The sequence below is a fragment of the Magnolia sinica genome, chromosome 12 (genome assembly GCF_029962835.1).
Source record: "Magnolia sinica isolate HGM2019 chromosome 12, MsV1, whole genome shotgun sequence".
NCBI classification, from domain to species: domain Eukaryota; kingdom Viridiplantae; phylum Streptophyta; class Magnoliopsida; order Magnoliales; family Magnoliaceae; genus Magnolia; species Magnolia sinica.
In genome coordinates this window covers 7309222-7381310 of record NC_080584.1, presented here as the reverse complement: position 1 = coordinate 7381310, position 72089 = coordinate 7309222, and the positions used below count along the sequence as shown (strand labels likewise).

General features: G+C 40.8%; 1 protein-coding gene across 1 annotated transcript; it reads right to left on the bottom strand.

Moving 5' to 3' along the window:
- Nucleotides 1-42357: 42357 nt before the first annotated feature.
- Nucleotides 42358-65992, bottom strand: LOC131220859 (alpha N-terminal protein methyltransferase 1). Its single transcript, XM_058215710.1, has 8 exons — nucleotides 65788-65992; nucleotides 65562-65700; nucleotides 58671-58729; nucleotides 49779-49898; nucleotides 49166-49267; nucleotides 46973-47027; nucleotides 44040-44137; nucleotides 42358-42758 (listed from the first exon to the last, which is right to left on the bottom strand). Exons 1-8 carry the CDS (start codon nucleotides 65920-65922, stop codon nucleotides 42630-42632), a joined length of 837 nt encoding a protein of 278 aa, XP_058071693.1. The 5' UTR covers nucleotides 65923-65992; the 3' UTR covers nucleotides 42358-42629.
- Between the last annotated feature and the right edge of the window lie 6097 nt (nucleotides 65993-72089).

Genomic DNA, 72089 nt, shown 5'->3' with positions numbered 1-72089 from the left:
ATTAGAGACCACGGCTAAAAGACGATGATGAACTATTACGGTAGACGGGAGCAGATTAGGTGAGACACCAGCTCACCTCAGACAGTGCGGCATTTACTGTGGGGGCCACCTTGATGTATCTATTCTGTATCCACGCCGTCCATCCTTTTTTCCAGATCATTTTCTGGAATAATTCCAGAAATGAAGCAGATCCAATTATCAGGTGGACCACGGTGTAGAAAACAGTGATGATTGACCATTAATGGGCCACAAAAGTTTTGGATCAAGCTGATATTTGGTTTTTTTATCTCCATCCAAGCTTATGTGACCTTATCAACGTATTGGATGGAAAATATACGCAGCAGAATCATTAAGGTAGGCCCTAAGAAGTTTTTAATGGTAGGGTGTTTAATCACCACTGTTTCCTATAGTATGGTCCACCTGAGTTTTCTATTTTCTTCGTTTTTGGGACAATGCCCTAAAATGATCTAGAAAAACGGATGGACGGTGTGGATACAGAATAGATACATCAAGGTGGGCCCCGCTGTAAGGGCCACACCGTCTTAGGGACATGTGGTCTTGGCCACTATTTCATTCAAGTGGGGCCTACAATTTGAACATCCCGACTGTTTATCTAATGGCACTCTCCTCTATAATGGACAATGTCCCAGAAAGACCTCGGATTGGAAGTTTCGATCAATCGAACCATTGGCCTTTCTTCGATTCAAATTCAATGTATGCTCTTAATTTCTAAATCATCCAGATGTTGTGCAACGGTTGAAGGGTTTCGATGCTCCCACGCATGTTATTTTTTGTCCCTGAGTCATTCAGGGCCCTTTACATCATCAATGGTCTGGGTTACAAAACCAATGAACCTAAGTTTAAAACCAAGGCGAGATTATTTGGACCGAAGATTAGTAAAAAGTAGTTATTTGGTACTCTGGCAGTGTACAATACCTAATATGTATTAAGAAATTGTACATGTGGCATGCATTAATTCATGAACACTTGGGTAGGTGGCCGGTGTGAGCTAGTAATATAAGGACATTTTTCCACTAGGCTCGAGTAGGGTATCTGTGTTAGAATAGGCACACTTGGGTAGGTGGCCGGTGTGAGATGAGCCCCACTTGTGTGAGACGGGTGGTCCATGTGAGGTGGAACCCATTTTATGTGGGGCTCCCAAGGAGAATTCATTTAAGACCCTAACTCATAGGATGTGGAGCCTGGGCTACGAGATAAAATGATTGATTCGTCATGCTTCATAGTTCGAGCTTTTAAAACAACTGGTTAATTGCTCTGCATTAAATTAATATAGAGCAGGAAGTTATATATAAAAGTGTAAACGAGTCGAATCGAGTTAAGCTGGGCACAGTTCGACTCAACTTGGTCATTGAGCCTAATTGGCTAGCTCGACTCGATCCGGTCAGTAACTCAGGATAATTCGAGCTGAGTTCGCCTATGCGGCACTTTTACAAACACATGAACTGCACCTTCAAAATTCCATTGTATGTAAAACAACGGCAGTGGTTTTATATGTATTTCAAAACACCTTCTAAGCAACATAAAAATTACGGAAAAAAAAAAAAAGAATATATTTTCACACCGAGCTCGAGTTGAGTGATCCATGTGAGAATGGACACACTTGGGTAAGCAGCCCATGTGAGGCGAGCCCCACCTATGTGAGACGGGTGGCTCATGTGAGGCGGAACCCATATGTTGTGGGGCCCACAAGAAGAGTTCGGCCAAAGTCCTAACCCATAAAATGTGGGACCTGGGCTACGAGATAAAGGAATTGATTCGCCAACCTTTATCAAATCGAGCTTTTAAAGCAAGTAATTAATTATACTGCAATAAATTGATATCAGAGCACGAGGTAATACATCATGTTATGGGCCAGGTAAGCCAAAGCTTCAAGTAGAGCCCAAATCCATAGCAGTCATTGACCAGCTTACTATAAAAGCCGGTTGTTTGGGGTGAGACCAGGGGTAACAACATGACAACGTGGTGGGCTGGTGCTGGTGTGGGGTCCAGCTAAAGCAGTGGAACTGGTACCGGGGCATGGCTGCTGCCCTTTTTGTTTTTGTCTTGCCTAATTATTGTATGGTTTTTTCTAATGATTTTGCACCTGAGCTCCACCCCATGGGAATAGAATTTCAATCTTTTTTTAAAAAACAAAAAACAAATTACTTGTATGCCAGATGAGTAATTTCTGGAAAAGTTCTAACTTCTAAGTGGGTGTGTATCATTGATCACACTCTACCGAGTGTCTAGGTTCTTTTCTTAGGAGCTGTTCGTATACAACATGAATTGTATGGTTTAAAAAATACAGGAACTAAAATAATAGTTGAATTTTATCACTGAGTAATTTTTTTACATACGGTGATATGAAATAACTAGTACCTTTATTTTAAAAATAATATGTTATTCTGAGATTGATATTAAATATACAAAATACCATCCATCAAGCAATCCACTAATCTAACAATTAAATATACTTGTATCATTATATGTTGGTTTAAAGAGAGTAATCAATAGAATTTATGTACAATACGTACGCATGCATCCCTCACGTGACTACTTTTACCCACCTGCCATTGTCTATATGACTCGGCTGTGAAATCAAAGCAGATCATGGGGACCATCTGTATCTGTCAATATGGGAAATCTAGGCCTGTCCAATTAGAGCTCTACACGGGATGAGCCGAGTTAAGCTTGGCCCAGCTCGGCTTGACTTGACCAACAGGCTACAACTTGGCTCGGCTCGGGCTTCTAGCTAGACTAGCCAACTCGGCTTGCTCTTCGAGCTAGACTGGCTAGCTCGGGCCAGCTTGAGTCGTATTCAAGCTGAGTTCGAACTCGATCTTTCAAGCTGAATTCGAGTTTGAGCCAGTGAGCTGAGTTTGAGTTTAGGTTTTAGAATTTTTAATATATATAATATATAATATATAATTGATTTAAATATATAAATATTTATAAAATATTTATATTAAGTGAAACTGATCCGAGTCGAATTGATTCGAACCGAGTCAAGTTCGAGTCAAGTTCCCAACCGAGTCGAGACGAGCTTGGTCTAACTCGGACTCGGCTTAGATTTTTTTCGAGCTAAAAAATCAGCTCAATTCGAGCCGAGTCAAATCAAGCTTTTTCAAGTCAAGTGGAGCTAGTTATCCAAGCTAACTCGGTTCGGGTACAGCCAGTTATCAGGTTGGTCGCAGGGAGTGGACCATCCTGACTTCCTGGCCACACACTAAACTGGTGGGGGCCACCTAGCTAACTGAAAATGACTCCTTTTTTTTTGGTTTTTTCTTTTTAGCTTGACCTTAAGACATTCCATATTTTTTTTATAATAAAGCAACCTTGTGGGAGTGGTTGGATTCCATACACACCATGGCGGGTCCCACACAAAACTAGTTGACAAGATTCTCATCTCCAACAGTCTCAAGCCACCTCTACACGTTTTCATTTATGTGAATGGGCCCATTGTACAGTGATCTAGACCATTCATCTCTGCTTAGTCAAAAATCCCAACTTATCTCGTATTTGTTGCATAAAAATAAACGGTTAAGAAAAGACCCACACTATGATGTGTTGATACCATCCACTCCTACCATCATGCATGCCCTCCCATGTTCGGCCATGGCTCCACAAACTCTTTCAACACCCTTTGCCCCTTTTAAACCATGCTGACCACTCCACTATGGCCATAGATCAAGTAAATGAATTTCACTTTGGTAGGCACCCTACCTTGTGTAATAAATCCTGGCCATTTATTCTAAATATCCTCAGTGGAAAGTCTTGTATGTTTCCTGTAGTGTGGTTCGCCGCCTCATTTTTGGGATCATGCTCAATGAGTTGAAAGAAAACAAATAAAAAAATGGATGGACTGTGTAGATAAAACACATACATCATGGTAAGGCCCACATATCACCATCAAGTATGCAATCCATGGAAGGGGTCTACCGCGCTGTTTAAACCGAGTGGGTAACCTCCCACACAAAGGGAGGAGGAATCTATGTGGGGCCACCATGATTTTCCGTTTTGCTAGCTCTAGCCCAAAAATGCGACTAATCAAAAACTCAAGTGGGCACACGACAAGAAACAGTGGAAAGGAAATGCCTGATTTGGAAAGCTATGTACAGCCTCACGTGATGTTTATATGCTAACCAACTCATAAGATCATTTCCACTAAGATGAACTGAAAACCTAAAAATATTATTTTAATCCAAAACTTCCATGGCCTCGAAATTGTTTAAATGGTGGGCTTTCAATCCCCACTATTTTTATCAGGTGATCTACTCGAGTTTTAGATTTACTTCATTTTTGGGTTCATGTCCTTAATATAAGTTGGCAAAACCGATTTACTGAATGAATTTCTCACAAAAATCTAGTCATTATAAACTGCTCATGTGGCCCAAATGATGAATGAAAATTAAATAAGGACCACCTTCCTAGAAGGAAGCCCAACACATGACCCAAATAACCCGTGTGAAAACCAAGGAGAAAAGGAGATCACATGGAAGAGAGATCATGAAAACACAAGCCAAAAGTAGATTTCCCAGCCTTTATTTCTACAATTTTCCCTTTAAGCGATCTCATTAATATAAGTAGTTATCATCAGAAGAAGGAAGGTGGTCAGAAGATCATGTGGGCCCCACAAACCTCAACTTGACTAAGGGAGCTAAACTTAGTTTTCATCCAAACCTTTCTAGAGTACCCAAGCAATGGGCCCAAAGAAGACTGAAAGTTGTGGGATTATTTCAATCTTTATAAAGGTCCAACTCCAATCATTTCACACCATGGGTGAAAACTAATGGTTTTTACCCTTCCCTTTACTCTGTACAATGTGGCCCACTAGAACAATGACGTAGAACATGTAACGGATACATTCTTAGCATGGTTGGGCCGGCCAAAAGAATGTGGACCGTAAATTGACCGTAACTTTTGATCCGGGTATTGTTACAGGCCGCACAACATATCAATATTTATTGAAATAGGCCATCCGCGGTGAACCAACCCACAAAATGGATTGCATCTGTTGATTTTGTCAGAAAACGCGCGGTTTCAACTCGAAAACGAATTTGAAGAAGGTAAAAAAAAATACCATCTTTAATAATTCCGAAATTTTTAATATTTTCTTATTTTTAGAATTTTAAATCTTCTTTTTAAAAAATAACCTATAGTTGTGTTAGGAATCTTCTAGTAAAAGTTTATTTGAAATTTTTATTTTTAGAAATTAAGCTTTAGAATAGTTTTATTAAAATTAGAATTTTTTTTAAAGCTAGAATTTTACTATTTTTGGTAATTATGAATTTTAGTTTTTTTCCTATATTAATAGTGCAATAAACACAGATTAGACATTTATCAATAAATTTATTTTGAATTTTTAGAATTAGTTTTATTTTCTTTTCCTTATAGATTTGAGATTTCTTTGTGAGGCATCCAGAGTAGTTCCATGGATTTAGAACAGTCATCCCTTTGAGGAAGAAGGTGCTCGACTTCAACACATCCTCTCCAAACAACGAGGCTTTCTTATTCTCCAACGTGTCATTTGTTGGACAACCACAAGGTGGTGAACCCCATAATAAGATCTAAGTGTTAGATAATCGTTTTTGTCAATGTAAAGCTGTTCGATTGCTTGGATTTGGATGTTTAGCTCCACGGAAATGCAGGTCATTGGGTCTGAGTCAGCGTGATTTATACGGTTGGGTTGGTTTTTCTCTATTTCTTTTGTACTTTTCTCTTGCGTGTTGTAATTGCTAGGTTTAAATGATTTGTGTGGCCGACATTGGCTAGACAAGCTTTTGGTGGTTACCTGACATCATGCATTTGCACTTTACACATGATTAAAAAAAATTCGGGCGACTACGTTTGTCAACACATGAATTTGAAAGTCTCGGACTGAATGTCAATGAATATCTTATCTGCTGAATTCATGATCATAAAAGATTGCACCATAAGTTTTGTTTCTATGTGCATTGGTTTTTTTTATTTAATAATTATAATTACTATTATTAAATAAATGCATTTTGGCAGCTTGTCTGCATGGAAATATATTAAAATTTGAAAATCTTAGCCTTGATACTATGTTAAACAATTACAACTTGCCATAAAAGCTCAAGCTGTTGAAGGATATAAAGTTTAACAAACAATGGTTTAAAGCCGATGAGATGAGTGCCTGCAACTCACCAAACATCCTAGGCCATCCATCTGTTTTGCTAGCTCAAATGAAGCAGATTCAAATTTCACGTGAACCATGCCACAGGAAAATGTGGTGATTGACCATTATATTGGTGGGCCCATAGTATATATTACATGATTTTAGGTGGACTTTGAAATCCACTATATTGTGGGCCCCACATTGATTCCGTCCATGTGCACCCTTTATACTTAATACTCGAGTTGTATATTTGTGTAGGTAGCTGACATTAGTTATGAATTTGGCCGGTTGATTACAATTCTATGATCCACTTAATGCAAATGAAGAATTTAATCCCAAACCTGATGTTGGACAGTCCAAATACAATAGTATTTCCGGACATGTAATCAATTGGAATGAAGATGTTAATTCCACCTAATGCAATTCTATAATATTTAACCCCACAAACCAAAGAGGCCCAAGTGAATTTGGATATATGCACCTTCCACCCTGGGCCATTTGATTTAATGGGGTGGGATTTGACCATGGGTGTAAGTTGGGAAGTGGATTGTGTGGTGTGCCACTGGAAGTGGATTGCGTAGTAACTCACTACCATTACCGTAATGAGTAAAGTCTGTGAGGTCCAGCATGAATTATGTATTTTATATGCTCGGTCCATTCATTTTATGAGATAATTTTAGCACCTGAGTCTAAAAAATGAAACATATCCAATGGTCAAATGGACCACATCACAGGAAACAGTTGAATTGAGTATCTACTGTTGAAAAGTTCTTGGGAGCCACGCAAGTTTTGTATTAAGCTTATATATATATATATATATATCCCCTTTATCCATGTCTACATGATCTTATGAAGAGGTTGGATGATAAATAAACATCACTGTGGGGACTAGAAAGGTTTCAACGGTGGAAATCATTATCCCACTGATTTCAGTGGTATGGTCCACTTTATCTTTGGATATGCTTTAATTTTGAGCCCTTAAATTAGATGGAAAAACGGATGGAGGGCGTGGATAAACCACATACATTCAAGTTGGGCCCAACTGAGTTTGCTCAGTAAGAAAAGATACCCAATCCGATTTCGTTTGCCACCTACCTGGTCAAGTTTTCTGCTCCACGAACAGTGATGGAAGAGTCAAGTATTCCAGATAAGTAGACGTGATTGTGTAGTAAATCTCGGTGGTCTTGTGGCCCTGATTTCATTCACGCGTTTGTAATTTGAGATAAGGAAGTATATTAAAATAATCTGTGAAAGTATATGGACGATGTGGTGACGTCGTGTGGATCGTGAACAACAAAAGTGATCAGGACCGTCAAAACTTAAAACGGACGTATCTCGCAAATTAGAAGGAGCTATCGAATGTACCATATATGATTTTAGGGTAGGACAAGCTACTTTAACCACCTAACCTTGCTATGCCGGGTTACCCACCTTGAATTTTTAAAATACCATCGGATCGATGGTTGAAATCATGTTTTAATTTCGTTTCTACTGTTCCTAGTAAGTTTTAGTTGGTTATAACTCTTCATCCGTTGGCTTTAGGAGTTGCGTCAACATGACAAGTGCTTAGAATAATTAAGTGCATAGCATGGTTAAGCCAAACAGGACAACTACCATTTTTGGCCGGAAAGCATGATACCTAGTGTAATCACGATTGTATATAAATAAGTAAGTTTACCATATTTATAATAACTCACTATTTCTAAGAGTTTTAGTTGTAGTTCATCATCAATAAAATTATTTCAAATATTTTAGATTAATTTATATCTTTTTTCCTCATGAATTTAAGAGGTTGCTCGGTAAGTAGCGGGTAAAATTAGCTCCGTGTATACGGAACCGTTACCCCTGAGGAAGACGGTGCTCAACCTCACGTCGATGAACCCATTAAGGTGGGTCTTACCGTCAAGGTCTTACCTACATCACTGGTTGGTTGCAGGGTCGCAGCCAAGTGGCTCACGATAAATCGACTGGCGCAAAAATCAGGGTGGCCCACTCATCGGACAGCCTGTCATGCCTGATCTCACCTGCCCATCGTTTTTCACACAGGCCAGTCTACCTGATATGTGCAATGACCTGACTTTTGTGTTGGGTTATCATTATGGTGGGGCCCACCTTTTGGAGAGCTTGAATATCTATTAAGAAATAACATGATTTATGATTTATAGAAATTTGATTTTTCCGAATAATATACGACACGTGGGTTCTCTACGGCCGTGAATCCAAACGCAAACGGAAAAGCGACGGACATTGGCTAGACGTATTATTCCATGTCATCGGACGGTTCGTGGGAGCGGATTAGGTGAGAGACCTCGGACTCACACGAGAAGGTGCGGCCCTTACCGTGGGGCCCACTTTGATGTATGTATTATGTATCCACCTCGTCCATCCGGTTTTTAAGATCATTTTACAGCATTAGCCCAATAATGAAGAAGATCCGAATAAAAACTCATTCAGATGCGCCATAAGAAGTTTTTAATGGTAGAGAGTTCAATCCCCACTGTTTCCTATGGTATAGTCCACTTGAAACTTAGATCTACTTCATGTTTTGCATAATTCCGTAAAATGATCTGGAGAAACAGATGGACGGTGTGGATATAGAATACATACATCAAGGTGGGCCCCACGGTAAGGGCCGCACCGTCTTTGGTGAGCCCGGGTTCTCACCTAATCCGCTCATACGGTTCGTTTGGTCACCTACGGCGGCTGCACCAAGTATAACGACGACAGCCTTTCAGAAGAGTTCACTTTGCCCATACGGCAACTTCGGATCCACCATATGTCGCCAACCATGGTCCCCTACATGCTGAGATGGGCCCATGATTTGAACGGTCTATATTCTCCTCACTGCCGTAAATAAGCTATGATCACGTGATGAAGTTTCAGGCGTGATCCTTCCTAACCTGTGATTTTTAGATTTGAAAGCAAGCCATTGAAAATATTTTTCCTTGATTTAAATTCATCTACCAATAATGATTGTTAGAATCATCCATTAAGCATGATTTTCTTAGAGTGGGCCATATAGCATAGATTCCGCAAATTGGATGGTTCCGATCGTCAGACCACAAGTCATGTGGGCCCCAGTGATTGACGACACATGATAGAATCTGAGTCGCAACAGAAGTAAAACGAACTCCTTCCTTTATAAGGAAGCGGATTGGCTACTCCCCCTGCCACCAGCCTGGTGGCTGATGGTCGGTGCTCTGTGGGCCCCGTCATGATGTATGTGTTTCATCCATTCCGTTCATTCATTTTTAAGGATCATTTTAGCTCTTGGTAGCAAAAATTAAAGTGATATAAATCTCAGGTGGACCACACCACAGGAAAACAATAGTGATTGGATATCCACCATTAAAATCATCCTAAGGCCCACTGTACTGTTTATTTGACATCCAATATGTTGATTAGGTCAAAAACAAAGATCATCTTGATCCAAAACTTTTATGGCCCCAAAAAGATTTTAATGGTCGACGTTCATTCAACATTGTTTCCTGCAACGTGGTCCACTTGAGATTGTTATATATCTAATTTTTGGTATCATATCATAAAATTATCTATAAAAGTATATGGATGGCATGGATAAAACACATACATCATGTTGGGGCTCACAGAGCACCTACCACTAGCCATTTGCTAGTGGAAGAACGGATCGGCACCATTAAAAATCTTCCTAAGGTTGAATGTAATGTTTATTTGCCATCCAACTTGTTTATAAGGTTACACGGACTTGATGATGATAAAACGCAAATATTAGTTTGACTCAAAAAATTTGCAGCTGAAGAGAAGTTAATAGCGATCAGCATTTACTCACCACCATTTCTTATGGTCTGGTCCACCTGATATTTAGATATTCTTCATTTTTGTGCCATATTCCAAAATGGTAAAGATTACAATCGGCATGAATATGCACCACTTAGATAAACGTGAGTCCTGTTCCACAGAATTTGGTATTACCCAGAAAGGGATTAGATGGTGAACCATACACCACCGACCTCTATGGTGTGTTGACGTCACCAAGTTTTGTAGGCCGCGCCATGAGATACGTTTTATATCCGAACTATTTGTCTATTTTGGAAGATCGTTGTAAAGCTTGAGCCTAAAAATAAGACAGATCCAAAGATCAATTGGACCACACTGCAGAAAGCAGTAGAAGATTAAACATCTACCATTGAAAGACGTCCTCCCTTGCGTCAAACAATGAGGCTTTCTTATTCTCCAACGTGTCATTTGTTGGACAACCAAAAGGTGGAGGACCCCATAATAAGATCTAAGTGTTAGATAATTGTTTTTGTCAATCTAAGGCTGGTTCGATTGCTTGGATTTAGTTGGTTTAGCTCCACGGAATGCGGGTCATTGGGTCGGAGTCAGCATGATTTACATGGTTTTTCTCTTTTTCTTTTTGACATTTCTTATGCGTGTTGTAATTGCTTGGTCTAGATGGTTGGTGTGGCCGACATTGGCTAGACCTGACCTAAGCTTTTGGTGGTTACCTGACATCATGCATTTGCACTATACAGATGCTGAAAAAAAATTCAGGCGACTCCATTTGAAAGTCTGACTGAATGTCAAGAAATATCCCATCTGCTGAATTCATGATCATAAAAGATTCGTTCCATACGTTTTGTTTCAGGTGCATTGGTTTTTTTTTTTCTTCTTTTTCTTTTTTAAAATTATTATTATTATTATTATTGTTATATTATTATTATTATTACATGAAAGCATTTTGGCAGCTACCCTGCATGGAAACATATTAAATTTTGAGAATACTAGCTTTGATACTATATATGTTAAACAATTACTTGCTTTAAAAGCCCGTGCTATTGGAGGATGTAAAGCTTAACAAACAATGGTTTAAAGCCGATGAGATGAGTGCCTGCGCCTCACCCAACATCGTTCGCCCCTGATATACATAGGCCATCCATCTATTTTGCTAGCTCAAATGAAGCAAGATTCCAATTTCAGGTGAACGATGGCACAGGAAAATGTGGTGATTGACCATTATATTGGTGGGCCCCATAGTATATATTACATGATTTTAGGTGGACTTTGAAATCCACTATATTTGTGGGCCCCACATTGATGCATGTGTTTTATCCACTCCATCCATCCATATGCACCTTGTATACTTGATATTCAAGTTGTATATGTGTAGGTAGCCAACATTAGTTGTGAATTGGGCCTGTTGATTACAATTCTATGGTTCACTAAATACAAACAAAGAATTTAATTCCAAACCTAATATTGGACAGTCCAAATACAATGGTATTTCCAGACATGTAATCAATTGGAATAAAGTTATTAATTCAACCTAATGCGATTCTATACTAATTAATCCCACAAACCAAACAGGCGCAAGTGAATTTGGATACATGCACCTTCAACCCTGAGCCATTTGATGTAATGTGGTGGGATTTAGTCATGGGTGTAAGTTGGGAAGCGAATTGTGTGGTGTGCCGCCTACCTGATCAGGTTTTCTGCTTTATGGACAGTGATGGAAGAGTCAAGGATTCGAGACAAGGAAGTAGACCTGATGGTGTAGTAACTCCCCTTTGTCTTCTGTCCCTGATTTCATTAAGTGTTTGAAATTCGAGATAAGAAAGTATACTAAAATAAGCTGTGAAAGTAGATGGACGGCATGGTGATGTAGAGCCGGTCATGGACCACTTCATGGTCAAGATGGATCAGAAAAGGCCCGATCAATGACAGAAGTGATCCGGAGCATCAGAACTTAAAACGGACGTATCTCGCAAACCAAAATAAGCTAATCAAACGTATCATATATGATTTTGGGGTAGGACAAGCTACTTTAGCCACCCAACCCTGCTATGTCGGGCTGCCTTGCTACTAGCGTTTCTACTAGTTATAGTAAGTTTTAGTTTGGTTATAACTCTTCATCTGTTGGCTCTAGGAGTTGCGTCCAATATGAAAAGTGCTTAGAATAATTAGGAGTGTAGATGAAACACATACATCATGGTGGGGCCCACAAAGCACCAACCACTAGCCACCGGGCTGGTGGCAGGGGGAGTAGCCAATCCGTTCCGGTTCGGTCAGACCGAAACCATAGTATCCACATTGATGTATATGTTTTATTTATATCCACACTGGTCATCTGTTTTTCCAGCTGATTTCACGGTGTGAACTAAAAAGTGAAGCTGATGGAATGACACCACTAAAAATCTTCCTAAGGTTGATTGTAATGTTTATTTGCCATCCAACCTGTTTATAAGGTCACACAGACTTGATGATGATAAAACACAAATATTAGTTTGACTCAAAAATTTTGTGGCGGAAGAGAAGTTTACAACGATTGGCATTTACTCACCAGGTCTGGTCCACATGATATTTCGAAATACTTCATTTTTGTGCCATATTCCAAAATGGCAAAGATGACAATCGGCATGAATATCCACCACTTAGATAAAGGTGGGTCCTGTTCCACAGAATTTGGTATTACCCAGAAAGGGATTAGCTAGTGGACCACGCACCACTGACCTCTGGTGTGTTGACGTCACCAAGTTTTGTAGGCCTCACCGTGAGGTACATTTTATAGCCAAACTATTTGTCTATTTTGGGAGATCGTGGTAAAGCTTGAGCCCAAAAATAAGACAGATCCAAAGATCAATTGGACCACACGGCAAAAAGCAGTAGGAGATTAAACATCTACCATTGAAATCTTCTTAGGGTGATGGAAGTTTTAAATTGATATGATGTTTGTTTTTATTTTCATGCAGGTTTGTGTGACCTTATTAACAGATTGGATGGAAGATAAACATTAGGGCAGGTCCTACAAATGTTTTAATGGTGGAAATTATTATCCCATTGTTATTTATGGTGTGGTCTAATTGAGCTTTGGATATGACTCAATTTTGGTCTCATGCACTAAAATTACCTCACCAAATGGATGGCCGGTATGGATATAATGCATACATTAATATAACTTTGATCTCATTTCAACCATTAGTACATTTTGGAGCTTGAGGATCTGATGGGCTCGTCTTCTCACTCCACGTACACACACCACTGAGGTCAATGGTATGTGGTACACCATCCAATCTACTACTGTATGCATCCTACCCACCGTGATGTATCTATTTATCAGTGCTGTTCATCCCTTTTCTCAAATCATTTTAAAATGTGAGGCTCAAAAATGAGGTAAATCCAAAGTTCTCCATCCATTTTTTCAAATGATTTTGAAGTATGAACTCTAAAATGAGACAGATCCAAAGCTCAAGTGAATCTACCTATTTTTAAAAATGATTTGAGAAAAGGGATAGACGGCATGCATGTATAGACAGATATGACCGTTCGTGGCTACCTACATGGTGTTGGGTTTTTTATTTGTACAAGAGCACGACACAGTTCATGATCAAACTCAGTGGAAATACATTCATCAATTGAGCTAGTAAATGAATTTCATTTTGGTAGGCACCCCACCTTGTGTAAGAAATCCTGGCCATTTATTCCAAATATCCCCAGTGGAAGGACTTGTGCATGGCCTTTGAATTTTGCACTAATCATATACTAGTAGCCTAGCATCCGTGACCTAAAGCTAGTTAATTTTCACCCAAACCTAAGAAATATCGGCCCAAAGAAGACGGGAAGTTGTGGGACCATTTCAATCTTTAGGTCTAAAACTCGGGTCATTTCACGCCATGGGTGAAAAGTAATGGTTTTTGGCCATTTGTTTACTTTGTAAAACGTGGCCCACTAAAACAGTGAGGGCTAATTCTCCAACATGTCATTTGTTGGGCAACTGAGATGTGCACAAAAGGTAGTGGACCCAAAATAAGATGTTAGTGTTGGAAAATCGTTTTTGTCAGCTGAGGGTTGGCTCTATGGCTTGGAGTTGGTTGTTTAGCTCTACTGACCTTGGAATCAGTGATATGGGTGGGACCCTAACTGTAGGGTCCAACTGGATGTATGCATTATATATTCACATTGTCTGTCTGCTTTGCCAATTTATTTTAGGGCATCCTAAAAAAATGAAGTAACACAAATTTCAGGTGGACTACCCCATAGGAAATAGTGGTTATTGTTATATCTTACTTCTAGTTATTTTGAAAGCCAATACGAGGGTAACATATGACATCGCATGAGGATTAGGAAGTGGATAAAAATATCAGCAGGATTTGGAGCAATTTTTGCAGAATTACAACTAGCGTAAATCTAATTCTACATGTCAATAGATGGTCAACGGAATGTTGTGATCAATCTATAAGAAACGCGATCGAGCCATTTAAGATATAAAAGGCGACCAAGGGTAACAAAGCCTTGACCAACAAAAGTGAAACTGTTATTATGAAAAATATACTGAAAGAAGGATCTAGAAAAGAGAATAATCTGGGTTGGGCTAAGGATTCGAATGGCATGTTTATAGGTTACAACACACATATATAAAGACTCTGGGTTGGGCTAGGTTGAGCCGGGTCGGATCAGATCAGGCATGTTAGACTTGGCACTGAGTTGGATTGAGTTTGAGTCAAGTTTACTTCAAAACCAGTTGAGATAGGGCCAGCCATAACTTGGTTGGACTCAACTCGATGCCCAGCTCAAGTCTCAATCAAGATTTGTTCCTTGAAAAACTCACTGAGTAAGTGGGACTCAAACAAAACTCAATGTTCAATGGATGACTCTGTCTTTTTTGTTTTTTTCCTTTTCCTTTTTCCCTAAAACCTGAGAGAAACACTGCCAGCTACTTGATAAGCGGATCACATCGGCCACCTATTGAAAGGCCAGGATGTTTCCATGTAAGAGATTTTGTTTTATTGGCCTCCATGATGGGAAACGGATTGGCTACTCCCCCGGACACCAGCTCCGCGGCTGGTGGTCGGTGCTCTGTGGGCCCCACCATGATGTAAGTATTTCATCCATTCCGTTCATCCATTTTTACAGATCATTTTATTGCTTGATCCCAAAAATGAGAGGGATATAGTCTCATGTGGATCACACTACATGAAAACAATAGTGATTGGATATCAACCATTAAAATCCTGCTAAGGCCCGCTATACTGTTTATTTGACATCCAATCTGTTGATTAGGTCATACAGGCCCAGATGAAGAGAAAAAACAAATATCAGCTTGATCCAAAACTTTTATGGCCTCCAAAATGTTTTTAATGGTCGACCCTCGTTCAACTGCTGTTTCCTGTAATGTGGTCCACTTGAGATTTGGATATATCTCATTTTTGGATTCATTCTGTAAAATGATCTGTAAAAACAGATGGATGGCATGGATGAAACACATACATCATGGTGGGGCCCACATAGTGCTGCCCACCGGCCATTGGCTGGTGTCAGGGGGAGTAGCCAATCCGTTCCCTCCATGATGGTAGCAATGTGCCGCGTCAGGCAACGCGTAGAGGCCCAACCAGACGCTTAAGACCCGAGACCCGCGCCTGGTTGGAACCTGTCATGGGTCTAGTATATCAGACCCAAGCCCGTTGAAAAATTATAGTTGGGCTGACTTGAAAATTGATAAAATCCTTATTTCCCCTTGAATTTTCCAAATCTATCCGTTTATCAAGTGGCCCATGCATGCACAAAAAAATTATATATTTTAGATGAATGAATCATTGGTCTACAATCAAGATAGACGATTGCCTAACTTATGATTAGAATGGCATGTTTGTAGGATATAACACACGTGTAAAGGGTCGAGGTTTGGTCAGGTGATCAGGCTAAAATGGCTTGAGCCCAAGGTTAACCTGAAAATTGATTGGGCCATTCATGAGAGGCCCAAACCTAACCCATGTCAAAGCGTGGCCAGAGCCAGGTTAGGCTCGTTGGGTCGGGCAGGCTACATGGTCCGTTGCCAAACTTAGCCATCTACACTGGGCCCCATTATATCAATGGTTTGGATCACGTGTCTGTTCATTAGAGACCACGGCTCATCCAAGACGGTGCGGCCTTTGCTATGGGGCCCACCTTGAGGTATCTATTCTGTATCCATGCCGTCCATCTGTTTTTCCATATCATTTTAGGCATGATCCCAAAAATGAAGAAAATCCAAAACTCAAGTGGGCCATACTATAAGAAACAGTGGTGATTAAACGGCCTGTCATTCAAAGCTTCTTAGGGCGGACCTTAATGTTTCTGCAGTGTTTATTTTCCACCCAATCTGTTGATAAGGTCACATAAGCTTGGATGAAGCGAACAAAATAAATATCAATTTGATCTAAAACTTTTGTGGCCCCTAAAATGTTTTCAACAGTGATTGTTCAATACCTACTGTTTACTATGTTGTGGTCCACCTAAGATTGAGAACTGCCTCGTGCCTCGGAATTGTTTAAATGGTGGGCTTTAAATTCTCATTGTTTTTTATCACATGGTCCACTCAAGTATTAGATTTGCCTTGTTTATGGATTCATGTCCTAACATAAGTTGGCAAAACATATGTGTTATAGCAAAATTACAAAATTTACAATTTCTACGTAAATAATTAAATTGAAAAATAAGGACAAGCTGTAGCATGTGTGTGATCACCCTATCCTTAAAGCATTATCCGCCCCTTTTCAAAAAAATTGAGAATGCTGATAGATTTCAGGTATACAGCTTTTAGGATACGACGAGCTTGGGTGTGGATCTGTGTTCAGCAAATACGAAGAACCACAAATAGAACTCTGTATACAATTTTTCTGGCAGATAAATAAAAGAAAATTCTTAAATTCAGAAAGAGAATTAGAAAATTCTAGACCACGGGAATAGTCTGTTTCTTGAGGTTTTCTAGCTAAGGTTCGTATGAACTTTGCTAATTGATCAGAGTACACTATTGCTTCTTTGCTTTGGTTCATAAGTATAATTCAAGTATTGGTGATGGTCTGTTGAATCATATAGGCACTGTTTATATAGGCTAGGGTGGCTGACCGTTTTGGTTCAGGGCCATAAACCAATGTGACCATTTTCTAGCTGTTGGTGAGAAACTAGCCATTATTGACAGTTTCTGACCGTTGTGCATGCAGGATAATTGTTGCTGCATACTATCCATTTAGACTCACTGGCTAGTTGTTTTATAGCGAAGGAGTGACTCATTTGTAATACGATGTGTGAAGTGCAAAGTACACCACTAGCGTTTCTACAACCACATTGCCTCACATGCTCACACCCTCGCACTGAGACTCAGACCGTGCCCATGCCCAAGCACGTGCACTCAAGTACCGATTCTCCACGGATCAACCAAAGAAATATAAAGCTACTCCACACCTCCTGTATAAACTCTATTTTTTCTTATCTCATTTCTAATACGGGACTACTCTCAAAAACACTTAAACACAATTTGTTTAAAAAAAACACTTAAGCATATTTATATTTTATTTTTTTAAAATATTTTTCACAACAGGATGTATTGAATAGATTTCTCACAAACATCTAGTCATTATGAACTGCTCACGTGACCCAAATGACACATGAAAATAAAGGGCCACCTTCTTAGAAGGGAATCGTTCACTTGACCGAAATGACCAGTGTTAAAACAAAGGAACTTGACCGAAATGACCAGTGTTAAAACAAAGGAGAAAGGGGGATCACTTGGAAGAGAGATCATGAAAACACAAGCCAAAAGTAGATTTCCCAGCCTTTATTTCTAGAATTTTACCTTTAAGATATCTCATTAATATAACTAGTTATCGTAAGAAGAAGGAAAGATCATGTGGGCCCCACAAATCTCGACTTCACTAATCATGTCCTAGTAGTGTAGTATCCGTGACCTAAATCTAATTTTCATCCAAACCTTTCTACAGTACCCAAGCAATGGACCCAAAGAAGATCGAAAGTTGTGGGACTATTTCAATCTTCATATAGGTCTAAAACTTCAGTCATTTGGCACCATGGGTGAAAAGTACTAATGGTTTTTGGCCGTCTGTTTACTTTGTACAATGTGGCCAACTAGAACAGTAAGGCTGCCTTATTATCCAACGTGTCATTTATTGGACAACCAAAAGATGGTGGCCTCCATGGTAAGATCTAAGTGTTAGATAATCGTTTTTGTCAATAGAAGGCTGGTTAGATTGCTCGGAATTGGTTGTTTAGATCCACTGGAATTCAGGTCATTGAGTCTGAGTCAGCGTGATTTATGTGATTGGGTTGGTTTTTCTCTTCTTCCTTCTACTTTTCTTTTGCTTGTTGTAATTGCTTTATTGACTAGACCTGACCTACGGTTTTGGTGGTTACCTATGTTATACATCTGCGCTTTACGAATGCTGAAAATAAATAAATAAATAAATAAAAATAGGCCACTCCAATTTTCAAAACACGAATTTGAAAGTCTTTGAGCGAATGTCAAGAAACATCTCATCTGATGAATTTAATATCAGAAAAGAGTCATTTCATACTTTTGGCTTCCACTTTAGATAATCAGGATTTGAAGATTGACGGTGCTTAGGAATGTGTTTTTTTTTTTTTACACGTGTTCTTTTTGACATGAAAAGCATATGAGTTTTGATAACTCTAACTTTGATACCATGTCGATCAATCACGTCATTGGATGTAAAAGTGTAATAGATTCGTGCGCATGAGGTGAATTCCTAACCTCGCCCAACACCATACGCCCATGAACATGGACCCGGCTTGGACTATATGTCCACGCTGTCCATTTGTTTTGTCAACTCAAATGGAGTAGATCCAAATCTTAGGGCCATGCCATATAAAAAAGGTGGTGATTTGACCATTATTAATTTCTCATAGGCAACAAAGGTTTTGAATCCAGTTGATATTAGTTTTGTTTTTGTCAAATAAACATTATGGTGGTGCGCCTAGACCATTTTTAATGGTGGACGTTCAATCACCACTATTTCCTATGATCTGGTTCACTTGAGAATTAGACATGCTTCATTTTTTGGGATCTTTTCCTAAAATGAGCTAGAAAAACGGGTGGACAATGGATATACAATATATATATATATATATGTGAAGGTGGGCGCCATGATCAGGGTCTCACCTTGTTGGGTGAGGCCGAGGCAGGCCGCACCTAATCCGCTCCATTTCTCATTGCCAATATGTCGCTTGTTGGACATCCAAGCCGTGCAGGAAACGTAGGTGGACCCCATAATAAGATCACCCGGTGTAAAAACCAGGGCGGCCCACTCATCGGGAAGGCTACAAGTGTAGATTAAACCACCCGTTCTTCCTTACAATGGTCAGCCCACTTGATGAGTGCAGGCAAGCTGAACTTGATGGTGGGGCCCATCTTATGAATCAGACAGCCTGTCGTGTCTGTGATTTCAACTGCTTGTTTTTTCCACACGTGTCGGCCACCTGATGAGCCCCACGATCACAATCGATCTGCTTTTTGGGCCGCATCAGTTTATGGCGGTGCAACTTCTTCGCAGTTTAACTAATTAACAAGTGGACTCTCACTTTAAATTACGTGGAATCCAAATCATATGCTTGCGAAATTCTGCCTTTCCAGGAAATTCCTGTGCTGTAATGCTAAGTGAGTCCCACTATGATGTTTGTGATAAAACCACATCGTGTATTTGTTTTGGGAACTCATTTTAAGACACGCGGCTAAAAATTAAGTATATCCAAAACTCAAGTGGGCGTTACGAGAGGAAACAGTGTAGTTTCTTGGACTACGGTTTGAAACATTCATATGGCCATAAAGTTTCATATCAAGCAAAGTTTTTCGTGTTTTCACTTCATCCGAGTGAGAATGACCTTATAAACGGTTTGGATGGCATATAAATACCAAAGTAGATCCCAGGAAGTTTTCAACAGTAGAAAACTCTTTACCCAATTTTCCCTCTTGTCCGGTCCATTGGAGTCTTGGATCCACCTCACCTTTTTTTTTTTTTTGTAGGATTTCCTGCTCCCAGTGAATGGACGGTGTGGATTTTTCAAAAACATTACTGTAACCCACTTAGCATCCCAGCGCGCAAGAACTTCCTGCTTTCCTTGGAAATCGAATTCAGCATCCGTGGTGAGAACATGTACCAACTACCAATCAATGCATAAAACAGGATTAGCATGCTCGGAGCGAGTACAAGAACCCGAATCCTCTGCTTGCCACAAGCGTCAAAGTCCTGGATTCTGGATCACGGAAAAGTGACCGAGGTTGGCTAGACCTATGATTATGGGTCCCAAGAGTTCATCTTGGCCCTGCCGCAACTCAGGATTCACCGTATGTCGCACCTTACGGTGGCCCACATGGTGAGATGGTCCCATGATTTAAACTGTCCATATTCTCATTACTACTATAAAAAGTTATTATCCCATAATCAAGTTTCAGGAATGATCCTAACCTTTGATTTTTGGAGTTGAATGCAAGCCATTGAAAATGTTCTTTTCCTTGTTCGATCTAAGTCATCTCTAGATTCATCCATTCATCATGATTTTCTTATAGTGGCCCACAAAGTATAGATTTCACAACTTGGATGGTGCCGATCATCGGACCACTCGGAATGTGGGCCCTAGTGCGTCGCAACAGAAGCTAAATGAACTTCAATTTGTGGCCAGCAGAAAGACAGCCAAGAAAAGAATCACAGCAATATACGTATGCATGACGTTATCACAAGAAATTCCGGGTCATGCAAAAGCAAAGGCAGGAGATCGCTGTCCACCGACTGAAAACAAACGGACAGTAATTGAAGAGTCAAGGATTCGAGATAAGGAAGTAGGCCTGATTGTGTAGTAAGTCTCCGTGGTCTTCTAGCCCTGATTTCAATCAAGCGTTTGCAATTAGAGAAGTGAAAAATGATGGACGGCGTGGATATACGATTAACACACTGAGGTGGGCCCTACGGAAATCCAATTGCCTACTGAGTAACTCAGCTCTTATCGTACTAGGATCCTGGCTCTTGCTCGGGTGGTAGACTCTCGGGAGTATCCACACCCGGTTAAGGGTTCGAGTATCCATTGGTGGTGAAAGCCAACTACGGCGTGAGTGTTGGGGTATGGGTGCGCGTTTTTTTTTTTTTTGTTTTTTAAAAAGCACTTATGGTACTAACTAAACTTTGTTGGGCTCATCGTGAATGCATGTGGTTTATCCACACCGTACTAGGATCCTGGCTCTTGCTCGGGTGGTAGACTCTCGGGAGTATCCACACCCGGTTAAGGGTTCAAGTATCCATTGGTGGTGAAAGCCAACTTCGGCGTGAGTGCGGAGGCATGTGTGCACGTTTTTTTTTTTTTTTTTTTTGTTTTTTAAAAAGCACTTATGGTACTAACTAAACTTTGTTGGGCTCATCGTGAATGCATGTGGTTTATCCACACCGTCCATCCTTTTTTAAAGATCATTTTAGGTGTTGAGCCCAAAATTGATTTATATCCACAGCTCAAGTGGACCATACCATGTGCAACAGAGGAAGCATTAATTTCCACCGTTGAAACCTTTCAAAGGCCTACAGTGATGTTTATTTATCATCCAACCTGTTTATAAGATCAAACAGACATGGATGAAGGGAAAACACAAATATCAGCTTAATCTAAAACTTCTATGACTCCCAAGAATTTTTCAACGGTAGATTTGAATTCGAACTATTTCCGTTGGTGTGGTCTACTTGAGATTTGGATAGGCTTCATCTTTAGATTAAAGATATAAAATTATTTGGTAAAATGGATGGACGGAGTGGATAAAATGCATGAATGACGGTGGGCCTCACAGAGTTTACACAGTACGCTCAGGGTACTGAGTTACTCAGTACGCAGTCGGCTTCCTACGGTCAAGGTCTTACCTACATCGCTGGTTGCAGGGTCGCAGCCAAGTGACGAAAAAATCAGGGTGGCCCACTCATGGGACAGCCTGTCATGCCTAATCTCACCTGCCCATCGTTTTTCACAAGGGCCAGTCGACCCGATGTGCGCAATGACCTGACTTTTGTGCTGGGTTATCCTTGTGGTGGGCCATCTCTTCGGGACGATGAAAGCATCTTGCAGGAAGTTCCTGCACTGCAAACTTAGGTGGGGCCCACCGTAATGTTTGAGAGAAATCGACCCCATCCGCCCGTTTTTTGAGATCATTTTAGGAGATGGGCTAAAAATGAGCCAGATCTAATACTTAAGTTGGCCGGAAATGTGAGGATTGAACATCCATAGTTGAAATATTGGTGGGGCCACGGATGTTTTGAATCAGGCTTAATGTTTATGTTTTCAGTTCATCTCAGTAGTAATGACGATATGAATGGTATGGATGGCATGTAAGCATCACTGTCAACCCCAAAAAGTTTTCAACGGTAGGAATTTTCCTATGCACATTTTCCTTTGGCGTGGCCTACTTGAGTCTTTGATCCTGCTCATTTTTGGCCTCAAGTCCTACAATGAGATTTTTAAAAAATGGATGGAAGGAGTAGATTTTTCAAAAAAAACACGGTGGGTCCCACCTAGATTTCGACAGCAGAAACTTCATGCCGAAGGCTTTGGAAGGAAATCCGCGTCCCGTAGGTTCTCTACGGCCGAGAATCCAAACGCAAAAGGAAAAGCAACCTACATTGGCTAGACCAATGGTTCCACTTCCACGTCATCGAACGGTCAGTGGGAGCGGATTAGGTGAGACCCCGGACACACCCAAGAAGGTACGGTCCTTACCGTGGGGCCCACTTTGATGCATGTATTATATATCCACGTCGTACATCTGTTTTTTCATATCATTTTATGACGTTATACTAAGAATGGAGAAGATCCAATTATCATGTGGCCCATACCATAGGAAATAGCGATGATTGAACATTAATGGCCACAGAAGTTCTGGATCAAGCTTATATTTGTTTTTTTCCCTTCATCCATGTTTTTCTGATCTTATGAACAGGTTGGATTGAAAATAAACACTATGGAAACATTCAGATGCACCCTAAGAAGTTTTTAATGGTAGGAAGTTCAGTCACCACACTTTCCTATGTTATGGCCCACCTGATAATTAGATGTGCTTCATGTTTTCCATAATACTTAAAATGATCTGGAGAAACAGATTAACAGTGTGGATATAGAATACATGCAACAAGATGGGCCCCACGGTAAGGGCCGCACCGTATTGGGTGAGCTCGGGTTCTCACCTAATCCGCTCACACCGTTCGTTTGGGAAACGGATTGGATACTCCCCTGCAAATGCAAGGCTGCAACCAGCTAATGGCTGATGGTCGGTGCTCCGTGGGACCCACAATGATGTATGTGTTTTATCCATTCTGTCCATCTATTTTAGTAGATCATTTTATGGTATGAGAGCAAAAATGATGTATATCCCAATCTAAATTAGACCACATTATAGGAAACAATGTTGAATGAATTTGACCGTTAAAAACTTTTTGGGGGTCATAAAAGTTTTGGATCAAGATGATATTTGTCTTTTCACTTCATCTGGGTATGTATGACCTAATCAACAGATTGGATGTCAAATAAACAGTACAGAGGGCCTTATTAGGATTTTAATGGTGGATATCCAATCACTATTGTTTTCCTGTGGTGTGATCCACCTGAGATTTATATACCTCTTATTTGAGGTTTTGCCTAAAATGATCTGAAAAAATTGATGAACGGAATGGATGAAACACATACATCATGGTAGGGCCCACATATCACCGACCACCAGCCAAGGGATGGTGGCAGGGGGAGTAGCCAATCCGTTTCCGTTCGTTTGGTCATTACCTGCAGCAAGTACAACGGTCCGGATCCACCATATGTCGCCAACCATGGTGCCCTACATGCTGAGATGGGCCCATGATTTGAACGGTCCATATTCTCCTAACTGCCATAAATACGCTACGATCCCGTAATTAAGTTTCAGGCATGATCCTTCCTAACCTCTGATTTTTAGACTTGAAAGCAAGCCATTTTAAATAGTTTTTCCTTGATCTGAATTCATATACCAATAATGATCGTTAGAACCATCCATTAAGCATGATTTTCTTACAGTGGCCCATATAGCATATATTCCACAACTTGGATGGTTCCGATCATCAGACCACTAGTCATGTGGGCTCCAGTGGTTGGCGACACATTATGGATTCTGAGTCGCAACAGAAGGAAAACGAACTCCTTCCACAATGCCATGTTCATTTTTGGGCTATGTTCTGGAATATGAGCTGGTAAAGAGGATGGACGGTATGGATTTAAAAGATGGGTCCCACGGTCACTGTCTGACCGAATTTGGTATTACCCGGAAGCAGATTAGGTGATGGACCACACACCACCGACTTCGGTTGTGTGTTGACGTCATCAAGTTTTGTGGACCTGATCATGATGTATGTGTTATATCCAAACCATCTATTGGCCAGATTGTTGTAAAGCTTAAGCCCAAGAATAAGATAGATCCAAACATCAAGTGGACCACACTGTAGAAAGTTGTAGAGAATTGAATTTCTACCATTGAAACCTTCTTGGGGTCACAAAAGTTTTGAATCAATATAATATTTGTTTTTTCTCTTAAGGCAGGATTGCGTGACCTTATCAACAGATTAGATGGAAAATAACGTTGTCGTGGGCCCTACTGTTCATCCCTGTGGTTGTCATCTGTACGTATCTGCGTGGTGTTTTTGAATATCCGTAAAAATGTATGTAAAAAATTTCTTAATAACGTAGCTAGAATGCATCGAGCAACGCTATGTCATTGTTTGAATAGTCAATGGGATGAGGATCGTGTAGGAGCGGTTACAACAATATATATGGTAGAGGGCATAATGCAGTGGTGTTAGACAGTTATATCAAGACATGGAAAGCATCATAGTTATAAATATCAAGGTAATTTAATAAGAACAGTTCGTCCCATACTAAATCAATCAAATCAAACATTATTTTTCAATTATACTTTTAATTACTAGTCAATTATATTTCATAGTGTAATAATCATTTATATTTCCTATTAATTAAATTACATTTCTCTGTGTATCTTTTACTTTTTGCCTGTCGTTTATATTCTGTAGTGCAATTTGTAGTAGTAAACAAGTATCTGATAATTTTAACTGTAATTTGAGTCCATACTCTCACGCTGGATTCAATTATGTATCATAAAATGTGTTTTGCAGTTGTTCTTTACAATCGACTATAAGAATCCCTTCCTCATTTCTATTTATCTGTATTGAAAAGTCTTTTCGTACGGATAGTAAAGGTGTAACCCATCATCAGAAGATGAAACCTACTATCTAAATATCGCATGATCTTATTTATACATTGAGCAAGTAGCTGAATGAGTGACCGATCTCATCAAATCTCCGTCATACACTAAATGCCTACCTATCTCGGCGCTTAGGGTATTAGTTGTTCGATTTGAATTGAGATGCAAATTCAATTCTGACCGCCGGCATACCTGTAACTAAATACAGAGTAGCAACACTTATAAATGTTTTAACGGTGAGTGTTGTATCGTATTCCTAACCATTCTTGGAAAATCCAATTAAAAGGGACAGGTGTTATAGCATTGCAGGCTAAAGATCTTCGAAAATGCTTAGAGTGTTTTTTTACGAAATTGCAACTAACAGTATGACAAAACAATAGATAGTTAGAAGGAATTTAAAAGCAAACCAAACAATCGACCAAGCGGCTAAGAGCCATCTAAGAGCTCGAGCAAGCAATCGATGGTCATCCGAGGTCAGTTAAGCGGCCGATGACCATCCATAAGATTTATCAAGCGCCCGATAGTCATCCAAAGGCAAACCAAGCGGCCGATGGCCATTTAGGAGCTCGATGGAGCAGCCGGGCGGAATGCGATCGAGTCAACAAAGAGGCCCAGAGTAGTTACTAGAATAGTTGGAAAGGAAGTCTCCATAAGATTGTGTAGTACTAAATGGTTACAACAATTGTTACAACATGGGAAGCATCCAAAAAGTAAAGTAATACTGAAATGGTTGCCAACAACTGTTAGAACGTAGGAAGTATTCAGAAGGCAAAAGTGTCGAACAGTTATAGCAACTATCAGAACATGGGAAGGATCTAGATAGGTAGATTAAGATTGTAAATAGTAAAGGAACCAAGAAGGAAAATTTCGTCTCATATTAACCCAAACAAACCAAATATACATTTCAATTACCATAACAATTTACCAGTTTATTTACATTCCATAGTGTAATCATTTACTTTCCCTGTTGAGCAAATTACATTCCATAGTGTAATTTTTTACTTTTCAATATGTTGTTTATATTATATAGTGTAATATGTAGCGTTAACCAATTAACCGATAATCTTTAGCTGTAATTTGAGTCTACGCTCGTAGGCTGAATTTAGTTCCTCAATTAGAAAGGTGTTCCATAGCTATTCTCCGCAACCAACTATAAAAATCTCTTTCTCATTTTATTTTATTTGTATCGAAAAGTCCTTTCATACAGAAGTCAAAGGTGCAACCCATCATCAGAGGACGAACTTCACCCTCTAAATATCGTTTGATCTAATTTTACACATTGAGCAGGTGGCTAAATAGGTAAACGATCTTATCAGATCTCAATCACACACTATATGTCTGCCTATCTTATCGCTTAGGGTCATTGTTGTTCGATTTGAATTGAAGCCGCAATTTCAATTCTAGCACACCTGTACACTTAGTGACGAAAACAGCACCAACAAGTTTTTGGCACGCCCAGTGGGATACCATAACATGAATTGGTATAAAAGTAATAAGAAAGCGAGATAACCGACATATCTTTCTAAGATAACGATGACTTGGCTATGTGATATGTAAATGGAGAATCGGCATATAAAAGAGCAGTTACAAGCTTAAGCCAAGTAGTTACGTATTCAAGCCAAGACTATCAACAGATGATGGCCAACCAGGCCAACAGCCTGAATATAATGTTTTCTGGAAGAACACCTACCGTGCCACAACAAAATGTGCATCAACCAATTATTGATATTAATGTAACGCCCTGTCCAAAAAGAGAACAGTGTCCTATAGCGCTCACGTGCAAACTAACTTAGAACCAAATGAATCGATCGCACGTATGGGTCTAATATGGTTTAGTCAATTCCAAATTAAGCCATTAAAATGAATAAATCAAATTGTGTCCAGGCCGAGCATGGGTCGTAGAGTCAGATGGCCCAACTATACTGGGTGATTGTCCATACATGCCGTGTATCGCTCAAGGAAGGACCAAAAATCCCGAAACTTTACCAGGCCTTGGGCCTCGTTGGGCTTGTGGTCCCACGTGGATGCCGAGCCCAGACGATGCCCAGAAATGGATGAATCATGCTGTCCTACCGACACTTGTCAAGTGAGACTCGCCCCAGCCTTAGCCTTAAGTTTAAAATTTGAAATCAATGGCCCTTTGTTGAAATAGAGAAATGAGACATTTCAGCCATCGGATTTCTTCTAAATTTGCATCGAAGGCCGAAAATATTTCTCTGCACCCATCCACAAAATTTGAACCCCGATCGAGGAACAGTGACCATTGATCACAAATCGGCCCCTTGTGATAAAACCCCGCATCCGGTTGCCTTTAAACTTTGCACAGCCCTTCATCGGGTCATGGGACACCTACCCTACAAATTTGAGGGCCAGGGGGGTATTAAGGCAATCCTAATGGCCAGAAAGTGGGGCGGTGACCATTGATCGCAAATCGGAACTGTACGATAAAACTCCGCATCCGTTTGCCTTCAAATTTTGCATGACCCTTCATCGGACCATGCGGCACCTACCCTACAAATTTGAGGGCCAGGAGGGTATCAGGGCGGCACCAGGTATCCAAAAAGGGGTCCCATAGGGCCATTTGAGAAGAAATAATATAACTCAAGACCATTTGGCCCAAATCCAGGAAATAAAACCCTTTAACTCTCTCTCTTACTTACTCCCACAGAAATTTCAGCAACAAGAAGAGAAGAGAGACTGAAAAGAGAAGGGAGAGAAAGGAGATAAAGAAGAAGGGAGAGGAAGGTGGGCACAAAAGAGGTAAATCTTATAACCCCTCTTCCCTCTTCCTCAAGAAACCCCATATCCACAACTATAAGCACGATTTTCAATCAATTAGGTAAGTAACCACTCTTCTCCTTTAGAAACCTATTATGTTGAGCTAAACCTTGCATGTATTCTAACATACAGGTACGTTTAACCTAGGATCTCTACAAATCAACCCGCGAGTTCAACAACCCTAGGTCAATTACGCAAGCTCTCAACAATCCGTAGGTGCGGACCATTATCCTTAGGTGGCCAAGTACCAATTTTAGGCTAAATTTAATAATTTTGGATGCTAAATTGATGAACATACGAAATCTAAGGAAAGACCGTAATTGAAAATCTATATGATGAGTACACTCAACATGCATGAAATGATAAATGGATTGTTTGATTGTTATTCTCAAATTGCTTGGGCATGAGATTCGTGTTGTGTGTACATTCTTGCATCTAACATATTTGCACATTCTTCTATGTTGTATGCTTGATTGTAATTTCTCGTACTATGGATAATGTGTGATCTCTGCTTCTTAGATAGTTCAACAGCACCCGCACACACATCTAATTTATGCTATTAAGAGTAGTCACATTCATGTTAATATCCTGAAATCTTATGCTTGGATGTGTTGTACGTTTATTTTCTTTTGCACTGGAAGATAAACTCTTGACTGCTTAGAATATTATTAAATATGGCTCACCCTCTGAGTTGGTCATAAATGTGAGATTTGTAAGGGCAGTCCCGTTAGTTGGGCCGTCCCGTGACTAGACTGACTGGTGCGGGCGGACACGAATGGGCGACAGTGGTAGGACTACATGGGTTGCTTGCACCCGATGTCGTACGTTTCATTCTCTCTTGAACTAGGGTGATCTAGCCCACTGACTGACAAATCGTGTTTGTTAACCATGCTTGCTCATGCCTATTTGGAACTTGAAACACCTATCGCCCACTAGCGCCCACTGATAACGGCTAGTAAATTAATCCACAGCCTCATGAGCCGGGCATGGTGGAATGGGACACTATATCCGTACTGTGGGCCTACACTGGGGTGACGAGCCTCCCTGTAGTGGTCGGCGAGCGATTTCACTTTTCAGCACTCCTCACGTGCTTACATTCAGGGGTGAGGAACTCGACGGGATCAATGATCGTGCGACCCTGGCCTTGCACGTTGAGGGGTCACGGTCTTGCAAAAATGGATAAGGGCATTGATATCATCGGGGTGCACCAGTTTTCCCAATTTGCTGGATGAACGGACCTAACTAAAAACCCGACTAACATGTTCACGATCGCATTGCATTAGTTAGTTGGCGACTCGGCAATTGAGGTCGGGAGTGTTGGTCATGCGCGATCGTAAGACGAAGTCGCTTGAAGGAGTATTGTCAGTGAGGTCATGCATCATATCATAAACCATACATGTGCATTAAGGAAGATTAATTACAGATTTGTGAATGTATGCATTTCATTAAATTCATCTTAGAATTGTTATTTGATGTAACTTATGGCTAATAGCACTCACTGAGTTAGCTACTCGCTCCCACTCTGGGACGATATTTTAAAACACCAACCAGACATTTCATTAAATGCAGGTGATACAGAGCCTGGCGAGCTGAGCGGGGCGTGCGCAGACGAGGAGGAGGAGGAGCTCTCCTACTTCCAGCTTATGAGTGGGTCACCGTAGATCGAGCGGGCTGACTGTGGGCTGATGTAAAGGGAGACTAGAGCACTATTCTTTTTGGACATATTCTTTGGGACCTTTCATGGGATTAGCTCACTATTCTTTTGGACACATTCCTTTGGACAAGTCATATATGTATTTTGTTGAGTGACGCCTCGTGCGACCCGTTGATATCTTTTATAACCCGTATACCCTAGCCGCTCTCATTTCAATAGATTAGTTGTGGATGTGGCTTATGGTCCATTCGATTCCATTTATACTCTTTTAAATTGAATTATATGCAAATATCACTATAATGAGGATATAAGTGACACTCGGAAAATTGGAAATCGAGTACTCCTTCACCCCCAAATTTCAGGGCGTTACAATTAATTATGTCGAAAATCTAGCATCCGTACCGCTAACACTGCAAATATCGCTTCTGTCACAACAAAATATTCATTCAACTCCAATCCAAGAGATACAGAATGCTCCATTATCTGCTGAGTTCAGGCGACCAAAGCGGGAGGTCAAGGATTTTATCCCTGAATAAGGAAATCAAGATATACCTAGGGAGAAGTCATTCCTTGGGAATGCATTGTATCATGGAAGACAAAATTATGTAGGCCTTGAACCACTTCCAATTGCTGAATCACACCATTTGAATCGTGACCAAATGATTTAGGAAGTAATATGCTAAGTTCACGGCCGTATTACTATCTCGATCAATCATAAGCCTTATTCGGAATGGATTGACCGACAATCTTCAGTGCCATGGCCGATTTTGCAGTTTTACAATCAGGACAGCCTAGTTCGACCAGGACAGTTAAATTTACTTTTTTCGATATGATGGTTGAACTCGGCCAAGACAGTCGAATTTACTGTTTTTCGATCACGATGGATAAGTTCAACTAAGATGGCCAAATTTATCGTTTTTCTATCATGATGGCTGAGTTCGGCCAAGGTAACTATTTTTTTCATTTTTTGATCCAAATTACCGAGTTCGGCCAAGTCAACTGAATTTGATAATTTTAGGCAAGCTCGCATACAACCGCATACTTCTTGCCATTTCCAATGGAGTTATATTCATTCTCTTTGTCACCCCATTCTATTGTGGGGTCCTTGGAATTGATAAGTGCCTTATGATGCCTTCATCCTTGCAAATTTCATGAATTTCTTTTCTCTATCGTCCATACCATTATCTGACCTGAGACACTTCACGATCTTTTAGTTTGCTTTTCTACTTCTCCCTTCCATTGCTTGAACCTTGTAAACATTTCAGTCTTGTATTTCATGAAGTAGATACAAATCTTACTCAAGTAATCATTTATAAAGATCACAAAGTGTCGTGTCCCTCCCTTATATTAGTTCCGGACAATGATATTAATATATTAAAATATCGCACTGAAATTAAAATATTCAATTATCGCGCTCATAGTGTCTATAGCATTATTGAACCACAACATGAAATTTATTTACATGTGACTTGGTGGAGATTGATTGACTTAAAACTAAAACGCCTCCAAAGGATCTATTTCAACAAGTAAACATGGGCCATGTCGTGGTGGGTGAGGCAGAGGCCCGTGTTAATCCGCGTCCCCACTAAGGTGTTACCTTAAACGCGGCAGCATTTCATCGGGCGTTGGTGGATCCCTATCCGTGAGGCTCACCTAGATGTACGTGCAATAAATCCACTCCCTCCGTCCGTTTTTTCAGATCATTCTAGGGGCGTGATTACAAAAATAAAACAGATCAAATCTCAGGTGGACCACATCACAGTAAACAGTAGTTATTGAATATCCACCATTAAAAGCATCTTGGGGGGCATTAAAAATTTTATTTACCATCCAACCTGTTGATAAGGTCACAAAGACTTATACGAAGGGACCACACAAATATCAAATATCAGTTTGATCCAAAACTTTTGTGGTCTAAAAAAAATTAATGGCTAATCACCACTGTTCCTGTGGTGTGATCCACCTGAGATTTGGATATGCTTCCTTTTTGGCATAGTTCCCTATAATGATCTTAAAAAACGGATGGACGGTGTGAATTAATTCACACACATCAAAGTGGGCCCCACAGTCCGGTGGATCCAAAGCCTGGGCATGCTCCGCGTGGATGATAATGGTCGGGCAACACCTAAGAGAAATTTGGGACTGTGGACCCCACCTTTTATCCAGCTGTTTTTATGAAACAATACAAACTTAGTTTGGGAACTTAGACCTGTTCGTACAGACAGCGAATTTGAAGACGAAAATACCCCTCCTTTCACGGAAACAGATTGGGCACTCCCCCTGCCACCAGCCAATGGTGGATGATATGAGACCAAAAATTAAATGAGGTATATCCAAATCTCAAGTGTACCACATTACAGGAAACAGTGTTGAATGAGCGGCAACCATTAGAAACCTTTAAGGGGCCCACTGTGATGTTTGTGAGAAATCCTCCCCCTCTAAGTTCATTCATGGGGTCACAAAGACCTGGATAAAGAGGAAAAACAAATTTCATAATAAACTTCTGTAATCCCTAAAAGGGTTTCAATGGTAGACGTTCAATTCCCCACTGCCTTTTACAGTGTTGTCCACTTGATAGTTAGATCTATCTTATTTTTCGTCTTAAGCTTAATATGAGCTTGCAAAATAGATGGACGGTTAGGACATAACACAGACCTCATGATGGGACCCACAAAAGCAACACAAAAAAAAAACACAGACTGTCGCCGCGCAATCTGGGTACGGTTATCGCTAAGGTTATAATCCGTAGCCATAGTGCATCGAAAATTGCAGGATTTTTTAGGAAAACTCGCTGGACAGTTCTGGACTTTTTCGATAATATTAAAAGACTTTCGATATATCGAAGCTACGATTATAGTTACGGTTATAATCCGTAGCTATAGGGTCCCACTGACCCTAACTCACTATCTTTTTTTCGTTGTAATCCCTATGGCATTTTGTGGGTCCCATTATGAGGTATGCGTCATATCCAAACCGTCCATCTATTTGACGAGCTCGTATTAAGGCTTGAGACAAAAAATAAGACAGATCTAGCTATCAAGTGGACCACACTGTAAAAGGCAGTGGAGGATTGAACGTCTACTATTGAAACCCTTTTACGAGTCATACAAGTTTTGGATCATTATGAAATTTGTTTTCCTCTTCATCCAAGTCTTTGTGACCATATGAATAGATTGGATGGAAAATATATGTTATGGTGGGCGGTACAAAATTTTTAACGGTGAAAATCAATTTTCCCACTGCTCTTTATGGTGTGGTCCAAGTGATCTTTGGATATGATTCTTTTTATATATATATAATGCTCCCAAATGATCTCGAAATATGGATGAATGTTGTGGATATAATAAATACATAACTGTGGGGCCCATGTAACTTTGATCTCTTTTGAGCAGGGCGAACATGAAATTGAGCAGTGCAAACTAGAAATTCAACGGGGCAAATGGAAAATTGAGCGGGGTAAACATGAAATTAAGTGGGGCAAACTAGAAATTAAGCGGGGCCAACGAGAAATTCAATGGGGCAAACATGAAATTGAGCTGGGCAAACATGAAATTGAGCAAGGCAAACTAGAAATTCAGCAGGGCAAACATGAAATTCAGCGGGGCAAACATGAAATTCAGCAGGGCAAACATGAAATTCAGTGGGGCGAACATGAAATTGAGCGGGGCCAACGAGAAATTCAGTGGGGCAAACTAGAAATTTCATGTTTACCCCACTGAAATTCATGTTTACCCCATTGAATTTCTAGTTTGCCTCGGTTAATTTCATGATTGCCCCGCTAAATTTCTCGTCGGTCCCGCTCAATTTCATGTTTGCCCCGCTCAATTTCTAGTTTGCCCTGCTCAATTTCATGTTTGCCCCACTCAATTTCTCGTTGGCCCCGCTCAATTTCATGTTTGCCCCGCTCAATTTCTTATTGACCCCGCTTAATTTCATGTTTGTCCTGCTCAATTACATGTTTGCCCCGCTCAATTTCATGTTTGTCTCGCTCAATTACATGTTTGCCCTGCTGAAATTCATGTTTTCCACACTGAATTTCTAGTTTGCCCCGCTCAATTTCATGTTTGCCCCGCTCAATTTCTAGTTCGTCGCGCTAAATTTCTAGTTTGCCCCGCTCAATTTTTGTTTGACCATGAAAATACCCCTCTTTTCACTGAAACGGATTGGGTACTCCCCTGCCACCAGCCAATGGCGGATGGTAAGTGGTCTGTGGGCCCCACCGTGTTATATGCTTTTCATCCATGTCATCCATATATTTTTCCACATCATTTTATGATATGAGACTAAAAATGAGGTATATACAAATCTTAAGTGTACCACATTATAGGAAACAGTGTTGAATGAGCGTCAACCATTAGAAACCTCTAAGGGGCCCATTGTGATGTTTGTGAGAAATCCTCCCTGTCTAAGTTTATTCATAGGGTCACAAAGACTTGGATGAAGAGGAAAAATAAATTTCATAATGATCCAAAACTTCTGTAACCTCTAAAAGGGTTTCAATGGTAGAAGTCCAATTCCCCACTTCCTTTTACAGTGTGGTCCACTTAATAGTTAGATCTATCTTATTTTTCGTCTCAAGCCTTAATATGAGCTCTCCCAATAGATGAACAGTTTGGATATAACACAGACCTCATGATGGGACCCACAAAAGCAACACAGCATAAAAACAAAAAAAAAACACAGACTGCCGTCACGCAGTTTGCTACAACTATGGCTACAATTATAATTCGTAGCTATAGTGTATCGAAAATTGCAGGATTTTTTAGGAAAACTCGTCGGACAGTTCTGAACTTTTTCGATAATATCGAAAGCCCTTTGATATATCATAGCTACGGCTATGGCTACAGTCATAATCCGTAGCTATAGGGTCCCACCGACCCTAACTCACTAGCTTCTTTTTTTTTCGTTGTAATCCCCACGGCATTTTGTGGGTCCCATTATGAGATATGTGTTATATCCAAACCGTCCATCTATTTGACGAGCTCGTATTAAGGCTTGAGATAAAAAATAAGACAAATCTAGCTATCAAGTGGACCACGCTATAAATGGCAGTGGAGGATTGAACGTCTACTATTTAAACCCTTTTAGGGGTCATATAAGTTTTGGATCATTATGAAATTTGATTTTCCTCTTCATCCAGGTCTTTATGACCTTATGAATAGATTGGATGGAAAATATATGTTATGGTGGGCCCTACAAAAATTTTAACGGTGAAAATCAATTTTCCCGCTGCTCTTTGTGGTGTAGTCCAGTTGATCTTTGGATATGATTTTTTTTTTTATATAATGTTTCCAAATGATCTCGAAATATGAATGAACGTTGTGGATATAATAAATACATAACTGTGCGGCCCATCTAACTTTGATCTCTTTTGAGCGAGGCAAACATGAAATTGAGCAGGGCAAACTAGAAATTCAGCGGGGCAAACATGAAATTGAGCGGGCCAAACTGGAAATTGAGCGGGACAAACTGGAAATTAAGCGGGGCAAATATGAAATTGAGTGGGCCAAACTAGAAATTGAGCGGGACAAACTGGAAATTGAGTGGGCCAAACTGGAAATTGAGCGGGACAAACTGGAAATTGAGCGGGCCAAACTGGAAAACTGGAAATTGAGCGGGATAAACTGGAAATTGAGTAGGCCAAACTAGAAATTGAGCAGGACAAACTGAAAATCGAGCGGGCAAATCAAGATCGCACATTTCCATCGAAATTGAGCGGGCCAAACTGGAAATTGAGCGGGCCAAATTGGAAATTGAGTGGGACAAACCGAAAATTGAGTCCACCGAAATTGAGCGGGCCAAATTGGAAAATTAGAAATTGACATTTCCATCGAAATTGAGCGGGCCAAATCGGAAAACTGAAAATTAAGCAGGCCAAACTGAAAATTGAGCGGGACAAACTGAAAATTGAGCGGGCCAAAGGAACTCGGACTGAAATGCACAGACATGGAAATTTTCTGCACTCCAACATTACTGTAAACCTCAACAATGTATATCCAACGCTTGCTTGTCCCGCTCAATTTCCAATTTGTCCCGCTCAATTTCCAGTTTGACTTGCTTAATTTCCAGTTTGTCCCGCTCAATTTCCTGTTTGACGACGAAGTGATTGAAATTGACCACGAAGTGAATGAAATGGATTTTCCACCATCGACCCGATGGAATCTTGGAAAATAAATAGGTTGGGGGGCTAAATTAGCTTCTCCTACCCAAAAGCATATGTGGTACGTTAAGTAAATCATTCTAGTTTGGATCCTTACTCTTGCTCGGGTGGTAGACTCTTAGGAGTTTCAACACCCGGTCAAGCGTTCAAGTATCCATAGGTGTTAAAATTCCCCTAGTGTGAGTGTGTGGGGGTGTGAGAAAAATGTAGAGGAGAAAAAGTTCTCCCTGTAAAATAATAATAATAATAATAATGGATCTGCCAGACAGCCGGAAGTCTGTGTTTTTTTTTTCTATTTTACTGTTTTGCTTTTGTAAGTCTCATCATGAGGTCTATGTTATATCCAAACCGTCCATCTATTTGGAGAGCTCATATTAACGCTTGACACGAAAAATAAAATAGATCTAACTATCAAGTGGACCACACTGTAAAAGGCAGTGGCGAATTGAACATCTACCATTGAAACCCTTTTAGGGGTTACAGAAGTTTTGGATCATTATGAAATTTATTTTTCCTCTTCATCCAGGCCTTTGTGACCTTATGAATAGATTGGATGGAAAATAAATGTTATGGTGGGCCCTATAAAATTTTTAACAGGAAAATTTTCCGCTGCTCTTTGTGGTGTGGTCCAGTTGATCTTTGGATATGATTTTTTTTTTGGGATAATGCTCCAAAATGATCTCGAAATATGGATGAACGTTGTGGATATAATAAATACATAGCTGTGGGGCCATGTAACTTTGATCTATTTTGAGCCGTTCGTACAACTATCGGTTGGAGGAGCGTCAGCGCTCGTCTTCGAAAGGAAGGGAGGGGTATTTTCCGTCCTCAAGTTCGCTGTCCGTACGAGCAGGTCTAAGTTCCACAATTAAGTTTGTATTGTTTCGTAAAAACAGCTGTGGATAAAAGGTGGGACCACAGTCCTAAATTTCTCAATCTTCCAGAGGCGTGAAACCTTAAAATAAAGGAAGCTTCGCGGGACTTTCCTGCAACTTGCAAGAGAAGAATATAAATTCTTGCCTTCCCATCTATTTTCCAAAAGAGCTGTGGCCGTCGTTCTAACCACTGTTCCGATCATTGCCATCGACCCAAATCTCCCCATCATTCACTTCAAGATCCTCTCGATTCCCTTTGCCATGATGATTTATGCCATATTTGCACTGGGGATAGTGCTTCTTTCACTCGTGGTATTTCCTCCGTGGCTACCCATATTATATAGATTTCTCGGTAATGGTGGTGCCTGGCACCACGCCATCAGCGATAGAAATCAAAGATATGAAGCTAGCATGAAGGAAATATTCGAAGCGTCCATCCTTCTAATCACTGTGGCAATTATTGCGATTGACATGAATCTCCCCATCAGTCTCTCTCACTTCAAATTCCTCCCTATTTCCTATGTTATGGTAGTTTATGCCATGTTTGCACTGGGGATAGTGCTTCTTTTGTTCTCCTTGGTACTTCCTTGGCTGCCTATATCATATAGATGTCTTTGTCTTAATGGTGCCCGGCGCCTTGCCATTGGTGGGAGAAATCAAAGACATGAAGCTCGCCAGAAGGACATGTTCAAAGTGTCCGTCCTTTTAATTACGGTTGCGGTCATTACAATCAATGCAAATCTCCCCGTCAGCCTCTCTCACTTCAAATTCCTCTTGACTCCTTATCTTGTGGTGGTTTACGCCATGTTTGCAGCAGAGACAGTGCTTCTTTTGCTCTCCATGGTACTTCCTCGGCTGCCTATATCATATAGATATCTCCATCTTGATGGTGCTCGGCACCCTACCAATGGCGAGAGAAATCAAAGACATGAAGCTAGCCAGAAGGACATGTTCAATGTGTCTGTCCTTCTAATTACAGTTGCAGTCATTACGATTGATGCAAATGTCCCCATCAGCCTCTCCCACTTCAAATTCCTCTCGACTCCCTATCTTGTGGTGGTTTATGCCATGTTTGCATTAGGGATAGTGCTTCTTTTGCTCTCCATGGTACTTCATCAGCTGCCTATACCATATAGATATCTCTGTCTTGATGGTGCCCGGCACCCTGCCATTAGCGGGAGAAATCAAAGACATGAAGCTAGCCAGAAGGACATGTTCAATGTGTCTGTCCTTCTAATTACAGTTGCAGTCATGACGATTGATGCAAATGTCCCCATCGGCCTCTCTCACTTCAAATTCCTCTCGACTCCCTATCTTGTGGTGGTTTATGCCATGTTTGCATTAGGAATAGTGCTTCTTTTGCTCTCCATGGTACTTCATCAGCTGCCTATATCATATAGATATCTCTGTCGTGATGGTGCCCGGCACCCTGCCATTAGCGGGAGAAATCAAAGACATGAAGCTAGCCAGAAGGACATGTTCAATGTGTCCGTCCTTCTAATTACGGTCGCGGTCATTGTGATCGATGCAAATCTCCCCATCGACCTCTCTCACTCCAAATTCCTCTCGATTCCCTATGTTGTGGTGGTTTATGCTATGTTTGCATTGGGGATAATGCTTCTTTTGCTCTCCTTGGTACCTCCGCGGCTGCCTATATCATATAGATGTATCCATCTTGATGGCGGAAGAAATCAAAGACATGAAGTTAGCCAAAAAGACATACTATTCAAGGTTTCCATCCTTCTGATTACGGTCGCAGCCATTGCAATCGACACAAATCTCCCTATTGGCCTCCCTCACTTCAAATTCCTCTCGATTCCCTATGCCGTGGTAATTTATGCCATGTTTGCATTTGGGACAGTGCTCCTTCTACTCTCCCTCCTACTTCCACAGGTGCCTGCATCTTGCAGATGTCTCCGTATGTCTTGAAGGTGCCTGGCACTACACCATCAACGAGAGAAATCAATGACATGAAGCTATCATGGCCATCAGCGAGAGAAATCAATGACATGAAGCTGTGGGTGTTGGTAGCTATCATGTTCATCCACATTGCACTCAGCCTTAACTATCCATGCCAAAGAAGATATCAATGTAGTCGTGGTTGTTGTTGTTATACCTGTAATTACTGTTGCTGTTGCTGTTACTATTATTGTTATTGTTGTTGCTATTGTTGTTAGCGTCTCTTTACTCTCTTCCCTTTTCATTTGATGTTCGATGTTGTTGTTGATGTAGTTGTAGTTGTAGTTGTAGTTGCTGTTGTTGTTGTTGTTGTTAGTCTTTCTACTCTCTTCCCTTTTCCCTGGATATTGTTGTTGATGTAGTTGTTGTTGTTGCAAAACGAATGGACAGCTTTTTCCTGTGGTGGGGTCCACAAGTTTTATATATATATATATATATATATATATATATATATATATATATATATATATATATATATATATATATATATATATATATATATAATGAATACATCAAGGTGGGCCCCACTGTCAGGATCACGTCCAAATCTGGTATACATGTATCAGATGGCAAGTCAAGCATCTGCATGTGTTGAATATTCAGATCTATGTCTTTCTTAAAATGCTATCTACTTTGCCCCTACTCATTTGTGGATTGGCTTTATTTATTATCAGTTGGGCCCACCTAACGAATGTTCTAGACATTTTATACGCTTGCGATATTGTCACGTGCGCTGTTATTCACCTCGTCAAACTCTCCTCACATGGACTCGGATTAATTGAGTACTGTACTGCCCCTGCATTCACCCATCGAAGACGGGAGGCCACGTAGCGGGATCTGAATCAATTGCAATTGATATGGGGTCCACCAGTATGCTCAAATAAATTAATATCCAACGGTTAGATCTTCCAAACCATTGATCATGTGGAGCTGATCTAATAGAGTCTTACAGCAACGCCTGCCGCTAGTTTTATTTAGGGCCGACTGTGCTGTTTAGATGCCATCAAATCTATTCATCTGACGTGCCTTGTTATTACAAACTCAGGTGAGCCATACTACTTGAATTTAGAGGGTTTTAGCTATAATATTATGACGTGGCCCACCTATTTGTTAAATCAGCTTGAATTTTTTTGTTTAAGGCTAAACAACGGGTGATAGACCTGATGGACGGCGTGGATCTTATGCACGTTGAGTTGTTTCACCGAAGATAGAGAAAGTGACCTCGCTAGCCACGGACGAGGATTGGTTAGTGAAGCCGCCACGCTGCCACCGGCCAGGTGGCTAGTGGATGGTGCTATAAGGACCCCACCATGATGTATGTGTTTTATCCACGCCGCCCATCCATTTGGAAAGATAATTTTAGGACTTGGTCCCAAAAAGAAAACAGTTTTGATTGAATGTCTACCATTACAAACCTCCTAGAGCCCACTGTAATGGTTATTTGACATCCAACATGTTGGTTAGGTGATACATAATTGGATGAAGGGAAAATATATATATATCAGCTTGATCCAAAACTTTTGTGGCCCAAAAAGTTTTTAAGGGTGGTTGTTCAATCAACACTGCGCAGTCCACTTGAGATTTGGATCAATCTCATTTTTCGGCTCATAACATAAAATCATCCGGAAGAATTGGTGGACGGCATGGATGAAATACACACACATCATGGTGGGGTCGACAGAGCACCGACCACTGGCCATTGGCTATGGCTGGGTCTGTACGCGGATTTCCTGAACGCCTTTCGGAGGAAGTTACGGTGCAAGGATGATGCGTGGGGCCCACCGTGAATTTTTTTGAGAAATCCACCCCGTCCATCCGTTTTTCGATCTCATTTTAGTACATGCGACAAAAAATGACGTAGATCCAAAACTCAAGTGGGTCACACGAGAGGGAAATTTAGGGAAAGAAATTCTTACCGTTGAAACCGTCCCGGGCTCCACCTTGATGTTTATATGCCATCAAAACCGTTTAAAAGGTCATTACCACTGGGATGAAGTGAAAATATAAAAAATTTACCATAACTCAAAACTTTTATGGCCAAAAGAATGTTTCAACGATTCTCACTGAATCTCCAATTTTCCTCTCGTGTATCTCACTTTAGTTTTGGATACATTTAATTTTTGGTCGAATGTCCTAAAATAAGCTATTAAAACTGATGGACGGGTTAGATTTCTCACAAACATGGCGGTGGACCCCACCCAGCATCCTTGCGCAGGAAGGCTTTCCAGGTCCCTCGTTCCCCTTGTCGCAACTCGCCCCCATCCAAAGTAAATGGCCAGTCAATGCGGAAATGGTATTGGCGCCGACCAGTCTAATGTGGGGCCCACGAGAAGACTCGCGTTGGCGCCAAACCGAAGCGCGCGACTAGACAAGCTGGGAACACGTGGGGCAGCTGTGCACACCTGTGCAAGATCCAAGCCCCTCATTACATGGGCCCCACTACTGGCCTTCTCTAAAGAAGTAAAGCCAAAACGGTCATCACCAAATAAAAATAGGATTAAGAGGAACTGAGCACACACGAGTGCCCCATCTGATGATCGGATCAGCTTGATTTCTAAGCACAGGCATTTCAACGATGTGGTAAACCTGATGAACAGTTCGGATCATTAACAGGTGTGACAGGCCCATGTGTATGACACGTGTATCGCAGGCTCATGCCCTTTCTTGATTTATTATTATTATTTTTAATTTATTTTGGGAGCTGTCGATGTTGGTACGGTTGTAGTTGCTGCCGACGATAGCACTGCCGGCGGGACTCGGATTCGGTATTGAACGGACGTGGATTGCCCGTAGCGAGGTGGCGGGCTCCGTGGGTCCCACCGTGATGTGTTTTATCAACACCATCCATCTATTTTCTCAGATAATTTTAGGGCGGGAGCCCAAAGATGAGAGAGATCCAAATCTCAAGTGGACCACACCACAAGAAAACAGTAGTGATTGAACGCCCACCATTAAAAACTTTACGGCGACAAAAGTTACAGAAGAAGCTGATATTTGTGTTTTCCTTTAATCCACATCTGTGTGACTTAATCAGCAGGTTGACGGCATGGATAAAAGACAGATATCATGGTGGCGCCCACAGAGCACTGTGCAGTAGCCACCTCGCTACTGGCAGCGTCAGTAGCCAGAGATTTGTGGACCCCACCATGATATGGTGGCCCCACACCTTTTCAAGCAAGTCCCATCACAATCAAAATCATTTTAGAACTACCCCTAACTGCTGGCCACGAGGGTGGAACTTTCATGACATCCTACCCGTCCATCAGGTTCTCACCCTCATGTTCACCCTAGAAACTGCTTTCCTGAGATCCACCCCATCCATCAGGTACCCTACCACATTTCCACACCAGGAACTGAAAATTTACGATAATTCAAAACTTCTGTGGGCAACACCATAGGGAACAATTGGGATAGAATGTCCCCCATTAATTTTTGTAGGCCCACCGTTGTGTTTTTATGTCATCCAAGCCATTCATCTGATGTGTCTCATCAGGATGAAATAATTACCCAAAAATCACAATATTCCAAATCTCAAGTGGGCCACAACTATAAAATTTAGATGTTTTTGTACTTGATTTTTGCTCTAGGGTGGGTGAGACCTAACAGACCAAAGGTCTGAGTATGAATGAACTATATAGGCCCCACATGAGATGAACCATTGATTACAGATTATGTTTACACCAGAATCGCAAGAGCAGTGAGCATTTAGAATACCCTGACATTCAAATTCACTCGAATCAAAACAACCCAGACAGAGGACATGGATTATGTAAAGACAAATCCCAAACTCATCTAATTAGTCTTGGATTTCCTTTGCTAACATTCTACAACCTCTGGAATTCCACAAGGATATAAATATGCAGAAGCAATTGAATTTTACAAAGCTTGAGCACTCACCTTGGTATTTTACAGCTTCAAATGCCAAGCAATCTCCAATCTGCCAAGTTCACACCGAGCAGACAAGATGTCAATCGATATCTGCCGAATTCGTGATCAGAAAAGAATCATTCCGTCCATTTGGCTTCCGCTGAGGAGAATCATGATTTGATGACTGCGGGAATATTGGGCCGCATCTTTTTTCTGGTCCCATGAACTCTCCTTGGCGGGTCAGTTACCAACGCATACATTTTCACAGCAAAAAGCTCCTTGGGGAATCCCTTCTGGTCCTGAAACAAACCCAAAGATATGATTTAAGAAAAAGACAGAAGAAACCCAAATTTCTTTCGATCAAATGAGGTTGTGCCATAAAGTGTCTACTTGATCATAGGGCATAGTTATAAAACTCGGTGACTCCACTCAAACCTCAAGAAGAGTTGAATGCATCATTACCAACTTCCCATGCGCAATGTTTTGACTGAGCTTGCCCTCTTTTCCCTACTTCACAAGAAATTGGCAATATTTATTAATTACTTTGCAGTATTTGTTAAATCTGGAGTGTCTCGAGTTGAGTCGACCTGACCCAGCTGGATATCAAGTCAACTTTTCAGGTTTTTGAACTATGTTACAGGGAGCTATTGTATTGAATCCAATCATTGTGGGCAGAGTAATCAGACCTCAGAACAGAAACTAGAATTGTCACCACTCACAAGAGCTTAATGAAAGAAAACAAATGATCACTTGGGTGCACTTGGGTCTCTTGAGAATCCACACAGGCGGAATTTATTTCCATCCCAAAACTGGCAGTCTGCTAAGACAAGAGCCGGAACAAACAGACTAGTGACTTCCACAGGGAAAGGCAGAAAGCTGACAGCCAACCTAATACATTTTGTTAGCTGCGGAGGACACCACCCTACATCGGCCCCAATATTGGTCTGAGTATGCTTTGAAGGAAATGCTCATGATTTTCTCTTGAGTTTTTTTTTTTCTTTAAATAGGAATAAAATCACAGACAACCCATTGCATGTGAAGCTTGCAAACAATGGTTTCTCCCATGCCAACATGTCATGTGTTCGGCACCCGAGCCATGGACAAAAGGTGGGACCCCAGAATAAGATCACCTGGTGCAAAAACCAGGCCAGTCCACTCAACGGGTAGGCTACACCACGTGTAGGTTGAATCAGGCAGCATGTGCACCTGATTTAAACGGCCCATTTTTCCTCATAAAGGTCGGCCCACCTGATGAGTGGGGGTAAGCTGACCTTCATGGTTGGGCCTATCTTTTGAATCAGATAACCTGCATGCCTGATCTCAACTGCCTGTCATTTTTCACACAGGTCAGCCCACCTGATGAGAGTATCGGCCTGATTTTTGTGTTGGGTCATCTTCATGGTGAGGCCCATCTTTTGCACAGCTTGAATATCCAACACGTGCGAACTCTTGTTAAGTTGTGAATCCAAATACAAACAGAACGGCTACTGAGATTGGCTAAACCTATGGCTCTGGCTCAAGGAACGGCTCCTGTAGCCCGCTAAGGTTTCATCAATACGATGTTAGCAATCTTAACATACCTTTATCCTGTAAATATGCAATCCACACTGGTTGAAGAGCTCCTTGAAATATAAATCAGATCTAGTGATGCTCCGATCCTCCTTATCCAACACAAATCCTGTCAACATGTGGTCTCTTAGCTGACAATAACAAAAGAATGGCATGCACATGATATGAATGATCTTAAAATCTTCTAAGTTTCCCTTCATGCAATGAATTATAAAAAATAATAAATAAATAAATGCAACAGAATTTTCCAGGTGGCCATTTTGGCCACTACCTGCTAAAGTACAATAGTCTTCCACAAGAGTTAGATTTTGCCACTACCGCACCCAAGATCCAAGTATGTCACCACCCATGGTGCCCCACATGAGATGGTCCGATTATTTGAACGGTCCATATTCTCCTTACTACCATAAACAAGATATTATCCCATAATCAAGTTTCAGGCATGATCCTAACCTTTGATTTTTAGAGCTGAATGCAAACCATTGAAAATGTTCTTTTACTTGTTCTGAATTCATCTACAGATAATGATCATCACAATCATCCATTCAGCATGAGTTTCTTCCAGTGGGCCATATAGCATAGATTCCAAAACTTGGAGGGTGCCGATTATTGGACCACTCGGCATGTGGGCCCCATTGGGCAGTGACATATGCTGCATCCTGAGTCGCAACAGAAGCAAAACGAACTCCTTCCACAATGCTTGAATTGTCGAAAACACGGCATACACATTGAAAAAACCAGCATATACTTTAGAGAAATGCAAACACAAATTTAGCTCACATGCCAAATTTCAAGATGTTATGAGCATTTTCAAATGGGGGATATTCTGCAATCATGCGATCGGAGTCACGATTCTTGGACTTCAAGGAGTAGGCGATAGATGCATCCCAATCATTTTCTAGGAGTTTAAATCATGCAACGACAAATCACCATGTAAGAAATCATGTGAGTGCATGTCCGGAAACACTGGCCTAACTCACATAGGTAGGGGGGTAATGTAACTTTCACTAACCAAGTGCCATGTTGAGGGTGACTTGTGCTACACTCCAACATTAGTTTGGCACCATTTAAAACATGGTGGTGACTTTTCAAACGTACGCATGGCATATTTGTGCATCAACCTAAGGTATTAAAAAACGGTTACATGACAGTAACAGTGGGAACTGTTATGCGTTACACAACGGCCGTTACGGAAAAAATGGCCTGTATGGGCCTAATACAGCGGAGGGCAAAGGCCGTAGCGGCCTTTATCGTAATGGTAATTACTGTAGCTGTTACGCCACCATTACCATTATTGAATACCTTTGCATCAACCCATGCCATCCATATCTCTGACCCATCTGTGAATGGAGCATAACCAGAAAAATTGCACTGAGAAAACAATATTAACCATCTGATTTTATTTTTTTTCTTTCAATTTGGACCACTAACTATTTTACTTTCTACCATTCATTTGCTAGCCAAAAATAGATGGTTAGGATTTATTTCTCAAAGTGAATTTAGACACATGCACCATCCACAATGGGACCCCAAATTTGGATGGTCTAGATAGCTCTGGCAGTGCCACATCTGTGTGGATGAGTTGCCGCCATTTTTTAAATAGCATTCCATTACAGAAACTCAAGCCCTCCATAGACATGTACGAGGTACGGTAGATTGGTCCAGCGCAGGTCAGATTCATGCATGCATGCACGCACATCATCAGGATACTTTCAATTGCATACAAAAACTATTGAATCACTCAAAAGGTTTTCTTACAAAGAGAGAGAGCATTCCCATCTCCCCCAACCAAAAAGTTCAGCCACCTCCATCATCCATCATGTTGATTTGGGCTGGAGGCCAAAAAGGTGGCCGACCTTTATGGCCTACACAAGAAAGATGAAAATACCCATTTCGCATGGTATCTACCTCTTTCAAGACATTATCGCACCTATCTCTTTTAACAAGGCGAAGGTATTCCGTAGCAGTAAAAGTGGCCATAACAACCACCACTTTACCGTTAGGATACAGCCCCCATAACAGCTGTTGTGGATTTTTAAATAAATAAATACCCGTATCAGCCCTGTTACGGACTGTTAGGGGGACGTTAAAGCCATTACAGGGTTTATATGGGGCCATGACAGGTCTTCTTCTTTTCTTTTCCATTGCGGCCATTAGGACCCCATAATGCGTAAAGGTTGCCACCATTACCACTACATAACGGCCGTTACACCCCCACAAGTTATGGCGCACCTTGCCCAAGGCTATGCACAGTATGCTCAGGTTTTCTGCTTTATACAAGCGGAGCACGGTTCAGTGATCTAGACTGTTTTCTGTTGGGTCCTACCACAGATGGACCAAGCGCGAACAATCCTAACCTTTCAATCTGTGGCCGGCAGAAAGACAGCCAAGAAAAGAAATACAGCAACAGACTACACATGAAACAGAGAGAAGTCCTACGATTGGTAGCAAAGAGCATCCAATCTGAAAATTTTCTGAGTAGGGTAAATGCAGAGATGTCTTGGATTTCTTCATGTGCTCTTTTCTTTTAAGACACTCACACACGCCACATGGGCACTCGATTCCATGATCTCAGTGTTGAAACAAAGTCCATCTACCACTGAGCCATGGAGCCGGACCCATCATGTGCTCACTTGTACAAAGTTCTTTTTTTTTAAATGAATAAAATGTGCATATCCTGAGGGTGAGAATCCTATAATTCCTCCATTTCTAATGGTGAAAGAGGGCCTCCATCTTTCAGCCAGGTGTATATAAAGAACTCTCGTTTTCAAATAGATTTAGTTCACACACATTGTAAAAGAAAAGATGGATGAATGCATGCTAGTGTGTCTGTGTGCAAGTGCAAATGAGTGTGCGTCCAGAATCTTTATATATATATATATATATATATATATATATATATAGAGAGAGAGAGAGAGAGAGAGAGAGAGAGAGAGAGAGATACCATCTTTGGCAATGTTCTCCTTAAGGACAAAAAACCCATCAGGTTTGAGGCCAGCCTGAGAATAAAATATTAATTAGCACCGAAAGAGACATTAGAGGAAACATGTTAATTACGATAATGGCACATTGCTTAATGTAACTTAATTTTCTAATTATTGGAAATCAGATGTCTAATTTATTTCAACTTAATTAGTAGCCTTTAACTTTTTCCTTTCGTTTGTCGATTGGCAAGAATGTGTTAATCAAGCAAGAACAAAAGCAAAGGAGATTGGGGTCCACACACAGAAAGAAAAGAGACAAAAGGAAATTTCTACTGTAACAGGTATTTTATACAATGCTTGGGGCGAAAGCTTGCACAATACCATACGCTTTTCAGTTTATACAAGTGGCTCAAGTCAGGCCATGGTGTATGGCTCATTCACGAATTATCCCCAAGATTGGAAGAACTCTAACCCTTCAATAGGTGGCCAAGGAATGGGTGGTTAAGACTAGGACAGTCAAAGGACTGGGCCTGGGTTTGTTTCTGGTCACAATTTTTTATCTGGTCAGGCAGGGCCTGCTGGGCAGGCCCTATTAAATTTAAATTTTGCTCAGCACCAGGCCTGGCCCGTCGACAGCCCTAGTTAAGAAATACAGCAACGGTTCACATTCAACCAAAAAGGCCAAGAAAATGCCCTAGCCATGCAGGCGAGGCCCATCATATCAATGGTTTGGACTTTGGATCATTGAACCATGGCACCATTGAGTAAACTGAAAACCAAAATGATATGGTACCACCTCGTCTCAAGCATTGCATGATACCTCATTTAATGTCAATAGTATTTTACTTGCTGAAAAGAGAACCTCAAGCCTCTCTTTTTTCTTTCTTTTTTTCTTCTTCTTCTTTTTTTTTTTTTTTTGAAATAAAAAAATAAAAAAAATTTACAATGTATGTTAATGAAGCTAGATGCAAAATGTAAGTAAGATTCATTTCCATTCGACCTTTTTTTCCTGTTCTTCTACTGAATAACAATTATTATAGATTTCATATGTTGTGTCAGACAAAGATGACCAAGATGCTTTTGTTAAAGACTTTGTTTGCATTCCCATGAAGGAAGTTGCATGAAAGCACAAGTTGGAAGAAGGTCTAGGGGTAGGGCAGTCTGCAAACTGTATATCATCTACATCTGAGGGATACTTTCTTATGGTGCATGCTCTTCATGGAGTTCCATGAAGTGAACACCACAACACCTCCCATGGAGTTCATGTATGAAGATCAGGACCGTTGATTTGATGGCCCCCACTTGGATGTGTCATATCCCAAAACATAGGCAATTGGGCTGTGGTACCCATCCAATGAATGACCTGCAGATGGGGCAGTTACCTTAAGAAATCAAGAGCAGTCAGCGCTTGATGGGGATAACTAACCAAAAAATTGAACAGTAGTTCATCATGTGCTGGGCACCAAATCAGTGGTGGATCACCATACATGTTTAGCCATGCATGGTGAGGATGGCACTTCATTGAACTTCTACGAAGTGCATATTAGTAGCATTTTTCTATGAATAATTATGGTAGCATGTTCTCCCACTAAAAATCTTGCTCAATATCTGACTATTAACTGTTTGATAGCAGCAGGGGATGAGAGAGAGAGAGAGAGAGAGAGAGAGAGAGAGAGAGAGATCAAATACTCTAAAACATCCCTAGATTATGGAACATGGACGAATGGTATTAGCTTTCATACAAGTGGGTCCCATCGCTGTGGTCAAACTCAGCATCAGCATGGTCCGTGGAACAAGGGACCATCCCTAGATATATGGATGCGGAGAGGGAGTGGAGAGGAAGAGGAGATCACCTAGACTTGGGCCTAGAGGCCAAAAGAAAATCAATCTGTTGCTTGGTCAATGGCATCATGTTTCCAGCTCATTACTCAGCTATTCCACTATAATTAAACTTTTTAAGAAGCCCAAACATTTTGTGGAAAGAATGTGCTCAAAATTCTCCTCTCTTTTTTTTTGGGGGAATTTCACCAAACCCAAACTGCTTCTTGAAAGAAATTTCTTAGAATTTCCATATTAATTCGCTTATAGGTTCAAAGAAAAAGCAAAAGCATGTATAAGTAGAAGCATGGAAGAAAAATGTGTGGAATACTGTGGCTTTATGAATGTAAGGACATTGCTTCCAAGGAATTTAAGTAGATTTTTAATTTATTTACCTTTGCTCGGTTGAAGAATGCTACAAAATCATCATCCGCAAGCTGCCCTATACACCACTGGATCCATATAACATCGTATCTTCCTACTTCTGGAGTGAATTCCTGTCATGACAAGCCAACCAAAGTTTGCACACAATGTTTGCATAGAGAACCCTATAAAGGATTAAAATCTTTTGAGAAGCTTCTGACACTATCAAGTATATCTGAGTTAGTAATCAATCATACGATCTCTGTACGGATGGCACACAAGTGCAGGATCCGGTCCAGACCATTCATTCCCTGGGCACTACCCAAAATAGTCGCACCAGTCTAGGACTCTGATTATTACAAAGATGGTTAGGAAAACAAACTTTTGCTAAGGGTCAAAATTCAATGGACAGAAATTTACCAACCGACAGCTAGGATCTCTGACAGTTGGGATTTTTGGGTAGGATCCATCCAAGGCAGGGTTTAACAGATGAACAGTCGAGATCTTGTACATTCGTGACAAATGTATGTATAGAGAGTCCTTGATAACTTAAGGGTGTGTGTTTAGCACCTGATCGCTTCCCCCAAATAATAGAAACTAATTCATTGCAGCTGTTTGAGTGATCCTCCAATGCAATAAAATTACCTGAAGCGGGACACAATAAAAATTGACGGCCTTGTGCGAATTTGAAACCATAGAATTCTCAGGGGACAAATTCTTATGGGCAGCCTCCAGAAAATGTGATACTGGCTCAACAAGATCCACCTGAATCCAAGGATAGTTCATTAGACATGTATGGATGTACCGGTCCGTGAAAAAAAAAAGGTAGTGAAATCCTAAATCACGAGTTGTTTTTTTTTTTGTTTTATTTATTTATTTATTTATTATTATTATTGTTATTATTATTTTAATAGTAGCAAGCCTAAACCGCAAGCTCCAAAGAAGCAAACAAGAAAGAAAGTTCAACGTAGATATTCATTGAGAAGAAGGATATGATATATTGAAGTTGTAAGACAATTTGGCAGTATGTAATTTACTTGAAGGAAGATTATGTCTACAGTGCACGTATACTATACAAGATGTTTGAAAATAATCATGCTTTACCAGAGGTACACAAGGGTAGACATCAGTATATATAATCCTTTCACTTTCATCATCATTGTTAGAGTAGATTAGGGTATCTTATTAGATTAAGATTATCTTTATATTTGTTAATAAGTGTATCTGTTAAGATCTCCTACAGATGTCCCCAGGATCTTGCAGTTCTTCTATATATTCAAGTTATTATCAATGAATTAAACAAGATTCCAGTTTCCACAATGTAGTCCATGTGGTTTTTCACGAAATCAGAGTTAACGTAAAAACCTAGTCTCCCTTTCTTTCTCTCTTCCTTTCTTCCTTCCTACAGCGTTGCAAGTCCCACATCTCAGCAGCAATCCACCACATTCCGACAATCCCCCAACCGCATCCCAGAGCTCCGGCAACCCATCCGTTTCACCAAAACCTGTTCTTCGGCAACCTCTAACCCACTGCCTTAAGTAACAGCCAGATCTGAAACATCCAGCCATGTCCACCGCCACCTCAAATCCCTTACACCTCCAGCACCCATCTCTGTCCACTGCCACCGAAGCATCATGATGAACTATCTTTGTCAGATCCAACGTCTTCAATCCATTGCCATTAAGGTCTAAGCTTGTCATCTTCTCTGACAATCCAATCATCCGGACAAGAATGCTCCATCAAATCCGGCATCTCTAGCATCTTTGCTGCCCATCTCTGACTCCATCATATGGTACACAGCTACCACAACAGCTGATTGCAGTGTTCCCTGCCGACCAGCAACCCATCATTGTCTGTTTCAATCTGTCACCATTGTCACCGCCTGCCACACACAGTTGCTCTACACCACAGCCCCAACCCTCTGCTGCCTGATTTGCCACTGCTGCCATCATTTCTGACAACCTCTGCAATTGTCGGCTGGCCCGACCCAATCCAACACCTTCTCCTCCATCTTGCCCCGTGAAATCTCCATTACCTTCGTAAGTCGGCCCAAATTGTCTGAGCAGGGCCACCACTCACAACCCAATTCACCACCATCAACGCCCATGTTCTTCCCCATCGTCGCTTTCGTTCATTCTTGATGCAGGACATGGAAAATTAAATATGATATGCAAGATTTCAGGCTTAGATCCTACCAATTCAGAAACAATCACACAAATTCCACGTCCCACATGAAAATCCAAACATTCAATTAAAATGGGGAATCTATGCGGGTCCAAGCCGACACAGGCTAGGACTGGACCAATAAAAATTATAAACCAAACGATGTCAAAGGAAAATAAAATCAACTACTAATGCATAAAAATCAGTCCCTAATCCAAGGGATTCCCTAATTTCAATTCAAGGAACCCTAAGGTGATAAAAAGGGGCAAATCAATTAGGGATCATATAATCTAGGGTTAGGATTCATGAAAAACGGCTATGAGAGGATAAAAGAGGATAAAAACCTGAGCCAAAGAATGATCGCGCGTGTGGATAGCAACAATGGCCCAGACAGACGTGCGTGTGATCCCGGTCGCACGTGTGTGAGACCCACTATTCAGAAAAAGGCCACCTTGGCCCTGATCGGCCAGGGATGGACTCCAAAACCCCCAAATCTCAGCTCGATCCGATGCACGGTTTGTGCGTGGTGCTCCGCCAAAGTTTCAACTCGCCTGCGGGCCGAAATCTGGAAACTTGCTGTGATGAAGAAATCTGATGCAACAAAAGGACAAATTCGAAGTACGGATGGTAGGGGAAGATGGAAAAAAAGATGATGAAAGATGGGGGTGAATTGGGATCGATGTGGCTTCGCACCACGGTAGTTAGCCCTTCAAAAAGGGAGGGTTTCGCACCCACTTTTGAATTCTTCCACAACTCACGAAGAGAGCAGAAAAATAAAGCAGGAATTTTTTATTAACTTCAATGAATGAAAAGAACTACAAGGGGTGCCCATTTATAGGGAGAACCCTATACCCAAAAACTTGCACCATGTGCGACACCTATTACTTGGCGATGAAGTAAACTAAAATAAAAACCAAACAAGAAAATCTAAAGCGTTCACGATGTTCTAAATAATAACAATAAGCAAAACCTAAAATATAAAACCAATCCGACGAGTGGGCCACGATCATGAGATCCCATGGTGGGCTTTTCTTAACTATCGGGCCACTTTTCTGAACCAAAACTTGACTTCTAGCTAGGAGGCCCTCCCTGGACGTCGTCATCGAGCTAGATCGATGGTGGGGTCCTCCTTCTACGTACGTACATGCGTAAGGGGGGCGGCGTGAGTGCGCGTGTGCACGTGATGTCCCCATCAATTCTCCCCGGCTGTAAAGATTTCGCCACTGGCTAAATAAAACTCCTAAACCGCTCCAGGATGTCAAGATCAAGTCTCTGAAGCTCCTCCTCAGTGAGTCACGTGCTGTCTGAAGCTGGGCGTGACTTCCATTTAACCACATACTTCTAAAACCCACCGTCCGACGTTGAAACTATCTGATGGTCCAGGATATCCCCTATTTCCTTTTTGAGTGTGTGAAGGTTAGGTATGGGAGATAGAGGCTGGAAAAATGAGTCAGGAAGGATAGGTATGGGAGGTAAAGGCTGGGAAGATGGGTCGGGAAGGGTAGGTATGAGAGGTAGAAGCTGGGAACATTGGTTGGGACGGGTAGGTATGGGACGTAAAGGCTGAAAAAATGGGTTGGGAAGGGAAGATATGGGAGGTAGAGGCTGGGAAAATGGGTTGGGACGGGTAGGTATGGGACGTAGAGGTTGGGAAAATGAGTCGGGAAGAGTAGGTATAGGAGGTAGAGGCTGGGAAGAAAAGTTAGGAAAATTAGATATGGGAGGTAGAGGCTGAGAAAATGGGTTGGGAAGGGGCCATGGTTCAAGGGATAAATATGAGAAATCAGGATGGGTGGGCGAAGGGCCGGACAAAGTATCAGTGGTCCCCTGAAAAGTAACTAAATCCTCCACATCGGATGTGAAACTAATTCCCATGGAAGGTGGAAGATCTACCTCATACACATTGAGACCGTTTCGTTTTATAATTTTGACGGGTCCAGCGCTACACGCGTGTAACTTACGAACGGCCCTCGAAGGATACCGCTCGGGCCTGATGCAGACCATCACAGAGTCTCCAATATTGAATCCTTTGAAACATTTATACTGGTCTGTAGAAAATGTGTAATGTTCATTATTAGTCATGATCTTTTGCCTGATTTCTTGATGCCATAAATGAATGTGATGCGCAAAAGACTCTACAAACTCTGATGGCCTATGGGACAGTGACATAGGGACAAGATCAATAAGTTTCCTAGGTTTATAATCAGTAAAGACTTCACGAGGACTTAGACCTGTGGACCTATCGACAAATTATTCAACGTAAACTCGGTTGTAGGTATTACGGTGTCCCATGTTCTGGTGTGCTCTATATCCCTCCTAGGGGACTCATCCGGTAGATCATCAGGACAAACATCACGAAACTCATTGACTACCGAAATGACCTCAGTGGGTAACTCTACACTAACATCTGGTGCACTCTCTCACAAAGCTGCACATGTTGTACCCCTCAAAATAGTGGTCTTGATGTCCCTTATGGGGTGGGTACACGAGTGCACACTCATAACTGATTCCTTGTCCAACTCCATTCATTGGTCTATCCTTCAGGCTACCTGCCTGAGATTGGACATCTACCCCAATGGTGGGGTTTGTCCTGGCGATGGCCTTTAGTCAGGCAATGCGTTCATCAAGCTGCTCAAAGCATTGGTCCATTTCCAAGCGCTTAATCATAAACTCCAACTTCTGGGACAACTTGTTTAGTGACTCTTGCAATTGTTCCATGTTTAGTGTAGGGTGCCAACCAAAATTCAGCAATTTAGTTGTCAAAATATAAGAGATTTTTAAAAAATAATAAAAAAAAAAAAAAAATTAAAGAATCGACCTAGTTTCTAAAAAACGAAAAAGGAAAGTTTCTAAAGAAACAAATTAGGAAAGCTTCTAAAACAAAAAACAAATTAGAAAAGTTTCTTAAAAAAAAACAACCTAGTTTCTAAAGAAAAAGAAAAAAGGAAAGTTGCTAAAAATAGAAAGTAAGTTAGTTTCAAATAAAGAAAAAGGAAAGTAAATTAGTTTCTAAAAAGAAAAAGGAAAGGAAATTAGTTTCTAAAAACAGATTAAGAAAGTTTCTAAAAAATTAGTTTATAAAAAAACAGAAAAGGAAAGTTTATAAACCTAGAAATAGAAAACTAAGTTAATTTCTAAAATAATTCAAATAAGGGGATAACAGAAAATTTCAGCAGCTTATTTCAGGGTTTATGGACCTCTAAACAGCCATATATGATGAGAATTGATGTGTAATGGACATAAACAACCAAACCCTAAACATGTAATGAATTCCCTACAAGAACCCTAGGCTTTGATACCAAATTTGATGCAGGACATGGAAAATTAAATATGATATGCAAGATTTCAGGCTTAGATCTGACCAATTCAGAAACAATCACACAAATTCCACGTCCCACATGAAAATCCAAACATTCAATTAAAAAGGGGAATCTATGCGGGTCCAAGCCGACACAGGTTAGGACTGGACCAATAAAAATTATAAACCAAACGATGTCAAAAGGAAATAAAATCAACTATTCATGCATAAAAATCAGTCCCTAATCCAAGGGATTCCCTAATTTCAATTCAAGGAGCCTTAAGGTGATAAAAAGGGGCAAATCAATTAGGGATCATATAATCTAGGGTTAGGATTCATGAAAAACGGCTATGAGAGGATAAAAGAGGATAAAAACCTGAGCCAAAAGATGATCCCGCGTGTGGACAGCAACAACGGCCCAGACAGACATGCGTGTGATCCCGGCCGCACGTATGTGGAGCCCACTATTCAGAAAAAGGCCACCTTGGCCCTGGTCGGCCAGGGATGGACTCCAAAACCCCCAAATCTCAGCTCGATCCGATGTACGGTTTGTGCGTGGTGCTCCGCCGAAGTTTCAGCCCGCCTGCGAGCCAAAATCTGGAAACCTGCTGTAATGAAGAAATCTGATGCAACAAAAGGACAAATTCGAAGTACGTATGGTGGGAGAAGATGGAAAAAAAGATGATGGAAGATGGGGGCGAATTGGAATCGATGTGGCTTCGCACCACGGTAGTTAGCCCTTCGAAAAGGGAGTGCTTCGCACCCACTTTTGAATTCTTCCACAACTCACGAAGAGAGCAGAAAAATAAAGCAGGAATTTTTTATTAACTTCAATGAATGAAAAGAACTACAAAGGGTGCCTATTTATAAGGAGAACCCCATACGCAAAAACTCACACCATGTGCGACACCTATTACTTGGCGATGAAGTAAACTAAAATAAAAACCAAACAAGAAAATCTAAAGCGTTCACGATGTTCTAAATAATAACAATAAGCAAAACCTAAAATATAAAACCAATCCGACGAGTGGGCCACGATCATGAGATCCCATAGTGGGCTTTTCTTGACTATCGGGCCACTTTTCTGAACCAAAACTTGACTTCTAACTAGGAGGCCCTCCCTAGACGTCGTCATCGAGTCAGATCGATGGTGGGGTCCTCCTTTTACGTACGTACGTGCGTAGGAGGGGTGGCGTGAGTGCGCGTGTGCGCGTGATGTCCCCATCAATTCTCCAGCCACTGCAGCACTGCAGCTGCTCGATTTGCAGCATCACCAGATTTAGTTAGCCCTTGTCGCTAGAAACCATTGCCATCCCTAACCTATTCTCATCATCAGCGCTTGGCCCTCCTTCAATCCAATATCCAACACGAAATCAACGATTCTACTGCACAGCCACACATTTGGAATCCTCCAACGTCTACCAGCCTAGTTCAAGCCATTGTCGAGCAACAGATCAGATTACATGAGAAAAAGGTTTTTTTTCTAGTTCTTTTCTTTGAAGGAGGAGATTTCTAGGGCTTTGTTATTGGGTTTTTACTGAGAGAGAGAGAGAGAGAGGGTTCTTTGTTTTTTATTCTTGGTTTGCTTATCTGGTTTTCTCATCTATGGTTTTGATGCTCATCGTTCATCTTCAGCATCATCAGCACCATTGCATCCCATTCGTCACACCATCAATCATCTTTTCCATACACTTTTGATGATGTCTCTTTCTCGACCAATGTGCCTTTCTCGACTAGGCCTTTTGCCAAGATGCATTTCGTTTTGTGTGAGGCATTTGGACTTGTTATTGTGTCAGGCATATAAACTGGACCCCTTTTTGGCTATCAAAACATCTAAAGCCATCAGAAGAGCAACAATTATCCTAACCACCGGAAAAACAATGGGTGAAATCACGACCACCGGAAGTGCCAATAAGTCATTCATCAGTAATTGGAAGTGTTATTGGCTCACATCCCAGAAGTCGTCAAAAGCGCCTGCTCGTTTTTTGTCACTTGTTGTTTCATTGCCTCATGTTATGATTGAATTTTTTTTCTTTTGTTTTTTTAATAAGCGTTCACTGTACCTTTCAAAGTCAAGTTACTCCTTTCAGAGCACATTTGGTTTGAGGGGGGACGTTAGAGTAGATTAGAGTATCTTATTAGATTAGGATTATCTTCTATATTTATTAATAAGCATATCTATTAAGATCTCTTATAGATCTCCTCGGGATCTCCGACTTTTCTATATATTTAAGTTATTCTCAATGAAATAAACAAGATTCAAATTTCCACAATGTAGTCCTTGTGGTTTTACAATCATCATAGACTTGTCCCAGCTATTTGGGGTTGGCTTATGAATCCTGTTTGGCCAATAATTCCTAAAGCCCCATTCTTGACAAGTGAACCATCCTTCATATCCCTTCTAACCACCTCGATACAAGTCCTTTTAGATCTTCCCCTCATTCTCTTTTCAGGCCCTTCAACCCTAAAGGAAGTTCCCTCCTTAACTATGGTTAAATCATCCCAATCAGCTCTCCATTGTCTTATCTCCTATTGGAGCTATATCAAATGACCACATTCTTGGTTCTATCTTCCTAGTCTTCCCCCATATCCATCTTAATAATTACATCTCTGAAATGCTCATCATTTCCATGCCTTGCATCCTAGCCATCATCATCATCTAAGCCTTATACTAATAAACTGGGGCCAGCTACATGAATCATGTTTTGCCATTCCACTCTATTACAGACTGCATCTCCAGTTAAACCTTAGTTGCAGGATCCTTCTAACAAGATGCCACTCCCACTTCGAATCCCTACTTCGGAATCTAGCTCCCGCTCCCACTCCCTACATGTTTATACTTGTTTACATTTTGAAAGAGATGCTTCCCTGCTCCCACACCCAAATTTCTTACCACTTCACTTCATGCTTTGTGCAACTATAGGTTAAACAATGGGTCCTCAAGTCTTTTTCTTACTACCTCCACCCAGGTCCTTTTGGACCTTCCCATTGCCCTTTTAAAGCCTTCAACTTGAACCCATTCACTCCTAACAGGCACAGTTCTTGGTCTTCATTGCCCATGGCTAGACCATCTAAGTCTCCTTCTCCTCATCTTATTACCTATTGATGCTACTCCTAAATTCCTTCGAATGCATTCATTTCTAACGTTATCCTTCCTTGTCTTGGCTCTCATTCATCTCAGCATCCTCATCTTGCCACTCATCCTTCCTCATCTTGTTCTTACTACCTCCACCCAAGTCCTTTTGGACCTTCCCATTGCCCTTTTAAAGCCTTCAACTTGAACCAATTCACTCCTAACCGGCACAGTTCTTGGTCTCCATTGCACATGGCTAGACCATCTAAGTCTACTTCTCCTCATCTTATTACCTATTGACACTACTCCTCAATTCCTTTGAATGCATTCATTTCTAACTTTATCCTTCCTTGTCTTACCACTCATCCATCTCAGCATCCTCATTTCAACTACATCATCCTATAAGCATGGTTTGGAAAAACATATCCTAACCATGGCTTGAAAAACTGTCCGGTGCAACTTGGTATCGTCCAAGTCACATCGGTTTTAATCTGAAACAAAACAAGTCACCACTACCAGAATGGGAACGAGTCAAACTCAGTCAGACTGAGTCAAGACAAGTCTTACGAGTTTTGTTTCCCAGGCAATGCAAAAAAGTAAGAAAGATATGAGGGGAAAAAATACACAAGAAACCAAAGAGAGTAGAAAACAAGCTGCAATCCCTGCCTTCATGAAAAGAAATGATTGAATGTGCATGATCCAAATGCCTTTCCACAAGGGAGCTTGGTCATGCAATACTTAGTGATCAAGGGACTAAAGCCATGAAAAGACCAAAGAAAAAATAAATGGCGAGATGATTTATGGGTACTCTCTAGATATTTATCTTTTGCAATTAAAATGCATCAACCTGTGAAATTTAGACACATCTATCATCTTCAATTTTTTCTGATAAATGACAGCCAAAAGGAGGAAAATCCCAACAAATTGGCATCTTGACGATATTGAAGGGCATAAGTTATAACAAAGAAATGCACAATGAAATAACGATATCAGTAATCCTCACCTCATTAAAGAATCTTAGAAGAAGATTTTTAGTAACCCTTCCAATGCCAGAACCACAATCTGTACCAATTTCAAATATTTGTTAAGGATCCATAAGCCAGTAAACATCCACTCATCAAGTAGTTTATTTTATACTCATCACTTCCAACTAAAATTCAAACGTCAAAACACAAGAAACTGCAAATACCCAAACTAATCCCCATGGGAGATGCAAACAAAAGATGTCATTAAAGATTGAAATTAAATGAATTATTATAAGTAAGCTCAAATATATGATTAAAGGAAATGATCAAGTGCCAAAACTTTAACCACAATTGTGGTGCCAACGACCACTGTGGGCCCCACCATAATGTGTTGATGGCATCCACTCCTAACAAGGGATGACGTGCATGATGATCATAGTGGATGTCATGAACGCATAACAATGGGCCCACACAACTTGTTTGCACCACAATTGTGGTGAAAAGATTCGCACTAGATCATGACCCATGATTAAAACAGTGAAACATGCATAAATAAACTAAAACCCAGATCATGGTCAGGACTCTGAAACCTCTAGAAAACGTAACTCTAGATTCTACAAGGACACGCACAAAATCATCAACCTCAAATAGGAAATTGAAGAGCCCTCCAATCAAAACTTGAACCACAGAGACCAGATTGGAGCACGAAAACCAAGCAACAAGAAAGTGTTCAAAATGTGAATGGCACTTGCAGTTAGTCAATTTTCCCCATTAAGAAAAAAAACCATGGTTAACAGCATTATTTTTTATTTTTTTACAAGTAATTTGTTAAACGAGGGGCAAAAAAGCTGAAGAATACAACCCACAGGGGGACCACAAATCCACACATCAAGATGTCTTCCCAGTTCTTATAAAAATCCTCTCCTATAGTTTGCAAATTCTTTGGTGACTCTTGCTCATTCACTCACATAGCCTCTCACTTTTTCAATTACCTGAGAAACAGATTCTGTTATAAGCTCTATTGTTTTTCTCTTTCCAACTAACGAGAATGGATTTAGAAAAAAAAAAAACAAACAGATTCCGCAACACAGCACCCTTTGCCCCTTCTAAACCCTGTTGACCATTCCATCATTGTGGCCATAGATCCAGATGTTAACCAAGCACCACCAAATCTTTTACAGTAACACCACTAAATTTTTGAAACAAAACAACAACAAGCAAGTAAATGATTTCACTTCGTAGAAACCCCACCTTGCATAAGAAATCGTGGCAAATATCCCCAGTGGAAGGTCTCGTGCATGACCTTGAATTTTGCAGTAATCATACTAGTAGCCTGGTACCCATAACCTAAACCTAGCTTTCACCCAAACCTTCCTAAACCTCAGCAATAGATCCAAAGAAGACTGAAAGTTGTGGGACATAGCCCAACCCATGTCTGAGGCCCACAACCTTTTTTTTCAAGACCTCTCTAGGATGCAAAAGTACTTTTTTTTGTTCCAGAGAGATGTTTTCGAGAATACCCGTGGAATGTATAAAATCCACTATGCATCCGAGAGAGTACCCTGATTTTTGAATTCCACCTTTGAGTCTCAATTGCTCTGGGGCCCATTTGATAAAAGAAAAGGTAGAATTATTAACATTTTCCTTTGTTTGATCTGCAAAGAAAACCACAGATTTCAAGGCACAATTATTACACTTTTCCAGTTCTACATTTTCCAAGCACAGATTCAAGATGACTTTTGTGAGATGAACTGGAGACTTCCACTTGCAAATCAAACACATCGTTGACAATGGAATTGATTGAACTCCATTTCTCAATTGTACCTTCGAAAATAATGATTATGAATTCATTTCTTTTCCTATGGATTCCCCCACTTATCAAACAGACCCCTACTGTTGCAAACCCAAGTATCAAAATCTCCTAGTCCATTGTGTAGCCCTTTGAGTAAGCTTTCCAATGAGCAAAAAGCCATATCAACCCAATCTCTAGGCAACAAGAAAAGAGCAAAAACCCAGAGGGTGTGCGGAAACTGGGCTGAACTTCAGTGTCAGAAAGTTCTCCCGACTTCCAAAGCCCATATCTCCTTAACCCCATAGGATCCTAGTCTCAAACTGGTGCCATTAAATAGCCCATCAAACCAGATTTCCAAGAAGCCTAAAATCACCTAAATTCAATGCTCAACCACCGACATTTAATAAAAAATACCAGGCTAATTTTCATGGGGGGAACTCTTCAAAATTACAATTACACCCTTGCACAGAAATTCAAAACCCCAAAGCCATTTTTCTCCCCTCTGATCTTATTTTTACAAAATTAACCCCAGGATACTTAGTTGGACCCTAGCATGCCTTTATTCACAAAACAATTCCCTAACAACTCTTGGTTTGTGAAATTCCAATTTTACCATATAGGAAACATGAGATGAAAAGCAGTTAAATCCTACCCTTTCCAAACCCAAACCTATAAAAACCTCCTATAGCCATCAGTCTATCTCAATGAACCCCCCCCCCCGGGGGACGCTGTTTGATCTCTCTTCCCTCTTTCAGATTGATGGACTTAGAATTTCAATCATTTCATTTTTCTTTAATACGATTTTTTGAAAAATGGTGGCGCTCACGGAAGTGAGGAAGAATGGCGAGGAACTTCCACCACCACTTTCCAAGTAAAGCATCGTTCACCCTCAAGTGACCTAGTTTAGGCTCAAACCACCCTATCAACCCTTTAGATCACACCACTTGTCATCCATCCCAAAAACCTCTCACCCTTTAGAAAACCCATTAAATTCTCTCAAATTGCAAAGCTACCCCTCCAAACCTCTCTAAATAGAGACCCTTCTCCCCCAAGAGAGACTTGGCCTTCAGATTCCACCTTCTAAGAGCATAACCCATCCCTTAGGGCTCATTTGGTCACCATCAAAGTTGTGTTCGGATAAGTTATTAAGGATACATCAGTTCATCTAAAGCCTGTTTGGATAGGCTTGCATGGATATGCTATCCTGCTTTCATAAATTCCCTTTTTTTCTTTTTTCCTTTTTTTGTCAAACGCCTTGGAACAGAATGGACAAGTACATGTGGTATTTGTACGCATTTGGCACATCACCACATGTGGACAAGCAAGATATAGATTAATGGCGGCATATGTGGCACATGTGCATCGTTTGAAGTTGCATGGTGGCACATTTGGCACATATGGGGGGGTAGGGTGCTTGAAAATGTATGGTGACAAATATACACATGGGAACATGAGCACATGTGGGGTTCTTGAAATTATGTGGTACATGAGATACATGCAGCACGTGTGGACGGTCTCACATATGATACATGCAGCACGTGTGGTGCATGTGCCATGCCATGCATGTATACAAAAAATAGATATTCATTTGTGCTCCCAATGAATGATAGATAAAAAATATGTTTATCAAGATTAACTTATACAAGGTGAAAGTCAATTATTTGGATAGTTTTATCACCAATTTTATTGGAATTGGTGCCTAGTAATGCTTAACAAACCACGAATAGACTCCTTGATATTTGCCTCTCCAGTTAAATTTGCACATACATGACTTTTTCAGATACCAAACATGCCCTTCGCACAATTCATGCAGAAATTCCAGAAATTTTCAAAAAAAAAAAAAAAAACCATGTAAAGGCAAGGTAGAATGGTTCCTCAGCTTGAGAACATGAGAATTCCTCCATCCCAATAGGCTAGGGAGGACAGCCTGGCTCTTTGACTGAGCAAACCAGCTTCGTAAACCTCTACAAAGGAAGGGATACCCAAATCCTATGGAGATCAAGAGCATTTGAAGGAGATTTAAAGGACTTAAAGAAGGAGATCAAGAACATACAAAGAAGCTCCACTGGCCAATTTGCCACAATTTTGTTTGAATTACACTACCTTCCCTTTCTCTCATCCTACATTCTACTTCCAATCCTCCAAATTCTCTCTATCTTTTTTACTTTTAAGCCAACATCAAACCACACCTTGTTGAAATTCCTTTTTCGGACTTTCGGTTATCATTGATGTAGAGACTTTGTATTTACACAAGTGGGCAAGGGTGCCTAATCCCTTCCTTCACCATAACCAAGGGTACCTAGAATCTCAACATTGTGAACACCATTGGAGTCATCTTTGAAAGATTTGAGGAAATCAACTTTTTGTTTCAAAGATTTCATAACACAAGGCTCCAAGCCACCCTTTGATCTATAATTGGGCAGTGATGAGACGCCATTTTTAGTCTACCATCTCTTATTGATCCACTGTTTTGTTCACACGGTTTCAACATCCCTCCTACCCATGCAACAACCGTTCACAATTATCATTTGCCTATTATAAAGACCATCAGCTGTGAGCACCTTATCCCAACCCACAAGCCAATCGAAAGAAGTATTTCTTTCAGGGCAATTAACACCCCACAACCATGTTGTCAAAACCCCCCAACCTCTTCCTCTGTCACCTTTCCATAAAGCAATTTCACAAAAAAGTTCCCAGACCTCTGTCATCTCCATACACTCCAATCTTGCCCTAATCAGTTAAACACCACTCTCTCCAGCAACCCTTTTTTTAAAAATATATTTTACTTGAAGCGCAAGGCAAACTGTATATGGCATACATTTAGGCAGACCCCAGCAACAAAAAAGGGGGTTGGTCCTGCCTATCCTATACCACAAACGCAACAGAAGGGGAAAAAAAAAAAATCAACACTCCCTAATAGCTCCCAGACCCAACCGGTCCAAGAGTGCCCCACGAACATTCTGGGGAAGAGTCGAAGGCGAATGGAATACCCTAAATGACTGAGACATGCTGCCTAGTCGAGCCAGGTCATCCACCACATTGTTGGCTTCCCTTAGGGTATAATGGATTGAAATCTGGGCTAAACCCCGAAGAGAATGAATGCGGGCCATCCAATACACCATGCTCCACGGGGGAGAGCCCCTACTAGCGAGCAAGTCCACGACCGCCTTAGAATCGCTCTCCATAACAATCCTACAGAACCCGCGTTGCACGCACATAGCAAGGCCATCAGCCACTGCCCTTGCTTCGGCACGAAAATTGGAACCCACGCCAAAACCACTTGAGAAGGCAAACAAGAACTGGCCTAAATCGCCCCTACAAACGCCCCCACCCCCGGATGGACTGGGATTCCCACACGAAGACCCATCGACGTTCAATTTTAACCAACCCTTTTCGGGTCTTTTCCAACATCCCTAGCATCCTCACAAGCTCTTCAACTTCCATCTCCATCAGGACCCTACAAAACACAAGGCCCATATGACTATTCCGACCTAAACTCTCCCAACTATGAACTCTTCACATGAAGAAAACTTCTATAATTTTTGAAGACTTGACATAAAGGACCAATGCCTCACAACCTGACTGCCAAATCAAGCCATTTTGAACCCATGACCTAAAGCAAAGATGGCAAAGTCTCTAACAACAAGCCAAGAACCATATATGATTGAGCCATTGCCTATATAAAAAGGCGTTCCAAACTCAACCATGCTTTCCAGACCCCTAAAGTCCCATACCTAATTCATAATGGAATGCCCCTTTCACCATTGAACTTCTGATTTCCCCAGCACAAACCCTAAAAGAACTCCTGAGAAGACCTAGGACAAAACTATCCTCCGCTATATGCTACTACCAAAGTACCCTAGAACAACACAACAATCATGCAAGCCTCCTACCTCTTGGATGATGACAACATGGGCAACCATCTTGAACAATTGTACTACACATTGTCCTCCAAACTTCCAGCCACGTAAACACATATCAAACACTTCCAACCCATCTATAACAGAAGTACCCTAAACCACCTCTTAAAACCTACAAATACAGGAGCCCTCTCCTGAAAGTTGAAACAGTCTTCCCCTTTGGCTAGCCTTAATCCTTGATCTTTGTACTTTACCCTTGGCTCCACTCTTAGCACCGCCCCCCCGCGCCCCCCCCCCCCCAAAAAAAAAAATAATAATAATAATAATAATCCTACAGAATAATTTGAAAATCAAAGAAAATTAGATGAAAGGGCAGTAGGGAACAAAGACGTGATAAGCTTTCAAACAAACAAATACAACATACAACCTACTTTATCATCAAGTGATTCCAAAAGGCATTGACAGTAGCTTTTTGTAATCTTCCCTCTTTTTTCTTAGTGAACAACTCATTCCTCTATGCTTGACCTAAGGGCCTATTGGAACTGAAAAAGTATTGTCCGCATAGGCTCATCTGAATAGGTGCCTGTTAAAGCGTCTATCTTTGGTTTGCCAAGCACCCCAAGCACCAATTCCAATAACATTTATGATACGACTATCCAAAAAAATGACCATTAACTTCTATAAGCTAATTGAATAAGAAATTGTTTCTAGCCAATTCTAGAAAGGGTAAACAAATGAGTATCTATTTTTTTTAAACAAGCAAGGCATATGTGCTACATGTACCAATTTAATACAAGTGAGACCTTCCATCTTCAAGCATCCCACATATTCCAAATCCGACCTTCAAACCAACATGCGTCAATGTGCCCACACGTAACTATGCCACATGTGCCACACTACTTCAAGCACGCCACATGTGCTAAATATGTCATCATGCATCTTCAAGTGACCCACATGTGCCACTTGTTGGACGTAGACCAGACTGTCAATCTACATGAACCCAGCATTGTTCTCAAGTGTCAATGTGCCGAATGCGACAAGTTCCGCATGTCTTGTCCATCCATGACTATTCCAGGATCTTTGGCAAACAAGAATCATGACAAAAGAATAGGTATATATCCATGTGAGACTATTTAGACAGGCCTTATCTAGATAGATGTGCCTAAGAAAACCTTGATCTTTTGGGTACAGCACAATCCATCATGAAAACGAAAACCCAACTCCCAAAACCTCAAAAAATAATAATCTCAGCCGTCAATTTATCGATATAGAATTACCGAGCGCTACGAGATGCCGAGCCCCTCCACCGAACTGATCGATCAAGAGGTTCCTGAGAAAAGCCTCACTGTCCTTCACATCGACTGCATTCACGTGCCCGTATCCGCCCAAAACTCCATCGACGGAAGCTTCTACTCCCTGCAGATAGTGAAAAAACCGAAACGTTACGAGGTGTCGGCCGACATATCGGTTATAGAGTATCGACCGAAAAAAAAAAAGGCTTACTTCCCAATATCCGACGCCTTTTCTATACCACTCCTGTCTTTTTTCGTTTTCTGCTTCTCCTCCGATCTCTTCTCTCCACATCTCTCCGGCGTTCGTGAATTCCCGGCCGTCGGAATCTAACCCAACGGCGTCCATGACTGACGGCTTTCCTTGGGAGAGCGAGAGAAAGAGCTTTGGTGTTCTCTAGGACAGTAAGGATGAATAGGTGTAATATGATACTCGGCTGCGTATATACGCTTGATACGCAGGCACTTCCAACTGGACACGGATTTCCTGCCAAAGCCTTCTGCAGGAAGTTCCTGCACTGGGATGCTAGTTGGGGCCTACCGTGATGTTTGTGAGAAATCAACACCGTCCATCCGTTTTGAAAAATCATTTTAAGTCATGCGACTGAAAATCAGGTGGATACAAAACTCAAGTGGACCGCACGAAAGGAAACAGTGTAGATTCAGTGACCACCGATTGAAACATTCGTATGGCCACAAAGTTTCATATGAGGCTAAGATTTTGATGTTTTCACTTCATCCAAGTGGGAATTACCTTATAAACGGTTAAGATGGCTATAAACATCAAAGTTAGATCTCAGTAAGATTTCAACGGTAAGAAACTCTTTCCCGATTTTCCCTCTCGCATGGACGCCTTGAGTTTTGGATGCACCTGATATTTGGCCTCATGTCCTCAAATGATTTGAAAAAACGGATGAACGGTGTGGATTTCTCAAAAATATCAAAGTGGCACACCTAGCATCCCAGCGCAGCAGCTTTGGCAGGAAACCCGCCTCCCTTCCGACGTATACACGTGGCATATGTTATCTGAAATCGGATTAAATCAGGACGCTCCTATCGTACTAAACTATGTTGGCCCACTGTGAATCTATGTAGTTTATCCACACCGTCCATCCGTTTTTCCAGCTAATTTTAGGATTAATCTCAAAATTGAAGCTTATCCAAAGTTCAAGTGGACCATACCACAGGAAAACAGTGGAAATAATGATTTACACCGATGAAACCTTACTAGGCCCACAGTGATGTTTCTTTGTCATCCAACCTGTTGATAAGATCACACAAACATGGATTTTGGTATTAAGAAAAAAGAAAACAAACAAATATAAGCTTGATCCAAAACTGCAGTGGCCCTTAAGAATTTTTCATTGGTAGGCATTCAATTCACACCATTTACTTTGGTGTAGTCATTTTAGCTTTAAAAATTTTTTTATTTTTTTGAATAAAACACTAATATTATTTGGTAAAATAGATGGACGGATGGGATAAAATACATAAATCACAATGGACCGCAAGAAGTTTACTCCGTACGCTTAGGCTGGTAAGTTTATACTTATCAGCGGTAGACTCTTGCTCCGGTGGTAGACTCTCGGGAGTTTCAACACCGGGTCAAGGGTTCAAGTACCCATTGGTGGTGAAATTTCACGGTAGTGTGAGCGTGTAGAGGTGTGTGTGTGCGTGAAAAAAAAAAAAAAAAGTTATTACTTATTAGTATGCAATTCCTTCCATGTTAACTAAGGGCGGATAAAGTAGGAAGCGGATTGGCTGGTATACCTCACACTAGTTGTTGTATTGCCTTTAGCAAGTTTTGTGAGTTTGATCATAAGGTATGTATTATATCCAAACTGCCCATCCATTTGGTGAGCTCGTCCTGAGGCATGAGATGAAAACTAAGACAAATCTAACTATCAAGTGGACCACACTGCAAAAAGCAGTGGGGGATTGAATGTCTACCATTGAAACTTTTTTGGGGGTCGCAAAAGTTTTGGATCAATATGAAATTTGTTTTTTCTCTTCATTCAGGTCTTTGTGACCTTATGAACAGATTGGTTGGACAATAAACGTTATGGTGGGCGCTACGAATTGTTTAACGGTAAAAATCATTATCTTCGCTACTATTTGTAGTATGGTCCAGACGATCTTTAGATATGATTCATTTTTTGGATAATGCTCTAAAATGATCTCTAAAAATAGATGAACGGTATAGATATAATAAATACATCACTGTGGGGCCCATGTAACTTTGATCTACTATGAACCATTCATACAACTTGAAGTGCACACGAGCCAATCCGCTCCGCATAAAGAGAGACCTAGGGGTGTATACGAACCGCTATCTCGACTCAACTCGATGCGAAGCTCAGTTCGAGCTGATTTTTTGAGCTCGAAAATGAGTTTGAGTCGAGTTTGAGCTGGCCCAGCTCGACTCGACTCAGATCGAACTCAACTCGAATCAAACTCAGATCGAACCAGTTCGGTGACTCAATTACTTTGATATTGATGTTGCTAACTAAGTGTTTGATGAAATGACTTAACGAAGTGTGGCTGGTGGCAAAGAAAGTATGTATATGAAATAAATAACCTTTTTTTCTTGATTTATATATTGCTTAGAAGGTGTTTGATAAAATACCTGTAAAAGTACTGCTACTGTTTTCATACAATGAGATTTTGAAGGTGCAGTCCAGGTATTCGTGAAAATGTTGTACAAGCGAACTCAGCTTGAACTGGCCCGAGCTGCTGACTAAACCGAGCCGAGCCGAGCCGAGTTCGAGTTGAGGTCAACTAGTGGCCAAGCTGAGTCGAGCTAAGGCTAGCTCGACTCGGTTCGACTTGATGTACACCCCTGGTGAGACACTGGATCCAACAAGGCGGGTGGACCCCTGACTGTAGGGCACACTACGATGTATGTGACTACATCTACCCCGTCCATCCTTATTGAAATCTCATTTTAGAGCATGATTCAAAAAATGAAGCAGATCTAAATCTCAAGTAGACCATAATACAGAAACAACGGTAATTGACTATTAAAAACTTATCCATGGCCACAAAAGTTTTGGATCAAGCTGATATTTGTGTGGTCTGTCCATCCAGATGATTGCGACGTTGAATGGCAAATAAACATTCTGGTGGTGGCCATGAAGTTTTTAATGGTGAGGATTAAATCACTATTGTTTCCTGTGGCATGATCCACATAAGATTTATTTCTACTTTATTTTTGGGATAATGCTCTAAAATGAGCTTTCAAAATGGTTGGACGGTGTGGATTTGAGCCACATACATACTTGTGAGCCCCGGGTCTCACCCACCTCCATGGATCCGAGGTCCCACCGAATCGGCTCCCACTTGAAGGGAAACGGATTGGCTATTGGCTGGTGGTCAGTGCTATGTGGGCCCACCATGATTTATGGGTTTCAACCACGCAGTCCACCTATTTTTATAGATCATTTTAGGGTATGAGACCAAAAAATGAGATATATCCCAATATCAAGTGGATCACATTATAGGAAACAGTGTTGAATGACACGTCACCATTAAAAACTTTTTGGGGCCATAAAAGTTTTGGATCAAGCTGATATTTGGTTTTTTCCCTTCATTTGGGTTTGTATGACCTAATCAACAGATTGGATGTCAAATAAACAATACATTGGGCCTTAGGATGATTTTAATGGTGGATATCCAATCACTATTGTTTTCCTGTGGTGTGGTTCACCTGAGATTTATATCCATCTCTTTTATGGGATCAAGCCCTAAAATGATCTTTAAAAATGGATGAACCAAGTGGATGAAACACATACATCATGGAGGGAAGTAGCCAATACGTTTCCCACTTGAAGGACTCCTTTGGCTAGTGACCCAACACCAACCAGCTTGCTGGTGTCAAAGCTCTGGGAGCCTCACCATGATGTATGTGTTATATCCATGCCGAGCATCCATTTTTCCTGGACATTTTAGTGCATGAGCCTAAAATTGAGGCAGATCCGAATCTCAGGGAAACCACACCACAGGAAAACAATGTGGATTGAACGGCCACCTTTAAAAACTTTCTAAGGCTCACTTAAATTTTTATTTGCCATCTAACCTATTGATAAGATCACACAGACCCGATGGTCCGTGTGATCTAAAACTTTGGCTGCTCCAAAAAAATTTCGACTAAAACTTTGGTGGCCCCAAAAATTTTTCGACTATAAGCGTTTAATTCCCACTGTTTCAAGCTGTATGGTGCCAGTGAGATTTGGATCTGATTGATCTGGGAGTCCATGCCCTGAAATGAGCTGGAAAAATGGACAGAAAAGCATGGATGAAACACATACACCATGGTAGGGCCCACAAAGCCTTGACAGCAGTTATCAGGCTGGTGTCGGGTCACTAGTTAAATTATGTAATTCAATGTTGGTAACTCACAGTCGCAAAAACAATCCTAACCACTAATTCATGGATATACTTATTAATTTGTTTAAATGAGACCATTGGATTTTGATTTCATTTTTAACCATCCAACCTGTCCACCAGTTTTGTCCATGGTACATCTCAACTACAAGACATAATTTGGGTAGTTTAATTTTACTTAATTTTATGGCAGCTTTGCAATTTCTAATTAGTAATTTTAAAGTGCTTACATATCATTTATGACACTCTGCTTAAGTATACCGCGTATATTTACTTTAAGGGCGTGTTTGGATGACATCAAATCACAATAATATATATAATGTAATGGGCAGTAAAAAAAAAAAGTAACAAAATATTATTACTAAGTAATACTCCTTTTCCATTTTCATTACCCACATGTAAAGTACTTTCAGCGGTTAAATATATTTAGATATAATTTTGTTCATGTGTTATATCCACATTGTCTATCTATTTTATAATATTGCCTTAAGAGTGTCTCAAAAAATGTGGAAGATACAACACTTCTGAGGACCTTAAGACATTTTCAATGGGAAACATCCAGTCCTACTGCTACCTGTCGTGTGGTCCATTTCGAATTTGTATCTGCCTCATTTTTCATTGAATTGCGTAAAATGATTGCACAAGATAAGTGGATCGTGTGGATATAATACAAACATCATGGTGGGGCCATGTCAACCCACATCTACCCATTCATGTCATTAGAGCTTGGCATCGAGTCGAGTCGGATCGGATTGAGTCCAACTTGACTTGGTCCGAAATTTACATGGCCTGACTCAAACTCGATCCGATCCGGGACCTAGTCCAGGTCGTTTGACTCGATCCAATTCGGACCACTACTGGCCTGATCTGATCCAAGTCCGACTCGGTCAGGGAAACCGAGTCGGATCGGATTGGTTACGGTTCGGATCGGTCCTAATTTTATTTTTTATTTTTTGAAAAATTTTAAATAAAAATGGTGGACCACCACTCCAAAATAGTCCAAAATACAAGTTAAAATTAAAAAATATATAAATAAAAATGAAACCTATGTACCTACCTGATGAACGGAGATGATGAACGATGATGATAAGTGAGCCTGGCTGCTGAGTGGGCGGATCAAGATGGCCAGGTGCGGCGCTCGTTTGGGTAGAGACAGATAAAAGTGGTCGGATTGAGACGGTTGCTCGTTCAGGTATAAAAAGAGAGAGGGAGAGATTTGAGGGAGGGATTTTAGGGATTTTGGGGATTTAAGGTTCGGCTGTTCGGGTGTGGGTGCGGGTGCTGCTGGGTAGGGTAAAAAGTAAAAAAGATAAAATAAAACTATATATATACTTAGGGTAGAGAGAGAGAGAGAGAGTGTGTGTGTGTGTGTGTACATATACACTTAATAATAGATCCGGATTGGATTGGATCCATTCGGTTCGAATTTCGATCCGGATTGACCACGATCCGAACTCGATCCAATGAACGGTCGGATTTGACTGATCTTACTCGAACCGCACCGATCCAGGCCTTCGGTTCGGTTCGGATCGGGTCAGTTTGTGCCCAACTCTACATGTCATATCGAGATTCCAAAAGGTTTCAATGATTTGACATTTGGCAATATCTAATAAAAAAAAGAAGCAATAATGATGTGAGTTTTACTCTACGTTACTATGGTTTCCATTAATCCAAACACACCCTAAAAGAGGAGAGGGTGGATCCATTACATTGTTTACGGAATAAGTTTATTTTAAAACATGTGGGAAGAGAAGAGGCTGGATCTTTTGCATAGGTATCATAAGCGAGAGTAGTCATTGGCCATGCAATGACAATAATTCAAGGATAAATTGGAGCTCTAGTAAACTACACGGTGGAAACTTATAATATATTTGTAGGCACTCCACCCTAAATGAGATTAAAACTATTCTTTGACTTTAACATCCATGCAGCTTGACACTCATCATATGGCCATGCAAGTTGGATAGGATACAACTTAGGGCAAACATCAAAAACAACCATGAGGTTCGATCAACCATCATCAAAGTAGGTAGGAGCAGGGCGAGGGACGGAGTACCCTATCCCCGTGCACCATTAGAGCACTAATTACCAATGTTGTATTTCAAAATGGGACAAAAAGCACCTTTACCCAAA

Excerpts from the sequence above, each read along its gene's own strand:
- LOC131220859 (XM_058215710.1), bottom strand. The coding sequence starts at position 65,922 with ATGGACGCCGTTGGGTTAGATTCCGACGGCCGGGAATTCACGAACGCC. Across the intron at positions 58,730-65,561 it reads TCGGCATCTCGTAGCGCTCG|ATTGTGGTTCTGGCATTGGA; the intron begins GTAATTCTATAT and ends AAATTGGTACAG. Across the intron at positions 49,899-58,670 it reads TTCTAAGATTCTTTAATGAG|GTGGATCTTGTTGAGCCAGT; the intron begins GTGAGGATTACT and ends CCTTGGATTCAG.